The sequence below is a fragment of the Hibiscus syriacus genome, unplaced genomic scaffold (genome assembly GCF_006381635.1).
Source record: "Hibiscus syriacus cultivar Baekdansim isolate YM2019G1 unplaced genomic scaffold, ASM638163v2 tig00110384_pilon, whole genome shotgun sequence".
NCBI classification, from domain to species: domain Eukaryota; kingdom Viridiplantae; phylum Streptophyta; class Magnoliopsida; order Malvales; family Malvaceae; genus Hibiscus; species Hibiscus syriacus.
In genome coordinates this window covers 4,990,225-5,062,313 of record NW_024062715.1, presented here as the reverse complement: position 1 = coordinate 5,062,313, position 72,089 = coordinate 4,990,225, and the positions used below count along the sequence as shown (strand labels likewise).

Sequence of the window (72,089 nt, the reverse complement as noted above, 5' to 3'; positions counted from 1 at the left end):
TTAGAATCTTCCCCAAATGCCATCAAGCACAAGTTTGCTACTTCTTGTTCCTCTTCATCGAAACCTTCTTCATCGCTCCATGTAGCCATATGAGCCTTGTGCTTATTCTTTGATTGACCATTTCTCTTCAATTGTGGGCAATCATATTTCTCTTTTGGCAATCGAATTTTCTTCCTCGGTAAGGTCTTATCATTTTTCTGAACCGTTTGGCAAACAATGCCATTTCCTCGTCATCATCATCTTTATTCGAATCACTCTCATCTTTTGTGGATTTAAGAGAAACTCCAATATTTTTCTTCTTCTCCTTCTCCTTTGGTGTCTTGTCAATCTTATCGAGGTCCACCTCATCTTCAAGCATCATTTCATGAGTGATGAGGGAACCGATTAGTTCTTCAAGAGTAAAGGACGTTAGGTCCTTAGACTCGATGATTGTCATCTTGTTTGATTGCCATGATTTTGGAAGGGAGTAAACTAACTTCCTCACAAGCTTTTCATTTGAAATGATCTTACCATATGATTTGAGACCATTGACAATCGTTGAGAATCTATCCGTCATAGCTTTGATATCTTAATTAGGTTTCATCCTGAAATTTTTATAGCTATGCGTTAGAATACTAATTTTAGATTTTTTTACCTCATCGGTACCTTCATGAGTGACTTGAAGCTTGTCCCATATTTCTTTGGTGGTTGTACAAGATGAAACTCTTCCATATTCATCTGGTCCAAGAGCAAAAATATGATATGAATGGCTTTAGAGTTAAGCTGGAACAATCTTGTCTCTCATTCACTCCACATTCTTGGATGAGTAAGAGGCTTGATATATCCGTCTTCTACAATATTCCATGCTCCCATGTCACTTGCTTGAATGAAGTACATCATCCTATTTTTCCAATAGGCATAGTTAGCCCCATTAAAGAAAGGAGGCTTGTTGATGGGCATCGAATCGAGACCGGAGTTGAAGTTTGAAGTGGAGGCCATTGATGACTTTGATTATCGATGTAACTCTTCCCGAATCGACTCAAGAGGCGATTAAACCTTCAAATGAGTTAGGCTCTGATACCAATTGTTGAGTTAATCGATTGACGGAATCGGCCAAGAGAGGGGTGAATTGGCAATTAAAAATTTAGTGGAAGCTTTTGCAGAAAATTGAAAGTAATTGCATAGCGATTTAGAGTGGTTCGACTTTATCAACCAAAGTCTACGTCCACTACCTTAGCTATCCACACTAAGGATTTTCCACAAATTCACTAATTTTTCTTTCTTTTGAGGACAAAGTGTAACCTTACAAACCCTCAAGAATTATACCCCAAATTCTAGTTTGATGATTTCTCTTTGATTCTCTCTTGATTCTAGTTTCTTGTTGTTGATCAATGGCTTCTAAGCTTGTTTAAATACACCTTCAAATGATTCTAAACGTTGGGGATGATTAGTGGAGTCAATAGACCCGTTTAAGTGTGAAAACAATTAATGAAAGTGGATGGGAGCGTCTGTGCATCGATGCATGCCCTAGGTGCATCGGCGCATCAGTGTAAAATTCAAATATTTTGACCGTTGAACTCTCAGTGCATCAGTGCACTAAGAGTGCATCGATGCATAAAATGCATTCGATGTTTTGAAAAAGCCTGAGTGCATCGATGCATGGCCTTGTGTATCGATGCATCAAATGCACTGAGTGCATCGATGCATAAAATGCATTCGATGTTCAAGAAATTAATTGATGCATCGATGCATGGATTGGTGCATCGGTGCATGCCCTTGAAAAACTGATTTTAGGCTTGATTTTGGTTCAAAATACTTTGTGAAAATTTGTTTAAAAATAGTTTAAGTATAAAACACAAATTTACACATTTAGTAAGGTTTAAAATTGATCTTGAAAGACTTGGAGTAATAGCTTGATATTCGAGTAATTAAATAGAATATACTTTTAGAAAATCATTTACAAAATCTTAAAATTCATTTAACTTAATTTGTTATGTTGAAACATCAAAATGTATTTAACAAGAAGAGAACTGCCTTTAAGGTTTATCGATTTGGGGTTTGTAGCATTACATATAAATAATGAAGGAAGAAAAAATATGTTATTTACAAGTATCAACACAAATCTAAAACGTGTCGATGCATTATGTTCACCTATTTTCTCATAAAATCGGTACATTTATACCGGTTACATTGTAAATTTACCTATTACATTATAATTATCGGTTTCGATGTTTTTGGAATTGATACTTTTTACAAAATGTATCAACACTTTATGTGTGCAACCTTTTTGGCATTCATTTTGGACAAAAAGTATCGACACAAATATAAAATGTGTCGATACATTATGTTCACCTATTTTAAGATAAAACCGGTATATTTATACCAGTTACATTGTAAATTTACCTATTACATTATAATTATCGGTTTCAATGTTTTTGGGATCGATACGTTTTATAAATGTATCGACACTTTTGGGCATTCATTTTGGACAAAAAGTATCGACACAACATTCAAAAGTGTCGACACGTTATGTAGACCTATTCTCACATAAAACCGGTATATTTATACCAGTTATATTATAAAATTACCTATTACATTATATTTATGGGTTTTGATGTTTTAGGGATCGATACTTTTTAAAAATGTATCGACACTTTATGGGTGCACCCTTTTTGGATTTTCCTTGTGGACCAAAAGTATCGACATAAATTCCACAAGTGTCGATACATTATGTATTTCTATTTTCTCAAAAAACCGGTTTATTTATACTAGTTACATTGTAAATTTACATATTACATTATAATTATCGGTTTCGATATTTTTGGGATCAATACTTTTTATAAATGTATCGACACTCTATGCGTTCACCATTTTGGTCATTCATTCTGGAAAAAAGTATCGACACAACATTCAAAAGTGTCGACACATTATGTAGACCTATTCTCACATAAAACCGGTATATTTAAACCGGTTATATTACAAAATTACCTATTACATTATAATTATGGGTTTCGATGTTTTTGGGATCGACACTTTTTAAACATGTATCGACACTTTATGGGTGCACCTTTTTGGGCATTCCTTCTAGAAAAATAGTATCGACACAAATTCCAGAAGTGTCGATACATTATGTAGACCTATTCTGTCATAAAACTGGTTTAGTTATACCGGTTACATTGTAAATTTACCTATTACATTATATTTAATGATTTCGATGTTTCTAGGATCAATATTTTTTAAAACTGTATCGACACTTTATGGGAAACTTTAATTTAGGAAACTTTATATGTCGATACATGTTTGTAAGTTACCAATATTTTTAAGTATGAAAACTTTGTTGTGGAGATTATAGAAAACGATTCTTTAATAATGTGTTTTGATACATTTGCACACAGATGTAAAATACATTAATAACTAGTATTGATATTTCAACAATCCTCAAATGTATCTGTATACAGAGAAGCAAATATGAAATAATCAATGATAACATGCATATTAGCTAAGTTAATAAGTTTTGAAAAAGGTAAGTTGTTACCTTATAAATGAAATTGCATAATTGATTCATACTGTTCAAGTAACATACGTTATGAACCATCAAGCGGGTAAAAGACAATATTGATTGAGTTCAAAGCTGAGTTGTGTTGATGGGGTTGTCACACTTGTCACATGGAAGAGATAGATAGATTGTTTTGTTATGCACAACCCATCCCATCCGAATGAAGATATACACACAATATAATCAAACCAAAACATACATACACAAGAAATTTATACATAACAATGTTCAAATAATTTTCAAATAATGTACCCACAACGAAATTAAACCGATGAAAAAGGGTTATTTCTAACAAAGTCCGAAACATTAGGCGCCTTCAACAAATTTTCCAAATACTCTCGTATGTTACCGCCTTTTTCTGAGGACATATATAAATAATTTCAATTATCAAACTAATGAGGTGCAATTTTACTACTAAATTCACATAAGCATGAATAAATTTGTGTCATACCTAGAGCATTGTCGCCCGAATGAGCAGCATTGTCGCCCGAATGGGAAGCATCGTCAAACGAATGTGGACATATGTAATTGCATTTCTATATAAACACATAAATTGTTAATCAATCAATGTATGAACACCTGTTTAACTGGAAAAACATATTGCATAAATGTAACTTACCAGATTATAAATCATTTTTTCAGGTGAATCATCGACCAACAGTATATTTAGGTCGTTAAAATAAGGAAACGCATTTCAAACATCATTGAGATCTTTACAGTAGGTAACATTATTGTATGTTTTGCAATTTGCTTGATCCTGTTCACAAACAGTCGAACATAAATATGTAGGAATAATAGACAAATAAAAGTCAACAAACTGTAATGAGATTCATCTTACCCAAGTGAATAGAAAATGGTCAGACAACAAAGGTAGTTTCTCAAGTACATGGTTGATGTTATGCCTGAGATTGTAATCAAGTTTCAATGTTAACATTTAATTATATATTAACGATTTTGGCTACAGTAATTCAATTGCTCAACAGTTCTAACCACATCTTGGAAGACCAAATGGCAACAACAAAATTGTCTACACAAAAATGCATAAATTCATGTAATCCTCTTCTGAGGACAACATCTACAACATGAAGAAAATGATATTAAAGTTCTACGCTTATATGTTAAAATAATGGATACAAAAGAACATAATTAAAACCTTTTGGCTGTCTTGGGATGTAGGCAAGGACACCATTAACAAAAAAATTATAAGTTTTCGTGTAGGCGGCGTTGCAGACACGATATACTTGTTTGGATCATCATCATCATCATCATCATCATCATCATCATCATCTTCATCTTCATCTTCATCTTTATTAACCTCTTGGTTATCCACATCTGTTAAAAGAAAATAAAATACATTTCAGAACGTGTAAATGTTTAGAAACATAAATAATTAATTACCTAACTCGTTTGATTTCGTTGACGTAATTCGTCACGCAACATGGAGACTTCATCGCGCAATGATGAATTATCGGCTCACATTTCACTCACAAGGGAATCAATATGCTCCCGAAAATTGACCATGTATTCCATCACCGTCTTAATTATGACATCCTCTCCAACTGGAGCTTCTTCCATCATTGCGTCTCCAATTGGTTGGTCGTCTTCATGGCCAATGGCGTTCATTTCCTCCCTCTCTTGATCTAATCCGACCTCCTTCACACGCTTCCAACTGAATTTTTCAACAAAATCATATCCCGTTTTTTTAATAAATAACATGTCAATCTTGCAGGTTAATCGAACAGGGGCGTCATCTGAAAAATCAACTTCTTTCTTATTCAACAGATGGGTGATGATACATCCATATGGTAGTGAAGTTGAAATTGTTGCTCCCTTTGTGACCATATATACAATTATATTAAATATCAGTTTAACAATATTTGGAGCCCTTTTGGATTTATACTTTGCTATCCACCAATAATCGTTGTCTCAAAGCGTTGAATGTTTTCCCCCAGTAGGCCGAATATACCAAGTGAGCATTTTGTGAAACACTCTCGACTCTACATCTAGGTGAATTGGGATATTTCTAGCAACTCGTTGTATTGTAGTATCTAAATTATTTTCATCTGAATCCCTTTTATTCTCGAAACCTAGACTCTCCGCAATAGTTTCTGGAGATATATATATATATCCTTCCCCATGACATGGGTATTAATTCCTATTATATTAGTCTTATTAGGCTCGTGCTGTAAGAAAGCATTGTTTAGAAGACTCTAACTAGGTTGGGGTAATATTTAGGTTCTACATAAAGGAATTCAAGCCAACCCCAAGATGTAAATGTGGATTTAAAACTAAATGCATATTTATCATCAAACAAGAAACCAAGGTCAATGACACGTTCGGGATGAATCTTCCTTACTTTAAAACTCGCATGTCATCTTTCTTTCTCCATATCAGATCTAAAGTTCAGAGTTTCAAACGACCTAATTTTCTTAGAAGAAGCGATTGTTTGAGAAGGAGGTTGTGGTTGAGAAGACATGGGTTGAGAAGAGCTTTGAGAAAGACTGCGCTTCTGACGCTGACGTTTTGGAGCCATTTTGGGTGTGGATGTTATTACATTGGAACACAAACACATTCAGGAAAAAAACTCCAATGTGGAAATCAATCAAACCCATAAAATATCGATAAATTTACCTGAATATCTTATCGTCACTGTTATGATAACGCTAGTATTCGTCGGAGAGGAAGAGTTCTCTTCTGCCTTTAGGTTTAGAGTTTGTCGATTTGGAGTTTGTATCGATTATAATCTATAAATAATGAAGGGGGAAAACACGTGATATTTAAAATGGTATCGACACAAATTTAACAATTGTTGATACTTTATGATGACCTATTTTCTCATAAAAATGGTATATTTATACCGGTTACATTGGAAATTTACCTATTACATTATAATTATCGGTTTCGATATTTTTGGGATTGACACTTTTTAAAAATGTATCAACACTTTATGTGTACAACCCTTTTGGCATTCCTTCTAGACAAAAAGTATCGACACAAATTCCACAAGTGTAGATACATATTGTAGACCTATTCTCTCATAAAACCGGTATATTTATATCGGTTAAATTGTAAATTTACCTATTACATTATATTTATAGGTTTCGATGTTTTTGGTATCGACACTTTATGCGTTCATCATTTTGGGCATTCATTCTTAACAAAAGGTATCGACACAAAATAAAAAAGTGTCGATATATTATGTAGACCTATTCTCATATAAAACCGGTATATTTATACCGATTATATTAAAAAATTACCTATTACATTATAATTATGAGTTTCGATGTTTTTGGGATCGACACTTTTTATAAATGTATCGACACTTAATGGTGCACCCTTTTTGAGCATTTCTTCTGGACCAAAGGTATCGACACAAATTACACAAGTGTCGATATATATTGTAGACTTATTCTCTCATAAAACCGGTATATGTATACCGATTACATTGAAAAATTACCTATTACATTATAATTATGAGTTTCGATGTTTATGGGATCGATACTTGTTTATAAATGTATCGACACTTTTTGCGTGCACCCTTTTTGGGTATTCCTTCTGGACAAACAGTATCGACATAAAGTCCAGAAGTGTCGATACATTATGTAGACCTATTCTCTCATAAAATCGGTTTAGTTATACCGGTTAAATTGTAAATTTACCTATTACATTATATTTATGGGTTTCTGTTGAGTTAATCGATCGATGGAATAGCCAAGAGAGTGTGAATTGGCAATAAAAATTTTGGTGGAAGCTTTTGCAGAAAATTGAAAATATTTCCACTGCGATTTAGAGGGGTTCGACTTTCTCAACCAAAGTCTACGTCCACTACCTTAGCTATTCACACTAAGGATTTTCCACAAATTCACTAATTTGTCTTTCTTTTGAGGACAAAGAGTGACCTTACAAATCCCTCAAGAATTATACCCAAAATTCTTAAGAACACTCTTTCCCAAAGAGAGCAATACAAATTTTGCAAACTTACAAGAAAATCCTCACAAGGTAAGATGTTTGCACAATTCTAGAACAAAAAAAGAACACTCAAGAATAATACAATTGAGCACAATAAGTGTTCTTGAAAGCAAAATTGAATATTGAATGAAATAGGCTTGAAAATGCTCAAACTTGAGGTTTGATGCTTTCTCTTTGATTTTCTCTTGATTCTTGTTGATTGTTGTTTCTTGTTATTGATCAATGGCTTCTAAGCTTGTTAAAATACTCCTTCAATTGATTCTGAACGTTGGGGATGATTAGTGGAGTCAATGGAGCCGTTATTGTGTGAAAATATTAATAAAATCAGTGGCAACGTCTGGTGCATCGATGCATAAGGTTAGTGTATCGGTACACTATGTGTAAAATTCAAATGTTTCAACCATTGGACCTTTAGTGCATCGGCACACTGATAGTGCATCGATGCATAAATATGCTTTGATGTTTTGAAAAAGCCTGGGTGCATCAATGCATGGCTTGTGCATCGGTGCATCAAATCAATTCGATGTTTTAATATATATGGAGTGCATCGATGCATGGTATGTGCATCGGTACACAAAAGCCATTCGATGTTCAATTAAAACAAGGGTGCATTGATGCATTGATTCATGCATCAATACACTTACCTGAAAAATTGATTTTAGGCTTGTTTTTGCTTCGAAATACTTTGTGAAAATTTGTTTCAAAAATATTTTAAGTATAAAACATAATTTTACACATTAGTAAGGATTGAAATTGAACTTTGAAAGACTTTGAGTAATATTTTGATATTCGAATAATTATATCGAAATATACTTTAGAAAATCATTTGTAAAATCTTAAAATTCATTTAAACTTAGTTTGTTATATCGAAACATCAAAATGTTTTCAACAATCTCCCCCTTTTTGATATAACAAAACATTTGAGTAATTTTAAGATTTTGAAATCAAGTTTTAAAAATATCACTCCCCCTTACTTTAACACTTTTCCCCTTAACACTTCTCCCCCTTTTTGTTAAATCAAAAAGACTCAAAAATGGTTTGTAAACAAGGATTTGAAAAACTGAGCCAATTGATTTATTAATTTAAAGTTGAATCTGCTAAGATCACAATCAAGAGAAAGGTTAGCCATTAGTTTCATAATCAATATTCATAAATAGATATGTAAAGGAAAATTGGTCATATATGGTAAATGATGCAAAAACCAATATAAGTTCAACAATCAAATATATATAATAAGTTCTAAAATCCAAACATCCAAACAAATTCAAACATTGAACAACCAAAGTAAAACAATCCAAAAACAACAAAATGTTTATCAATCCAAGTTTTAAGACCAAGAAAGCATGAAAAAATAAAGATCTACTCCATCGGAGGGTTGGGAGAAGGAGGATAATGTGCTCTTACTTCAAGAGTGAGAGCGTCCATACGTTCACGCATCTCTCGTTGAAATTCAGTTAGCTGAGACTCCATGGAAGCAAACCTCAGATCAAACGATTCTAGGAAAGATAAAAAATATGGAGGCGTTTGATCTGCTTGTTGTGCTGGATCAGGTGCTGGCTACGTGATCGTCAATATCTTACATAAGCTGTTGAAGCTCGGGATCGTCGTCAGCAGCTGGTGCTGGAGGAGGAGGAGGAGGAGGAGCACGAGAAGAGCTAGGAGCAGCTCGTGAAGAATTGGCTCCCGGAGTTTGCTTATCGGGTCAATAAACCCATTGTCCAGTCTCCTCATCCTGTTTCCAGTCAGCTTTCTTCAAGGAAGTGAGGTTGATTTGGTTTTGAAGAGGGATGAGATTGTCTAGAGAGACTCTAAGACCGAGTTTGATAAAAAAGATTACTAAGTAGACACTCATAAACTAAAGTTTCTACATGTTTGGATGAGATTACATTTATGGTATCTACTAGTTCACTAAAAATGATATGTGGCAAATTTATTTTTCTATTATGTTGGATACAATTATCCACCATAAATCTCTGACACGAAGAGTGGAGTACCTACCTCCGAATGGTCAAAACCACCAAGAGATCATTAAATGCAGAAAACGATCATGATGTGTACGTAAGGTACTGACACTAGCATTAGGAAGATATGGATATGCCACAGTTTCTTTCTCATTATATAAACCACTGTCATCTAGCCCAAACTGTTTAGCTATAGTGTCAGAGTCAATATGAATATATTGTCCTAAAAGGTAGGATATGATTACTATAGTCCCACATTAACTCTTTTGAATACATACAACATTAGAGTAGAAAATGTGAACTAGCTGATGATAGACAATTGGTTTAAGGTGAAACAGTTTATCAAACTTCTAGGATTTGAGAGTCAGAAGGTATTCAAAGTTAATATCTACCATGGCTTGAATAGAGGGAATACGTTCTTCCCGGATTTTGTATGTTCGGAAAGAATCCATGTACATATGGTAGAGTTCTTCTCTATGACGACTAGGCATATTAAAACAGGAGTTTAAAATGGTCATATTGGGATCGTTTGGATTTGGAGGGTGATGAGGAATAGGATTAGGAGGTCGGTTAGAACGACTCGAAGAAGTCCTAGGGTGTTTCGGGTTGGGCATAGTTTAGGAATCGGAATTGGATGGGTAACCTGTAAATTTAAAAATATGTATGTAATATAATCAATCCCAAAACTCAAAAGAGTCCGCAATAACTCAAGATTCTCTAAACCGAATTCTACTGGGCAAGATTTTGAAAACTATTTGAAAATAATATTTGAGAAATCATAATACGTATAGTTTTCATGAAAATAACACAATTAAATCAAAAACATCAATATTTTTTTAAACTAATAATTTTTTTTATTTCGAAATTTCAGAGAAATTTTGAAAAATTATTTGTTTTTGACGAAATTGATTGTAAAATATAGTTTAGAATCATATTATAATCAATGCCCAATATAATGTTCATCCTAGAACTAATCTAAACTAGTTCTAAAATCAAAATTTGATAAAATAGAGGTTTTTCGAAAAATACCTTGAAAAATTCGGATTGAGTGGAATGTGATGATGTTTTGCACGATTTAATGATGTTAGCAGGATTTGGAGAAGTAATATGAATGATTTCCGATATAAAACGTAGGTTTTGGAGCAATTTTGAGAGTGAGGAGAGAGAGAGGAGCGGCGGCAGTTTGAGAGAGTTTAAGAGAGTTTGAGAAAATGAAGAAGAAATAGGGTTTTTAACCAAAAACTCGACGGATGCATCACCTTGTGCATCGATGCACATTCAAGGAGTGCGTCGGTGCATCTTCATGATGTATCGATGCACATTCAAAGGGATGCATCGATGCACTTTCATAGTGTATCGATGCATTATGCACAAAAATGTCAAAAATCTGTTTTAAACACTTAAAATGCTAAATAATTTAGCTCTAATGGTATTGGCAACTCATATATTGAAAATTAATCATGTTCAATCAATCAATTTTATCCTTAAACTACATTTGAACATAAAATTAATTTTTACTAAGAATCATAAACTACCCCTAACTAATAGCAAAGAATGCAATCAAAAATTATTATTATTATAAACATTTTTCATTTATTCTTAAAAGTGCTAAAATTAATTTAAACACTAAGTGAAGATAGGTCAGTTAAACCTAATTCTCTCCTAAGTGTCCAAAATTTTTCTTTGTCTAAGGGTTTTGTAAAGATATTTGCTAATTGGTGCAAACTATCAACAAATTCTATAACTATATCTTCCTTAGCGACATGGTCTCTAATGAAGTGATGTTTAATTTCAATATGCTTAGTTCTAGAGTTTTGGATGGGATTTTTAGTGAGACAAATAGCAATAGTATTGTCACACTTGATAGGAATGGTACCTACTTCAATTCCATAATCAAAAAGTTGTTGTTTCATCCATAAAACTTGTGCACAACAACTACCAGCTGAAATGTATTCCGCTTCAGTGGTAGATAATGTAACATAATTTTGTTTCTTTGAAAACCAAGAAATCAACATATTTCCAAGGAATTGTCAAGTACCGGAGGTGCTTTTCCTATCTAATTTGCATCCTCCATAATCCGCATCAGAGAAGGCATGAAGGCTAAAGCTAGAGTCTCTAGGATACCAAAGTCCTAAACTAGGAGTGTCCTTAAGGTATATAAAGATTCTCTTAACAGCAAGTAAATGTGATTCCTTAGGACATGATTGAAATCTAGCACATAAGCAAACACTAAACATAATGTCTGGTCTACTTGCGGTTAAATAAAGCAAAGAGCCAATCATTGACCTATATAATTTAACATCCACACATTTACCTCCTTCATCTTTGTCAAGCTTTGTAGATGAGCTAATTGGAGTGTCATGAGGTTTCCCATTTTCTAGTCCAAACTTCTTGAGCATATCCTTGACGTACTTAGCTTGATTGATGAAGATGCCATTTTTCTTTGTTTAATTTGGAGTCCCAAAAAAATGAGAGTTCCTCCATCATGCTCATCTCAAATTCACTTTGCATTAGCTTAGAAAATTCTTGGCAAAGAACATCGTTAGTAGAACCAAATATTATATCATCAACATAAATTTGAACTACTAATAAATCTTTACCTTTATACTTTAAAAATAATGTAGTGTCAACCTTCCCTTTTGAAAAACCTTTTTCAATTAAAAAATTTGACAATCTTTCATACCAAGCTCTAGGAGCTTGTTTTAAACCATAAAGCGCTTTTGTCAATTTAAGAACATCATTTGGAAATTTTGAATTTTCAAAACTAGGACGTTGTTCCACATACTCTTGTTCTTTTATAAAACCATTTAAAATGCACTTTTAACATCCATTTGATATAATTTAAATTCATTGAAACATGCAAATGCTAATAACATTCTAATTGCTTCCATCCTAGCTACGGGAGCGTATGTTTCATCATAGTCTATACCTTCTTCTTGAGTATACCCTTGAGCAACAAGTCTAGCCTTGTTTCTCACTATATTACCACTTTCATCAAGCTTATTCCTAAATACCCATCTATTACCTACAGTAGATTTATTACTAGGCCTTTGAACTAATGTCCATACTTTACTTCTCTCAAATTGATCTAACTCTTTTTGCATAGCCATAATTCAATGTTCATCATTTAATGTTTCTTTAATATTCTTAGGCTCTATGCATGAGATAAATACAACATAATTACAAATATTTCTAAGAGAAGATCGAGTTGTTACCCCGTTGGATGGATCACCTATTATTTCACCATCATTGACATAGTTGTATTCCCTTGGGTAAGAGACTTACCTTTCTTCAATGGTTGGATTCTCGAGAAGATCTTGAGTTTCCTCATCTTTCATTTCTTCATTTTATGATGGTTCTCCAAATTCATGTCCAACGTTATTTATGTTTATAATACCTACATCATTATTCACACAAAAATCCTTCCTCAAAGGGGATTATCATCGAAAACAACATGTATAGACTCTTCTACAACTAAAGTTCTTTTATTAAATACTCGATAAATTTTAGAATTTAAGAAATAACCCAGAAAAATTCCTTCATCACTTTTAGCATCAAATTTACCAAGATTGTCTTTACCGTTGTTTAAAACAAAACTTTTACATCCAAAAGGATGAAAATAGCTAATGTTATGCTTTTTATTTTTAAAAAGTTCATATGGAGTTTTCTTCAAAATAGGCATAATCATTACTCAATTAATAACATAACAAGCGGTATTTGTGGCTTTCGTCCAAAAATATTTTGGCAAATTGTTTTCACAAAGCATGGTTCTAACCATTTCTTCTAAAGTTGAATTTTCCTCTCAACAACTCCATTTTGTTGAGGGGTTCTAGGTGCTGAAAAATTATGGCTAATACCATTAGAATTACAAAATTCAGTAAATCCAAGATTTTCAAATTTAATTCCATGATCACTCCTAACACTAGTTATAGAGTAACCTTTTTCGTTTTGGATTACTTTTGAAAACGTGATAAATTTTTCTAATGCTTCATCTTTAGTACTTAAGAATAGAACCCAAGTATATCTAGAATAGTCATCTACCAATACAAATGCATATTGTTTTCCACCCAAGCTAGTAGTTCTAGATAGCCCAAAAAGTTCTAAATGGATCAATTGTAATACTCTACTAGTGGATACATCGTTAATGGATTTAAAGAAACTCACTTTTGTTTTCCTTTAGCATAAGCATCACAGATTTTATCATTATCAAATTTTAGTTTAGGCAACCCTCGAACTAAATCTCCTTGAATTAACCATTGCAAAACACTCATACTAGCATGCCCTAGTCTCCTATGTCATAACCAACTATCATGCTCATCCTTAGCAACTAGGCATAAATTAGTCATATCTATAGAATCTAAATGCACCATGTAAATGTTTCTTATTCTATGACCAACAAGCATAATCCTATTAGATGCAATGTCAATGACTTTACAACCATTAATATCAAACATGACATTGAATCCCTTATCGCACAATTGACTAATACTCAGTAGATTATGATTTAATCCGTTCACATATAAAACATTCTTAATTTGTATGGAAGAGGTATTACTTATAATGCCTATACCTTCAATGTGACCTTTTGAGTTATCACCAAAAGTCACATCTCCTCCATTTTTGGCGTTGAGCTCTATGAACCGGTTTTTGTCACCGGTCATGTGTCTTGAGCATCCACTATCAAGGTACCATGAGTTTGAATTCGTTTCCTGTCCCTTGCAGCAATGCTCCTTTTCCTACAAACATAGATTAATTTTTTATTTTTGGTACCCAAACTCTTTTGGGTCCATATTCATTAGTTTCCAAAATCCTAGTCCCTTAGGTATCCATTTGTGTATGATATCCTTATCTTTAGTAGTAATGAGTTCTTTAGGAACCCATATACTTCTAACGATTTTTCCATTAGAGGTTCTTTGGGGACCTCTATGATTGTAGTTTTTAAAACTTTTTCTAACAAAGTTGGATTTTGAATTTTCTCTATTCAAAACATGTTGTTCCAACTTTATCAAAAGAAGCTTTAAGATCATCAATTTTCTTTTGATGATCATCATTGACCTTTGAAAGTAAATTTTGCAAATCAAAATTTTTCTTTTCAAACTCTTCTAGTTTGATTTGCAATTTTTTATTTTACATTCAAGATCATTGTTGGTCTTGGATATGAGATTATTTTCATTTTTCAATTTTGAAATATCATTTTTATATTTTAAAAATAATTCCTCATAATCCGAAGCTAACCCATTATATTCCTCTAATAGCTCATCAAACGAATAATGTTCAAAATTAAATGAGCTAGAGGTTACCTGAGAATCTTCCCCGAATGCCATCAAACACAAGTTTGCTACATCTTGTTCCTCTTCATCGGAACCTTCTTTATCGCTCATGTAGCCACATGAGCCTTGTGTTTCTTCTTGGATTGACCCTTTTTCTTTAATTGAGGGCAATCGTATTTGACATGCCCCAACTTTTTACATTCGTAGCAAATGATCAGGTCTTTCTCCTTTGGTTCATTTTTGAAGCCTTCATTTCGTTTGAATTTTCTTCCTCGGTTGGGCCTCATTAATTTTCTAAACCATTTGGAAAATAATGTCATTTCCTCGTCATCGTCATCTTCATATGAATCACTCTCATCTTTTGTGGATTTAACAGCAACTCCAACGTTCTTCTTCTTCTCCTTCTCCTTTGGTATCTCATAAGTCTTATTGAGGTCTACCTCATCTTGAAGAATCATTTCATGAGTGAAAAGTGAACTGATTAGTTCTTCAAGGGTTAAGGACTTTAAGTTCTTAGCCTAGATGATAGCCGTCTTCTTTGATTGCCACGATTTTGGAAGTGAGTAAACCAACTTCCTCACAAGTTTTTCATTTGGAATGATCTCTCCATATGATTTGAGACCATTAACAATCGTGGAAAATCTATCCGTCATAGCTTTGATATCTTCATCCGGTTTCATCCTGAAATTTTCATAGCTATAAGTTAGAAGACTAATTTTAGATTATTTTACCTCGTCGGTGCCTTCATGAGTGACTTGTAGTTTGTCCTATATTTCCTTGGTGGTTGTACAAGATGAAACTCTCCCGTATTCATCCGATCCAAGAGCATAAAAGATAATATGAATGGATTTACAGTTGAGCTGGAATATTCTTGTTTCTCCTTCACTCCACAATCTTGGATGAGTGGAAGGTTTGAAGTATTCGTCTTCTATAATATTCCATGCTCCCATGTCACTTGCTTGAATGAAATACATCATTCTATTCTTCCAATAAGCATAATTAGCTCCATTGAAGAAATGAGGCTTGTTAACGGGCAATGAATCAAGACTGAAGTCAGAGTTTGAAGTGGAGGCCATTGATGACTTGATTATCGATGTAACTCTTCCCGGATCTACTCAAGAGGTGATTAAACCTTCAAATGAGTCAAGCTCTAATACCAATTATTGAGTTAATCGATCGATGGAATAGGCCAAGAGGGGGTGAATTGGCAATAAAAATTTTGGTGGAAGCTTTTGCATAAAATTAAAAATATTTACACAACGATTTAAAGTGGTTCGACTTTCTCAACCAAAGTCTACGTCCACTACCTTAGCTATCCACACTAAGGATTTTCCACAAATTCACTAATTTGTATTTCTTTTGAGGAAAAAGAGTAACCTTACAAATTCCTCATGAATTATACCCCAAATTCTTGAGAACACTCTCTCCCAAAGAGAACAATACAAATTTCGCAAACTTACAAGAAAATCCTCACAATGCAAGATGTTTGCACAATTCTAGAACAAAGAAAGAACACTCAAGAATAATACAATTGAGCACAATAAGTGTTCTTGAAAGAAAAAATGAATATTGAATGAAATAGGCTTGAAAATGCTCAAACTTGAGGTTTGATGTTTTCTCTTTGATTCTCTCTTGATTATTGTTGATTGTTGTTTCTTGTTATTGATCAATGGCTTCTAAGCTTGTTTAAATACTCCTTCAATTGATTCTGAACGTTGGGGATGATTAGTAGAGTCAATGGAGCCGTTATTGTGTGAAAACAATTAATAAAATCAGTGGGTGCGTCTGGTGCATCGATGCATAAGGCTAGTGTATCGGTACACTATGTGTAAAATTCAAATATTTCAACCGTTAGACCCTTAGTGCATCGGTACACTGATAGTGCATCGATGCATAAATATGCTTCGATGTTTTGAAAAAGCCTGGGTGCATCGATGCATGGCTTGTGAATCAGTGCATAAAATCAATTCGATGTTTTAATATATATGGAGTGCATCGATGCATGGTATGTGCATCGGTACACAAAAGTCATTCGATGTTCAATTAAAACAAGGGTACATCGATGCATTGATTCATGCATCGGTATACTTACCTGAAAAAATGATTTTAGGCTCGTTTTTTGTTCGAAATACTTTGTGAAAATTTGTTTCAAGAATATTTTAAGTATAAAACATAATTTTACACATTAGTAAGGATTGAAATTGAACTTTGAAAGACTTGGAATAATATATTGATATTCGAATAATTATATCGAAATATACTTTAGAAAATCATTTCTAAAATCTTAAAATTCATTTAAACTTAGTTTGTTATATCGAAACATCAAAATGTTTTCAACAGTTTCGATGTTTCTGACATCGACGCTTTCAATAAATGTATCAACACTTTATGCGTTCATCATTTTGGGCATTAATTCTGGACAAAAAGTATCGACACATTATGAAAAAGTGTCGATACATTATGTAGACCTATTCTCACATAAAACCGGTATATTATACCGGTTATATTACAAAATTACCTATTACATTATAATTATGGGTTTCGATGTTTTTGGGATCGACACTTTTTATAAATGTATCGATACATATGCTTCCCTATTTATTGGAAACTTAACATTTGAGAACCATACTAGACAAAATGTTGGAAACAAATCTTTGTGTTTATTAATTTTTCATTAAAAAAGTCTATTTTTACCAACTACATTGTAAATTTACCTTTTACTTTAAAGTTATTGAATTTTGTAGTTATTGTACATACACTCAATATGGAATGACCATTCAGTCCTGCACATGATGACAATTATAATGACATTTGGAATAATGCAGATAACGATATCCATATATCGTAAGTATCAACATGACTCTTACTGTGTATAAGAAACATGTACAACAACCTACTGCTAACTTTTCTCATCTCATACATAATTACATCCACATACAAAATTATAAATCGTATACAAAATTATAAATCTTATACAAAATTAACCCTACATTTACATCATCGCTTCCTTTTGTTATTCTTGTGTCTCATGGCAGCTTTTGTTATCTCCTGTCTTCGTTGTTTTGATTGTGGCTTACGAGATCGTTTAATATTCGTGATTGATCCACTCTCCAACAACCTATATTCAAATTGTCAGTACGTTAAGTATTGTAAACCACAATATTCAATTTACGACTTTTAACAATTTAAACGCAAACGAATTTTTAATTCCACTTACAAAATCACCAGTTGTCCATGTAGAACCGATCGATTCCATCCACATCATCACATACATGCCACAATCATATCTATAACAAAATTTGAAAACCACACATGTCAATTATGAAACCTGCATAAATTAAGCTTTCTATTTATGATAACATCTCATACCCATTCAATTGCTCATTCTTCTTATGCTCACAAATTTGAAATTTTCAAGGGGAACTTTCCTAGAGATCCACATTCTTCTACCCAATTGTGTTTCTTATTATAACTATCTAATATTTTCATCTGCATTAAAAAATATGAAGTTATGATCCAAACAAATTATGCCTTATAATTTACATAATGTCCTTTCATAAATACCAATCTCTTAGCATCATTCACTCTCTGTTTAGCTGCTTCAGATGTAAACAGACTATCATATATTGTTGCAACACGATCTACCATATCCAACACCAACAAATACCAATATGAATTAAGGTAGTTTATTGTGATCATGATCTGCAACAAATTTTACACCCAATTTGACAAAATTCAACATTCTATATCCGAAAACATTATTTGCAATTTGTATGGTGTCTTACCTTCTCACAGTCGGTGAATTTCACATAGTTACCTAATATGGGACCCTAAAAAGTAGCAATACTCTCAACACTTATTTTTTGTTGGCATCCAACGCATGTTGTTGCAATTAAGCGACAATCATTATTAATTTACCGTCTATAACACTACTTTTCAACATTTATTAATTTAACTCACCGCTAAGTGCTATGGAGGTAGCCAATCCTCTGGAGTGACTTTTTCGAATCGTAGCATACTGTCCAAGCGAGCAAATCAATAACCTAACGAAATTAATTACACAATCAGAACATATTCAATAGGTTTTAACATTTTGTACTTTCTACTTACCACACCGCCAACCCATTCCGTAGGCTTCAACGTTGCAACGTCAGGTACATTAGCGAATTGATTTCCCATTGAGATTATAGAATATCTGTATGAATCATTAGGATTAATATCTTGTCATGAAATATTTAAATATCACTCATAAAGCAATATATTTCACTTACCCCGATTGTAACCCACTATTCCATAAATAATCACAAATTGCAGCTTCGAAACCATCAATTCCGCTTGGAATATCCGCTTTTTCAACCTATAATTTTGCATACAAATTTTTGTCACAACAACATGATAAAGATCAAATTAAGTTTTCTTTTATTCATCTTACCTTCTGCTTCTTCTTCTGGGGTACAGGACATTCCGAATCCAAATCTGTATCTATAACACTCTCCGGTGTATAGATCACATCGACATCCTTCCTCCTCATTTCCTCCCTCTTTTCTTCTTCATATTTTTTCAGTTCATCGTATTTTTTCTCTACATAGCTCTTCATCTCTTTTATTTCACCCTTCAATTTTTCCCCTTCATCCAATTATTCATAAACCACCCCCTTTACCCCCGTAAGTTCACTCCTCAATTCCACAACCTCCTTCACCACTCCATCAATTTTTTCACCCGTCACCATCTTAAGTTCACCCCTCAACACCTCAACTTATTTCACCACTCCATCTATTTTTCCTTCTACTTCCCCCTTATGCCTCTCAAGTGTCTCTTCGACTCTGTCAAGTTTCTCTTCGACTCTGTCAAGTTTCTCTTCGACTCTTAATTGCCTTTGCATGATATCAAATTGGATTTTTTTTGATATCAGCCAATTTAGACATCAAAATGTCGAATTTACTCTATTTTCCCTCATTGTCATCCCCCAATACAACCATCTCTTCTTTCTTCTCCTCTGCCTCTACTACCTCCTTGCCAATAACCTTCAAAATTAAATTACAATATTAAGACATTGATTATATTCTTAATATTATTTAATTACATTTATTACCCTTTCCTGCTTTCTCGGTCTATCCAACTTTAACTTCTCCATCACTCTAACCACCTCTTCCTTCCCCCATGTACGGATGAGTGCCACTCCGGTTCTTTCATAAGCCAACACTACCTCACAGCCCGACCAAAAATCGAACAGTGCAACCTACATTTATAATAAAATTTATAATTTTATATAATAACTATACTATCATTTTATATAAAAAAAACAAAAACGTTCTTCAACTTATTTACCTCTAAGATTACTATGCACCCTTTGAGGTATCTCTGGCTGCCCTTTTTAAAGGTGATTATTGATTCAATCAATCTCGAATGGACATATTCAGCCCAATTAAATTCACCCTTCAAGCCTTGATCGCAAATGAGCTTCATATAGTCCTTGTTCGTTGACATATCACCCATTGGACAAAGAAATATCCCGACAAGGTATAATAGAACTCGGGCCTTCAGCTCATCCCCCCCGTAAGATCCACTTTTGATTTCCTCTTCAAGTTCAGCATATGTCACCTTCTGCTTCAAACCATATTTGGAGGCAAGTGCTTTCCAGATCTTACTCTTAGAGACTTTTACAACACTTTTGCCTTCATTTCCTACCCCCAAGACGGCTGCAACACATGGGATCCCAAGAGGAAATGAAAAATCACCATATTTAGCAATACATTGTTTGACATCAAATTGCGCCATCACGGATTGACACAATTCCCTCCGAATAGGTCGATTCCTTACTCCTACCAACGATCCAAGCCTCATTTCTCCCAACACATTCAACTGACCCTTCTCCTTAAGGTGTTTAATTAATGAATTCACCTTTCAATGTTGCACCTTGTCGACACTTCCTACATTTTTTAACAATATATAATGTTATAGTTCTTATATATTTTGTATCAACGTATTTACAAGTTTAATGAATACCTTCTTTTCACGTGCTTTCCTCCATTCTTTGTATTCTTCACTATCCATCTTTGACTGTGCGATGTAAGGTTCCTTCTCAGCATCACCCATCGAATTCCATTTCTCCAACACATCATTTCTCACCTAATATTAAGCATAAACGTTTCTTAATCAATACATTAACGCTAAATAATACTCAATGTCAATTTTAATTTACATACCGAACCGATGTGTTCGCCACCTTCTTCATCCTTTTGCATTCAGTCATACTGTCAACATTTAAAATTTGTCATCAATTTAAAGTTCTTAAATACTTTAATCCAATTACCATTTCAACAATAATAACAAAAAGACATTGATACTTACTAGAAGTACATATATCTACCCTTTGGTTGCTTTCGAGTCTCGACCTCAATTTCAAAGTCATCTGTGCCACCAACAATATTTCCACCCATTGACTCCATTTTTCCTTCATATATCAGTTTACGCAAATCAAATCAAATACTTGTTACATATATTTATTCAATATACAAATATAGATAACTACTCTTGTGGCAAAATGGTTTTCTTCAAAAGAATTTGAATGACCACTACAAAATGTGTCGGCACATTTATACAACCTAAAATATCATTTTCTACCTATAATATTATGTACATGTATCCATATTTATTTTCTACCTATAATATTATATCATCGGTCCCAAATCCTTCTTGGCTTCAATTCAAAATCCCCAAACCAAACTCAAAATCCCTAATCTCTATTTCCTTCAAACAAATGGGAACACTCAAAACTCCAAATATCGGCACATTTATATAACCTATAATATCATTTTCTACTTATAATATTTAATAAAAGTATTGATATTTATATTTTACCTATAATATCACTTTCTACCTATAATCGGTCCAAATGCTTCTTTACTCCAAAACCCCAAACAACATATAAAAACCCTATTTTCGATTACTTTAATAATAAAAAACTAGTGTTTCGACAACGTACTTTTCAATTCGACTGCAGCAACAAACAAACAAACTTCGCTTTAGAAATGCCTTCTGAAATGCAGCAACAATTACGCTTCGATTTCAAAAACTCGTCCGTTCTATCTATTTTTCAGAGGATATTTAACTATGCCCTTTATATTTTCAGCGGATATGTTATTTATATTTAATCAATACAACTACAAAAATGTCAATACTTTTATGCATGTGTCGATACTTTCGATAGTATAATTACCTATTTCTTTGAAAGTATCGATAATTTATTACACATACTTATTAAAGTATCGACACTTTCAATATATCCGGTAGCGCTTTACCGGTTTTGTCATTTAGAGACCGGTTTTGTCATATTTTTACCTGTTATATCGTTATGGATCGAAACATTTTTATAAAGTATCGACACTTTATAGGCGCTAAAACTGCTTCTCTTTTAAATTCACAAAGTGTCGATAATTATGTTAAAGTATCGACACTTTCAATATATCCGGTCGCTCTATACCGGGTTTGTCCTTTAGAGACCAGTTTTTCATATTTTTACCTATTATATCGTTGTGGATCGATACATATTTATAAAGTATCGACACTTTATAGGCGCTAAAACTGCTTCTCTTTTAAATTCACAATGTGTCGATACTTATATTAAAGTATCGACACTTTCAATATATCCGATAGCGCTTTACCGGTTTTGTCTTTTCGTGACTGGTTTTTTCATATTTTTTCTTGTTATATTGATGTGGATCGATACATTTTTATAAAGTATCGACATAAACCGACAAGCTAAGTTTGTTGGTTGCCAAATTTTTTAATATTTCTTCATGATTTAGACCTACTATATTTTAATGTATCCGGTAACGCCTTATATTAGCCCGCCTTTCCTTAAACATCCCCTAAAAGGGGTCGATGGTCATATTCATAAGCAAAGATGTTACATTTTGGTTGGTCCCATATGTCATGTGAGCTTTTATTTTGTTTTCTCAATTTATTTTTTTGGGTCAACTACAAGTTTAGTACCTAAACTATCAAATTTATTTTATTTTAATACCTAAACTTTCATTTATTTCAAAATATACCCAACGTTTGCTTTTTATTTCATTTTAGTACCCAACAGTTAAGTTCGACACTACATTTTTTTATGAGTAAATTGTATTATTCATCACTCAACTATATTCTCACTACTATTTTGGTCACTAAAGTTTAAAAAATTTCAATTTAATTACTCAACTTTTAAATTGATCCTATTTTAATCACTCCAATATATTTTATTAATAATTTTTGTGACATGAAATTTATTATTATTATTTTATTAGTATATAATTAAAAAAATAAACTTTAGTGACTAAAATAGGAGTGAGAAGATAGTTGATTGATGAATGATACAATTTACCCATAAAAAATGTGTCACATAAATAGTGTAGTTATGTTTTTAACTGTGAGATATTAAAACAAAACAAAAAGAAAATGTTAGGTATGATTTTGAAAAAATGAAAGTTTAGGTATTAAAACGAAGCAAAACTGGAGTTTAGGTACTAAATGTGTAGTTTACCCTATTTTTTCTTTGGATAAATTAACATTTAGTCATTGAACTTGATAATTTTCTCAATTTAAATTCTAATTATTTTGTCAATATAAATTTTTGAATTTGATAAATATTATTTTAGAAAACGTGACTCAAACTCTATCATATAATATAATCTTAAAGTGTAATATTGTCAAAATGGAAAAAATCAAGATACAAAGATTAGTGTAATTAAAAGAATTAAGGACTAACATGAATCAAACGTGTGCTTAAGTTTATCTTAAGAATGAAATAAGTCATCCTATTGCTATTAGCATCCCATCCGATTCAATGAAAATAGAAATGGTGGAAAAAGAATTGCACATCCATCAATCAGAGAAGCAATAACAAAATCAATTATAAAAAAATTATAAAAGCAAGATAAAATTTGTACGAGACAATATAATAAATAATAAATAATAATAATAATAATAATATTTTAAAAAGTATTTTTTCTTTTTTCTTTTGACCTTTTCTATTTATATTTAAAGTTAATTTAAAATTATCAATCTTAAGATTTGAACTTAAATTATCTTCTCTAAAATACAATGTATTTGGGGTATAAATGAATAGAGGGTTCTGTTAGTTTTTTTATGACCATTCGTTTATTAAATTAAATAAATGATTATGAATACAATTTTAGGTAAATTATTTATTTAGTATTAAACTATTACTTTTGTTTCATTTTAGTACTTATAATTCATCTTTTTTCAGAACAATACATACTGTTTAGTTTAAGTTTCATTTTGGCATCCATGTGTTAAAAACTTAATGGAACTACTATATGTGGTATTTGTTATGGGTAAATTACATTATTCATCATTCAACTATCTTATCATTCTTATTTTGACCATTAAAGTTTAAAAATTTTAATTTAAGTACCCATCTTTCAAATTATTCTAATTTTAATCACTCTAATTTATTTTATTAATAATTTTTACGACATGAATTTTTTTATTTTAATAATCCCTCTTAAATTTTCCTTTATTGGCTTTCTTTGGTCAATTTTTTAACTTTAACTCATTATTATTTAAAATTTATTGTTGATAAAAAGTATAAAAAACATATATTTTAAAAATATTCAATCAAACAGTTTTGAAATATATATATATATATATTATAAATTTTAATTTTTTGAAATATTTGAAATAATCATGGTCAAAGTTTAAAAAAATTGGTATAACCACCAGTATCTGATCTATTGATCGACTAATTTAGATCGGGTACTACAGAGGAAAGGGTGACCCTCATAACCTAGTTTACTCCATTCATAATCACCAGTATTCAAACCCCTAACCTTGCTTAAGGGATCTAGTGCCTCATCCCACTAGATCAACTGGTTGTTGATTTTAAAAATTTTGACTTTTAAAAAGTCAAGCAAGAATAGATTTAGTGGGGTAGAGGTAGTAATATATAATTAAAATAAAAAAAATTAAATTTGAAAGTTAGAGTGATTAAATTTGGAGTAATTTGAAAGTTGAGTAGTTAAATTAATTTTTTTTAAACTTCAATAACAAAAATAGAGTGAGAAGATGGTTGAGTAATGAATATAATTTACCCATAAAGAAGTTCCATGTACAATAGTTCTGTTAAGCATTTAATGTTAAGTAATTAAATTAAACAAAAAGTAAACATTAAATATGATTTTAAAAAAAATGAAAGTTTAGGTACAATAACTGGACACAAGTAATTAGGTATTAAACATGTGGTTTACCTTAAAAGTTTTATGTTTATTTGATGAACGAACATGGACAAATGTGTATTTCGTTTGTTCATGTTTACAAACAAGCTCGTTTATAAGCTAATTTAACTGATTCTCATTTTCTTTTTTTTCTTTTTACATTTTAAATATCGGTGAGGGTAGGGACTAAATTGAAGACAAAGTAAAATTTGGAGTTCAAACTTTGAAGCTTAAGAACTAGTTGTGTAATTTTACTATTTTCTTGATATATAAACGAACACGTTCGTGAATGCTAAACAAACTAAACACGAATACCTTCAAAAATAAACAAATAATACAAACACGATATTAAAAATTTAAACAAACACGAATCAAACACCTTAAAAATAAACAAACAAACTCGAAAATAATCTTGTTCATTCAGGTCGAGTTCATTTACATCACTAAATGATTATAAGGGTGTAAATGAATCAGATTTGAACTAATATGATTGTATTCGTGTTCATTTGTTTATTTTTAAAGGTGTTAGTGTTCGGTTCGTTTAGTGTTCGTGAATATGTTTGTTTAACATTTACAAACATGTTTGTTTAGCGTTCTAGAACATTTTAGTGAAATTACACCACTAGTCCTTAAGCTCTTTAGACTTTACAATTCGAATTCCAAAATCCACCATATGTTCAATTTAATCCTTACCTTCATAAATATTTAAAATATGAGGGAAAAAAGAGAAGTTAATCATCCTTGGATTGGATGTAACACCACAAATGATGGGCTAGTAGTTTCGGGTTTACTGAGTGGTAAATAGACCCCGTAGATTTCATAGATTAAGTTATTGGGCTTAATTGTGTTGATTTTGAGGCCTAATTAGCCATAAAATGGTAATTTTTATTATGAGACAAAATGCAAGGGACTTAAAGAGCAATTAGACCATAAATGGAAATTGAAGATATTTTGTGTGTTGACAGTAGGTTTCCTTCCCACTATTCTTCTCTTCATTCTTCCTCTCAATTTCTTCATCCTTTGTCTTCTCCAAGTATCCATAGCTCCAAGATAAAGTCTTGAACCTTTTTCTTGTTTCATTTTCATTCTTAATCTTCCCTTGTAGCATAGTTTTAAAGAATCAAGCCTTGGTTTAAGTTATGGTTAAAGAGAAAGAGGAGTATTCATCATCCAAACCTTGAGAAGGGTGATTTCTTGACAAAGAAGCTTTATTTCAGGTCTCTAAAATTAAGGTAGTGTATTTCTAATCCTTTGGAGTATAAAGATTTCATAAATTTCAATACTTTGTCAAGATTTGAGTATTTAAGCATTTTAGGGTTTATGTTTGATTCTTTCCATGAATGAGATTTTTTTAAAAAAAGTTCGTATTTTTATAGTGCTAGATGACCATAATTAAGCTCTATAAGTTTTATTAACCATTTGGAGACCTTGAAAGGTTTTGAAGTGATTTGGAGAGCTTTCTCGGAAGAAAAAGGCAAATCTGCAGCAAAGGTTTTGAAACCCCCAGAGATGGTTTTGAAACCCCTTGTCCAGAATGCAATCTGTAGAAGAGGTTTTGAAACCCCCTAAGATGGTTTCAAAACCCCTGCCCAAAATGTCCAAATTGGCCAAAAATGTTGCTCGGCGGCCCTAGACCCATAGTATGACCATAAATGAGATCGAATATGCATAAAACACTATAATAAGTGCTAAGAAATGTGTTTAAAGTTGGGTTACAATGGATGAAACTATAGTAAGGGAAATACACCGAAATATCTTCATTCGATGACGTATATGGATTTGTTAAGGACTAGGATCGTCGACGATGGTGACTTACAAGCGGTGTAAGGAATAAGTCAGTTTCAGTAATAACAGAAAATACGAGTTTTGAGAATTTCAATGAACCCAGGAAAAGTAAGCAATCTTTTTCGGTTCAAGAGGATCTGAAGGAAAGTATGATAAGATCAAAAAGGGGTATCGTTACTCAGAAACGAACCCTAGCCAAATATTGGACTAACCAGTCCCATAGTTAATAAGTAAGCATTCGTATATCGTTCTAGATGAAAGATCGAGCGATACAATAACAAGGATGGCATTCACTTCACTTTAGTGAGTCCAACCATGTTAAGGTAAATCTATGTTACCTTAGTTGTTTTAATGAGACATTGTCAGTGTGCTAGGCATTTCAGGGGCTAACTAGGTGCGAGACCTGAAAACTCGTGAGGAGTAGGTTAGCGACGTCAGTATTATATAGCCTATGGCTTTATATATGCATGGGTAATTATGTCAGTTAGTTCAGTTGGGTAAGCTTCCGATGCACATAAATTCCTTCAATCACACCACCAGACTTATTCCATGTTTGTTATGTCAGTCATGCACGTCCCATCAGTTCACTATGTCAGATATGCTAAAGATTGACTTAAAGGCTATGTGAGACCGAGCCAATGCTTCATTTGAGCAGGAATTATACCAATGCTATGTGACACCGGGTTCCCTTCAGTGATCTTCTTGAAGGCTATGTGAGACCAGGACATCATTCAGTATGTTTATGGGAATTACACCGATGCTATGTGACACCGAAGTTCCATCAATAACTAGTGTCTGAGAGCTATGTGAGACCAAATACTAGTCAGGTTGCATTCAGATAATGCACAGTATGTCATGTTCACATTCATATAATGTGTAGCTTGTTAAATCATTAGGGTTAGAGACCCTTTAGAGGTGTACTCATGGAAAGGCCCTTAGAAGAGGACTAAGGGAAGCGTGAGACCCCTACATATGAGTTAGAACAATAAAGCTTAAGTAGGTAACACTTGACCTAGATCATGCATATGCCTACTGCTTAGTACCATGTCTTCAGCATGTTTTTTTTATGAATTCTTATGTTGCTATAGGTTAGCGATTATACTGTTGGGCTTTGTAATCTCAGCCTTCAGATGTTTTCCATTGGCAAGTTTCTAGTTGGGCCGTTCGTAGGGAACCATCGAAACAAGACTTCCAGCATCTCTGACAAAGTATTGTTCGGTAGTTTTAGTGGGCATATATAATCATAGACCTTTACTTATGTATTTAAGTTGTAAACGTCAATATGTATTTATTTGTTTTTAAATTGTGTCATGGAGTTCCGATTTTGTAAAATGTTTTTATAACATTTATTTATGTTTTATTATGATACCATTCAATACGTTTGAAAGCTCCGATTTTATAAAATGTTTTTATAACATTTATTTATGTTTTATTATGATACCATTCAGTAAGTTTGAAAAAAATTAACAAGTTTTGGAAACCAGGGGTTGTCTTAATAACCCAGTGTGACATTTTAGGCCCAATTGGGTCCAGGGTGTTACATTGGAGTAACGAGAATATAACGCTAAAAAGCTTTGCCACCTGATCTGTTTAAAGGAACACTAACACATCTCTACTTCAATAATTCAAGAATAAGATAATCGGTATATAATTCAACAGTAAAGTTTTTATCATCATAAAACAACAATAAAATCATGTATATTCTACGGATTAAAGACATAGAGCCAGACACTACTGTGTCATGTAAATAACTCGATACAACTCAAAGCAGAATCTTAGAACTATAACAAATAAAAATGTGGTGCATATAAAATTGTATAATCGGGTTATGTCTCTCAAAAGTGTAGTTTATGCCAAAGGTGGCATGTCCTTAAGCCATTGATCCAATGGCTTGCCAATGGGGTAGACAATGAACCCGATCGCCCTCAGCTTACCTTCGTCCACGACGTTCCAGCCGTCGAAGATGAAAGAAGGCTTCCGCATGTTGTCATAAATCCTTTGGTAATAGAGGGTTGCCGCATGAGCATCCTCGGTTTCCGTTTACGCATCCCAAACGATGTTAACTTGCTTGATCGAAGTAGGGCTTGTAGGCTGAAGATGAATCGGATGGTCCCAGTCGAACTTGTTCATTGCAAGATCCCTCTGAATCTGCTCCTCGTTGACTTGAGGGTCGTAGATGCTCAGTCGAGCCTTATAGCCTAACAGCCCTTTGCACACATCGATAGCTGGGGTCTCACGAGTGTCACCAGTGTCCTTCAATGCAAATCCAAGGATGGCAATCTTCTTCCCTGAAACAGTGTTAAACATCAGGGAAACAATTTGGTTTACGAACCGAGTCTTCTGGTAGTCATTAATCTTAATGACTTGTTTCCAGTAATTGGCAACTTCTGGGAGGCCATTGCATTCACAAATATAGATCAAGTTCAGAATATCCTTTTGGAAACACGATCCACCGAAACCGACACTAGCATTCAAGAACTTGGGTCCGATTCTTGCGTCTTTCCCAACAGCATGAGACACTTGACTTACATCAGCACCTGTTGCCTCACACAATGCGGACATAGCATTAACCGAAGAGATCCTCTGTGGCAAGAAGGCATTGGCAGCTAGCTTCGAATGGCTCTGCAGAGGTTGGTGCATATGATCCGGTCCACGGGGACCCAATGCTCATACACATCCCTCAACGCTTCAGTCGCCTTTTGACCTCCTGGGGTCTCCCTCCCTCAGATAAGAACACGGTCAGGATTGAAAAGGTCCTTAATCTCAGTTCCCTCGGCAAGGAATTCCGGGTTCGAGAGAATCTGAAAATCGATGCCTTTGCTGTTGTGGTTCAAAATCTTCTCTATTGCCTCAGCAGTTTTAACAAGAACAGTTGATTTCTCAACCACAATCTTGTTAGATTTCGATACATCAGCAATCATAGGAGCAGCACTCTCCCAGTAGGTCAGATCAGCAGCTTTCCCAGCTCCCAGACCCTGCGTTTTTGTCGGGGTCTTAACCGATACGAACACGATATCAGTCTCGGAAACATGCTTCTCGACATCGGTGCTAAAGAAGAGGTTCTTCCCTCTGCACTTCTTCACCACCTCATCAAGTCCGGGCTCGTAGATCGGATGTGCATCAGTGTTCCAGGCAGTGATTCTTGAGACGGAAATGTCGACAACAGCCACTTCGATTTCGGGGCATTTCAAAGCAATAACAGCCATCGTCGGCCCACCGACATAACCAGCACCAATGCAACAGATCTTCACCATTTTCAATATCCTAAGAATATCCAAAATAGGAAAAAAAAACAATCGGATTTCTTGTCACATCATGGAGTGTTTAAACAACAGTTCCCTAAGACCATCTCCAATTCTTCTCTACATTGGAGAATTTCTCCAAAGTAGAGAGAATGCAGCTCTCCAACCCTGCTTCAGATACATTGCTACAGTAGATATGCGTCACATCTAGCACGGTACTGTAGCTTGCGCTACATTTTGTTTTTTTAATTAAAGTATATTAAATTATAAAATAGATAAATAATAATACTAATTTTTTTGTAATTTTTCGGAATTTTTTTGTAATTTTTTGTAATTTTTTTATTTTTTCTGATTTTTTTATATTTGTAAAATTAATATTATAATAGTTAAATATTATGAATAAAGTAAAGTTGATGGTAATGTAGAGATAGCGCTAGCGATTAATTATTGTTTTATCTTTAGAGTAGATATAGAGATACTCTAGAGTAGAGATGAGGGCAGGAGACGACCTAAGATACTACTAATTAAACATCGGAATTAGCAAATAATGATGTCGGCTGCAATATAATATTCCGATCCACTTGTAACAAAAACAAGACAAATATCGATGAACTAGTGCCCAAATGAGAAACAGGACATTAAATCATCAGAGATCCGACATGTAAACCGATCAAAAACATGCAGTCAATTTCGCTAATTCCTTCATGAACTTACATTTAATTCTTCAAAAAATTGTTAATTAATGCATTATTTTTAAAATTTTAATTAAAATATTTTTATTATTTTTGAACTAATACATATAACCTCTAGTATGATTATTTAGTATAATACTTATTTTTTTCAGCCTCTTCATAAAATTAAAAAATAAAGGGAAAATTGTCAAAAAAAGGAATTTTTTTATGTAATAGTACTTCAAAGGGGTCCACGATAGAACTGTGCAGTGTTGGAGTGAACACAAATTAATTAATGATGGTAAACTTTGTTGGAAATCCAAGAGACTTTAGAGGCTGTTCTATAAAGCCAGAGTTGTGCAAGCATTTAAAAAGCTTTATAGTTTCGTTAATATTATTAAGCATGAGAGTGTGACAGATAAATTTTCTATTTTAATATTTGATTCCGTAAGGACCACTTTTACTACCATTCATTCTGATTCCATTATGATTTGAAAATGTCAATCAATTTTTGTATTTTAATTGATTATAGAAGTCATATATTTATATAATGATTTGTTATATATATATATATATTACATGTATCTCACTAAAAATGTTATTTATTAATTTTTTAGAAGTCAACAAATTTTTTTGGTTGCCTCCATTTCCAATGCTTTACCCTGATTAATCTGGACCGACCCGGGTTGCACACCTGGCTTTAGTGGGTAAGTCTCCCAGCGGAGATTTTCTGCATACACAATGACTCGAACCTGAGATCTTGCTTAAACGATATCAAGCTGCTTACCACTTGAACTAATTCCCGTTGGTTAGAAGTCAAATTTTTAAACCTTGATCATGATTATTTTAAATATTTGAAATTAAATTTTATTATATATATTGATTAAACTTGGGGATGGCAACGGGGCGGTTTCGGGCCGGGGATTGGTCCCCCGTCCCCGTCCCCGTTTAAAAGACTCGTACTCGTCCCCGCTTAAAAAACCGCAGAGATTTAAACAGGGATCCTCATCGGGTAAACAGAAAAAATCGCGGGGAAACGGGTATCCCCATTTAGCATAAACGGTTATTTAAATGGGTATCGGGTCAGGTATCGGGTCGGGTATATATATTTAAATTAAATATATAAATATTATATAAATATTTTTAATTTAAATTAAATTTATTAATATTATATATATAAATAAAATAATTTTTTTAATATTTATCGGGCCGGGTATCGGGTATCGGGTAATCGGGGCGGGGATTACCAAACTCGTCCCCGTCCCTGTTTAAAACATTCGATTTTTCCCGTCCCCGTTTATCATCCCCGAACCCGACCCGTTTAATTCGATTTTTGGTTTTCCCCGACGGTTCGTTTTTTTTTGCCATCCCTAATTAAACTAAGGTAATTAAAAAGTATTATTTGTTCTAAATACTCTCAACCTTACGACAATGAAGGCTCAATCATCTTGCTACAGTCGCTGGTGCTCGACCAATTTATATAATAATGAGTCAAATTTTTCAAATAAAAATTTTTAAACTATATTTTTAAATAATAATGAGTCAAAATTTTCAAATTTTGACAAAAAAATCAATAAAGAACAATATAAATGAGACAAAGGAATTGTTTTTTTACATAAAAGTTTAAGTCGGGGTGATACTCCGAGTTCAGGGTTAGAGAATACCTAAAAATCAATTGGGATTTACATAAGAATTTACATATTGTCCACCAATAATAACGGTGGTAGGACTTGAACTTGGTCTAACAGTCATTGGCATTTTTTTCATTTTGTTTTATTGTTTATTATACTATCAATAGTATTTTTATTTTATAATAAAATTTTTGAGTTTTTGTAAAAAAAAATATTTTAGACATTAGTAATTAAATAAAAATTCATAAATAAATTTAAGATGGTGCAATTTGTTCTTATAATAAAAGACATATAATAACATTTTAAATTCGTTTGTACATTTTTTTATTCCACGAATATTATATAAAATAGCTATATTTGTTGAAAAAAATGAACTAAATGAATAAAGGTGGTAAGGTTTGTGTTGAATATTTTTATCATAGTTTCTTACTATATAAAATAACATGTTTTGATAGGTTTCGTTTATATTAAAGAATTTGATTTTTGGTAAATTACTTTTTATTGTTTGATAAATATTAAAAGTATAGTATTTTTTGGAAATTATTAGCTAAGCTATAATATTAAAGGGTTATAAGATATTAAATATATATATATATAATTAATTGTATTCAAAAAGTAATAGCTCTCCAGGAGAGTTTAGATTACAATTCGTTAAAGTAAGATTAAAAACGACAGAAATTAATTGCAACAAAAAATATTATTAAGAATGTATCTTTTTAGGTTAGACAAATAACTTTTTATGCTGAACAAAAAAAATGTTATCTTTCTCCGTAACATTTTTGGTTATATAAATTTGTATAATTTTTTTCAGTTATAAATCCTAAAACCATAACAATATAATATTTTTTATTACAATGAAAACCATTATAAATTTGTTTAATTTTTTAGATTGAATAAAATAATATTTTAGATTAAAATTATCTTATCTTAAATTAGTTGCCGCGCGATAGAATCATTTAAAGGACGTAAGCTCTTACATTTATGCTGTCTATAATATTTTTAATTTTTAATTTAATTCTTAATAATTAAATCTAAATAAAAAGTTTATTTTATTAATAAATATGAAATTCATCATCAAGTCTCAAATTGAATGAAAAGAATTCTATTTTTGGAACAATAGTAATTTAAACAAATGGTGATTATTAGGGGTGAACAAAACTCGATTCGATTCGAAAAATCGATTTATTTGACTTGACTTGACTCGAGAAAACTCGATTCAAATTAACTTTGAGTTATAATTTCATAAACTCGATTCGGAAAAATTTCAAGTTCAAATCGAGTTGTGGAATACAACTCAAATAACTCGAAATTTTTAGTAATTAGAATATTGATTTTCAAGTTTGTGTCGAGTCCCTCAACTCTGTATAATATATGTATATCACATATGAACACAAAATGAAAAAAATATATGTATTGTATATAGTTATAAAAAATCATTTAAAATGAAATCAAATAATACCATAATATTATAAATATTTACAATTACATTTAAACATAAACTTGAAAATTCAACTCGAATCGACTCGAAAAGATTTGAAGTCAACTTTAAGTTGTAAAATAGGACTCTTCAACTCAAATAACTCGAAATTTTTTACTCGACTCGATCCAACTCTCACCTCTATTGATTATGATGCAAACATTGTATCGACATTCAACAACTTAATAAATTGTTTGATTAAGGAAGAATTCTTTGAACTAAACTCGGAATTGAAATGGATTTAAGACCCACCATGATTTTTTTTTTAAATACCCACCCTTAGTTTAGATGCTCCCAATTGTTTACAAGTTAGTGAATCGTTTTCTATCCCCAACAATATTGAATTTACATTGCCATTCTTGTGGCAAAAAGAGAAACAAAGGGTGGCTCTTAATTAGCTTTCGAAGCTGGGAAATTTAAGTCCAAATGTAACCCCAGACCGGTCTGTAAGTTAAACCCAAATCTAAGTGGTCACATGTCCCATTCATAGTTTTTTTTATATATATCTTACAATACATTATAATAATAATACAAATATATCAAAACAATAACAAATACATGTCACCAGATACAGCGGAAAACATATAGAGATATATGTTCGTACAAAATAAGTAGTTGATTTTCCTTATGCCAAATTGCTAATTTACGGTCTGCTGTTATCTGAAAAAGGGTAAAAACTATAGAATGAGCGAAAAGCCCAGTGTGTTTCATACAGTGTATATAAAAACATACTGATAAAAATATTCTAGTAAAGTCGGTTTATGCAATCATGTCATTTAAAAAAATATATGAACACTACCCCCAGCCCATCACATCAGAATGTGTAGGTTCCCCAGAACCATACACCCAGCCCACACATCAAATAAGGCCCCGAGCACAAAGCCGAGGAACCTGCGGATATATTTCCTTCAACAATACCCCTCCAATGATTGTTCATGAATGTATTTGAATGAAAACAATGATTAATTCTTTAAAACATAAAAGTGTTTATGCTTAAAAATCATATACAGAAATACGGAAATCAGAAGACAAATTAGTAGTATACAGAATTTCAGATATCGGATAATCAATATTCGGAAAATTGGTATAAAATACTGTAACCAGAGATCATATCAGAAATATGCGGTAAATCAGATATCAGATACATAATGTTCATATGTATATTTTAAAATAGAAATAATTAACACTGTCGGGAAACACACCTGTAACAGTCTGAGAAATCAGATAGGGAAGCTTATTACTGGGTTTGTCGATCACGTTCTGCTGCAGCGCTAGATCCTACGAATTGGAAAAATCCATATTGGAATCTAATATAAATAATCTAAATATTATTTAAATAATATACGGAAACCTACGGGTAATTCTCGTAGTACGCGGTTCAGGCTGATCTAACGAACGGATAACACCGGACCTAATTGATTCTTGCTCAGGTGAAACACGAGTACCTTCATAAAATATTTTATTGAATAAATCCTTGACCAAATCTCAATTAAATAATCAAAATATTAAAATATTAAGCCTTTTGGGTTTACAAGCTCGATTCGGGAATTTCGGGTCAGAATTTGGCAAAACGGACTTCGGAATCAGATTCAGGACGTCGAAAAACATAAAGTATTACTTTTCGAAAATTTGAATTCTTGGTCAAAATCAGAGTCAACGGGTTTGACTGACGATTTGGAGACTTTCGGGTTCGAATTTTGTGAAACGGACCCCAAAATCGGATTCGGGACGTCAAAAACAGTCAGGATAGGTATTTTCGAAAAGATTAACGATAGTTTAATAGCCGGTCAAAGTTCTGGTCAAAGTAGGTCAACAAACTGTCAACCATTTTACAGAAATAACACCCCTTTTCGAATTAATTCCTAGAATAGCACCAAAATCGAATAAATTCCCATAATAGCAACGGTCAACGGTTAACGGGTCGGGTCGATCAACGGGTCGGGTCGGTTAACGGGTCGGGTCGGGTCAATGGGTCGGGTCGTGACCGGTTAAACCGGTTTCCAGCTTTCACTCGCCCTGCGGCGACGCATGTGGGCGCGTGAGGTGTCCTTCGGGGCTCTAAAAATCACGGAAAAATTTCTAAAAATTATTTTGAGCGATTTCGAGATATTTACAAAGATCGGTTCAAATTTTTGAACGGTGGAGAGCTCGATTTCATCAAATCGTAAACTTTGACCGCTTCACCTCCCCACGCGCCGCCGTTGACGGAGACCTAGGGTGACACCGGCGGACTCGGAACGGCACAAGGAACACGATGGTGCAGGAGGTGTCGTAAACGGAGCAACGATCGACGATGAATTTAGATTTTCTAGGCGATTGAGCTAAAAAACGTCAATGCTTGACTTGAAATTCACGACGTTTGGCAGCGTTTCGTTCAATTAAATTGAGGGGATTGTTCCTGACTCGATAACGAACACGATGGTGCTTTCAAAATGGCGATCGAATTCGGATGGCGTCGGGATCGTCGTCGGAAGTTGAGGTTGGGAGAGGGAATTTGGGAGGAATTGGTTTCTGATTTCCAGAAACCAACTCCCGTAATATACACCAAACTTACCTACTTTTCTTGGGCAAATTCAGGGCTTGGTCCCTGAATTTTCTTTAACTCTAAAACAAGCTACAAGTTTTAAAATCTTTCAATTTAGTCCCCAAAAAGTTACCAAATTTCACAATTAAAACCTTAATTCCCAATTAAATATTATTTTGAAATTTTCGGGTTGTTACAATTCTCCCCCTCTACAAAAATTTCATCCTCGAAATTTACCTTATGAAAACAGATGAGGAAATTGAACCTCCATTGACTCCAATGTCTCCCAAGTAGCTTCTGAGGGGCTACGATTACTCCACTGAACTTTGACCATTGGAATACGCCTATTCCGAAGAACTCGCTCATCCCTTTCTAAAACCTGAACAGGTTCCTCCTCATATGACAAATCAGGTCTCAGCTCTACCTCATCAACCTGAATGATGTGATCTGGATTTGGATGGTACCGCCTCAACATAGATACATGAAAAACATCATGAATACGACTGAGCTGGGAAGGCAACTCAAGCTGATAAGCAATAGGTCCAACTTTCTTCAGAATACGATACGGTCCAATAAATTGTGGACTCAGTTTACCCTTACGTCCAAATCTCAATACTTTCTTCCATGGAGATACCTTGAGAAAAACCTGATCTCTAACCTCAAACTCGATATCCTTACGTCGCTTATATGCGTATGACTTCTGCCTATCAAATGCCTCTCTTAAGCGATCACGGATCAGTCTGACAGTATTTTCAGTCTCTCGAACCAAGTCTGGACCCAAAGTTTTTCTATCATGCAACTCTGTCCAACATATAGGAGTACGACATCTACGTCCATATAGAGTCTCATACGGTGCCATACGAATACTTGCCTGATAACTATTATTGTAAGCAAACTCAGCTAATGGCAAGAAATCTTCCCAACTACCACGGAAATCAATCACACAACCTCGCAACATATCCTCCAACATCTGAATCACTCGCTCAGACTGTCCATCAGTTTGAGGATGAAAAGCTGTACTGAAATTCAAACGAGTACCCAGAGCCTCGTGCAAAGCTTTCCAGAACCTGGAAGTGAATCTCGGATCTCGATCAGATATGATAGACAACGGAACACCATGAAGTCTAACGATCTCAGAAATGTACAACTTAGCCAGTTTATCCAGAGAATAATTAACTCGAATAGGGATAAAGTGCGCTGACTTGGTGAGTCGATCAACAATCACCCAGATAGAATCCTTTTTGGAAGGAGTTAGAGGAAGACCAGGAACGAAGTCCATCGTAATACGCTCCCATTTCCACTCAGGAATCTTAATTGACTGTAACAATCCAGACGGATGCTGGTGCTCTGCCTTAACCTGTTGACAAGTCAAACACCTTGCCACAAAATCTGAAATATTCTTCTTCATACCAGTCCAAAAGTAGCGCTCTTTGAGATTATTGTACATTTTGTCCCCACCGGGATGCATAGCATAAGGACTACTATGAGCTTCCTGAAGAATAATCTGTCTCAACTCATCATCTTTAGGGATGCAGTAACGACCGTGAAAATACAAAATACCATCTTGATCCACAGTATACTCCGAACTCGATCCTTGTTTAACTAATTCAATAATGGGAAGAAACGAGCTATCAAGGAGTTGTTTGGCCTTAATTTCCTTGGCCAAAGTAGGTTTAACCCTGTAACTCTACTAACAGGCTATTATCATCAAATAAGCTCAAGTTGGTAAATAAGGCTTTGAGATCTGATATCGCCTTACGGCTCAAGGCGTCTGCCACTACATTAGCCTTCCCTGGATGATATTCTATCTCAAAATCATAATCCTTTAAAAGCTCCAACCAGCGACGCTGTCTCAAATTTAATTCTTTCTGAATAAGCAGATACTTCAGACTCTTATGATCAGTATAGATATAACACTTTTCTCCATAGAGGTAGTGTCTCCAAATCTTTAAAGCAAAAACCACATCAGCTAATTCCAGATCGTGAGTAGGATAGTTACGCTCATGCGGCCTTAACTGGAATGATGCATAAGCGACAACCTTCCTATCTTGCATCAAGACACATCCTAATCCAGAATGAGAAGCATCACTGTAGACAGAAAAATCCTTCCCAAATTCAGGCTGAATCAACACTGGGGCTTGAGTTAGAACAGTCTTCAATTTCTCAAAGCTAGCCTGTTGGTCCTCAGACCAGACAAATGGAACATCTTTCCTTAATAATTTCGTCAGAGGAGCTGCAATAAGGGAGAACCCCTCAACGAAACGACGGTAGTAACCAGCTAAGCCCAAGAAACTACGGATCTCAGAGATGTTTCTGGGTTGCTTCCAATTCAGAATAGCTTTCACTTTGCTCGGATCCACCTGAATACCATCAGCAGAGACGATATGTCCAAGAAAAGTCACTTCGCTGAGCCAGAACTCGCACTTGCTCAACTTAGCGTATAGCTTATTCTCCCTTAGAGTCTGAAGAATAATCCTTAAATGCTCCTCATGTTCTGCTTCACTTCTAGAATACACCAGTATGTCATCAATGAATACAACTACAAATTGGTCCAAATAAGGTCGAAACACCCTATGCATCAGACCCATAAAAGCAGCAGGGGCATTAGTTAACCCGAATGACATCACTAAAAACTCATAGTGCCCATATCGAGTACGGAAAGCAGTCTTCGAAATATTCGAATCTTTCACTTTGAGTTGATAATAACCAGATCTCAAGTTTATATTTGAAAAGATAGAAGCCCCTCGAAATTGGTCGAATAGATCATCGATCCTGGGCAGAGGATATTTGTTTTTAACCGTGAGCTTGTTCAGTTTCCAATAATCAATACAGAGTCTCAATGTCCCATTTTTCTTCTTGAGAAAGAGAAATGGGGCTCCCCACGGTGATACACTGGGTCGGATAAATCCCCTGTCCAACAACTCCTGGAGTTGGACTTTCAGTTCCTTAAGCTCCTTTGGGGCCATACGATAAGGAGCCATTGAAACCGGGGTGGAACCAGAATAGACTTCAATCTCAAACTCGACTTCTCTATCTGGAGGTAATCCAGGTAACTCCTAGGGAAAAACATCGGAAAATTCCTTGACAATTCGGATGCCTTCAATATCTGATTGAGATCTCCTAGTGTCCAAAATATAAGCAAGAAACGCCTCGGAACCCTTCCTGATCATCTTCTCTGCTACCAAGGCAGACACAACATTCGTCAGAAATCCACATCGTTCCCCGATCATTACAATCTTTCGATTATCTGGGGTCTTCAGAACAACTCTCTTAGTCTCAAAATCAATATTTACTCGATGTTTGTCCAACCAATCTACGCCGAGAATCAAATCGAACTCTTCAAAAGGTAACTCCATCAGGTCAGCCAGAAAAATCTCCCCATTAATCTCAATAGGGCACTCTCTAAAAATATGATCCAACACGATGGATTTGCCTAAGGGACTTTGAACTATCACCGAATGCTCAGTATTCTCAACAGGAATATTTAGACCCTTAGAAACGGAATGTGATACATAGGAATTTGTAGAGCCACTATCAAACAATGCAAAGTATGGAACTGAATGAATAGTAACAGTACCTGCAGTCACATTAGGCCCATCACGATCTTGTCGAAGTCTGGCAGTATAAACCAATACAGGCTGTCTGGCCTCAGATCTGATTGGACCCCTACTCTGAGATGCTCGACCTCTGCTAGCCGATCCAGGTGCTCTCTCTTAAGTACAACCACCCGCAGGAGTCTGAACAGTACTCTGAGTACGAGCGGGAATATGAGCTGGTGTCTGAACTGTAGTAACTAACATTGGACAATCCTTTATAAAATGGTCACCAGAACCACATTTAAAACAGGTGCCAAATTTTCTCATGCATTCCCCAAGATGATGTTTCCCACAATAATCACATGTCCGCAAAGATTGTAACCCAGAAGATCCACCATGTCTAGAAGGCTGAACAGCTGAAGAACCAAATGCAGCAGGTCTGACACTCACACCGCCTCTCTGAAAGGAATCACCCCTACCTCTTTTGCTAGGATATACAGAAGAATCAACAGAACCAGAAGGCCTCTTGAATCGGTTCTGGGCTCGATCACTATCTCTCTTGTGCTATATACACAATCGCTCTATTTCCTCAGCAGTCTTGGTTATCTCAACCAAGGCGTCAAAATTCCTCTCCCGATGGGTAGCGACTTGACTCCTGATCTCATACCTGAGTTCATTCTCGAACCTCAAGCATCGATCTGCCTCAGTGTTAACAAGTCCAGGGGCATAGCGACTCAATCGGATGAACTCAACCTCGTAGTCCATAACAGTCATATTACCCTGCTCCAGTTTCTGAAACTCCTGGCGTCATTCCTGCAGATATCTCTCTCCGACGTAGCGACTCCGGAAACGTGTCTTAAAAAGTTCCCATGTGAACTGGTTTCTCGGAATACTACCAGAAATTGATTGCCACCATCTGAAGCTTTCTTTCTTCAACATAGTTAGGGCCCCCTTTAACTTTTGCTCAGGTCTGAGGTCCATCTCATCCATAATCCTCTCTGTGTCCTCCAGCCAATACTCAGCGTCTGTCGGAGGTCCACCAGTAATACCCTCGAAACGAATTACACCAGCAGCGACCAAAGAATTTGAAATCTCCACTGTAATCATGTTACTAGGGGCTCTAGCAGCTCTCTGAAAAATGCGGAAGATAGCTCTGTTAATGGCGTCTTCATTCATCTCAGTATCCTCATCCTCAGTGACGGGAGGATCTCTCACAGGAGTAAACTGTTCATCTTGAGAAAGAGTCGGATCTACTAGCGGAACAGGAGGATCACATGGTGACATCGGATCGTCTATCGTAACCGAAGGTCGAGTGACTCGCCCTCTACCACGTCCACATCCTGTCTTACGACCTCTAGCAGCATTCATCATTGGATCTATAAGGCTCTACAGAAAGAATTTGAAACATATGTCAGATTAGCATCAGGGATCTCAAGAAAACTTTTAAATCATAACATATGGTGACACGTTTTTTTTTCTTCAAAATTTCTTAAAAATCCAAAGTTTAAGACCCATATACAGTCCGAGTGTTTAAAACCGAAGGCTCTGATACCACAAAATGTAACCCCCCAGACCCGGTCTGTAAGTTAAACCCAAACCTAAGTGGTCACATGTCCCATTCAGAGGTTTTTTATATATATCTTACAATACATAATAATAATAATACAAATATATCCAAAAACGATAACAAATACATGTCACCAGATACAGCGAAAAACATATAGAGATATATGCTCGTACAAAATAAGTAGTTGATCTCCCTTATACCAAATCTGCTAATTTATGGTCTCCTGTTATCTGAAAAAGGGTAAAAACTATAGAATGAGCGAAAAGCCCAGTGTGTTCCATACAGTGTATATAAAAACATACTAATAAAAATATTCCAGTAAAGTCGGTTTATGCAATCATGTCGTTTAAAAAAATATATGAACACTACCCCCAGCCCATCACATCAGAATGTGTAGGTTCCCCAGAACCATACACCCAGCCCACATGTCAAATAAGGCCCCGAACACAAAGCCGAGGAACCTGCGGATATACTTCCTTCAACAATACCCCTCCAATGATTGTTCATGAATGTATTTGAATGAAAACAATGATTAATTTTTTAAAACATAAAAGTGTTCATGCTTAAAAATCATATACAGAAATACGGAAATCAGAAGACAAATTAATAGTATACAGAATTTCAGATATCGTATAATCAATATTCGAAAAATTGGTATAAAATACCGTAACCAGAGATCATATCAGAAATATGCAGTAAATCAGATATCAGATACATAATGTTCAGATGTATATTTTAAAACAGAAATAATTAACACTGTCGGGAAACACACCTGTAACAGTCTGAGAAATCAGATAGGGAAGCTTATTACTGGGTTTGTCGATCACATTCTGCTGCAGCGCTAGATCCTACGAATTGGAAAAATCCATATTGGAATCCTAATATAAATAATTTAAATATTATTTAAATAATATACGGAAACCTACGGGTAATTCTCGTAGTACGCGGTTCAGGCTGATCTAATGAACGAATAACACCGGACCTAATTGATTCTTGCTCAAGTGAAACACGAGTACCTTCATAAAATATTTTTATTGAATAAATCCTTGACCAAATCTCAATTAAATAATCAAAATATTAAAATATTAAGCCTTTTGGGTTTACAAGCTCGATTCGGGAATTTCGGGTCAGAATTTGGCAAAACGGACTTCGGAATCAGATTCAGGACGTTGAAAAACATAAAGTATGACTTTCCAAAAATTTGAATTCTTGGTCAAAATCAAAGTCAACGGGTTTGACTGACGATTTGGAGACTTTCGGGTTCGAATTTGGTGAAACGGACCCCAAAAACGGATTCGGGACGTCAAAACCTGTCAGGATAGGTATTTTCGGAAAAGATTAACGATAGTTTAATAGCCGGTCAAAGTTTTAGTCAAATGAGGTCAACAAACTATCAACCATTTTACAGAAATAGCACCCCTTTTCGAATTAATTCCCAGAATAGCACCAAAATCGAATAAATTCCCAGAATAGCACCGGTCAACAGTCAACGGGTCGGGTCGGTCAACGGGTCGGGTCGGGTCGGGTTAACGGGTCGGGTTAACGGGCCGGGTCGTGACCGGTTAAACTGGTCAAAACCGGTTAAACCGGTTTCTAGCTTTCACTCGCCCTGCGGAGGTGCGTGTGGGTGCGTGAGGTGTCCTACGGGGCTCTAAAAATCACGAAAAATTTTTTAAAAATTATTTTGAGCGATTTTGAGATACTTACAAAGATCGGTTCAAATTTTTGAATGGTGAAGAGCTCGATTTCATCAAATCGGAAACTTTGACCGCTTCACCTCCCCACGCGCCGCCGTCGACGGAGACCTAGGGTGACACCGGCGGACTCGGAACGGCACAAGGAACACGATGGTGCAGGAGGTGTCGTAAACGGAGCAACGATCGGCGATGAATTTAGGATTTTCTAGGCGATTGAGCTAAAAAAACGTCGATGCTTTGACTTGAAATTCACGACGTTTGGCAGCGTTTCGCTTCAATTAAATTGAGGGGATTGTTTCTGACTGGATAACGAACACGATGGTGCTTTCAAAACGGCGATCGAAATTCGGACGGCGTCGGGATCATCGTCGGAAGTTGAGGTTGGGAGAGGGAATTTGGGAGGAATTGGTTTCTGGAACCGTAATATACACCAAACTTACCTACTTTTTTTTGGGTAAATTCAGGGCTTGGTCCCTGAATTTTCTTTAACTCTAAAACAAACTACAAATTTTAAAATCTTTCAATTTAGTCCCCAAAAATTTACCAATTTTCACAATTAAAACCTCAATTCCCAATTAAATATTATTTTAAAATTTTCGGGTTGTTACACAAAATCTAAAGTTTTTAACCGAAATTGGAAGATACACAAAATCTGAAGTTTTTAACCGAAATTGGAAGATGATAAAAGTGTAAGGAATATTGGCAAAAATATTATGTTAATCTCTAAATTATAATCTACTTTTATATTTTGTTCACGTGAATGTCATTTGGTGGAACTGCTGATGATCAAAACCATAAGTATTGAAGAACAAGCTCCCACGATGGAACACCAACCTATGAATTGCTCTCATAATCTGGGGTCGTGCAAACAAGTACTGTGCCATTCGGATATACAGATCACCACCTTTAAATGAAATCTTATTTCTTTTAGACAGAATTCATGTTCAAGTAATTATATTATGCACGAATCAACTTACCTCAATGGTTAAAAGAATTGTAATTATTTTTAGAGGTCACAAGTTCGAGCACCAGTGATTGCTTCAAGGTGATTGAGCATTCATTGTTAAATAGTTGAGAGTATTTAGAACGAATACTACTTAAAAAATAAATACTACCATTTAATCAGTTCGTATTTATTAAAAAATAAATTATAAGAAAACTTTTAAAAGATATAAATAATAATGATATGAAGTTAAAATCTAGTTATTAATTTAAATTTTGAAAATTTAGGCTCAGTTTGTCTAATTTAAAGTGGTTGGATTCACTTAGAGATGGGCATGAGACCCGAACCCGACGAGTTTTGACTCGATTTGATCCGATCGAGGCGGGGTTTTTTAAAAAAATTGGGTTCGGGTCGGGTCAGGTTGGGATTTTTAAAGATGATGTTCGGGTTGGGTTGGATTTGGGTTTAAGGCGAAAAATATCTGACCCGGGAAAAAAAATTTACGTTATATATTTATGAATAATTACAATAATACTACTATATATATTATTTTTTCAATTAAATCATTGTTTTATTGAATAAAAATAATATTTTTTATTATTTCGAGTCGGATCAGATCGAGTTCAAATTTTATTTAAAAAAATCAGATCGGATTCGGATTAGGTTGGCCGAAACCGACCCATGCCCATCTCCACTGGTTGTTGATGGATTGCACACCTTAATGGGACAAAAAAAAAACATAAACATAAGCATGGCAATTGTTTGGACACCTCTCCTACTGCTATGTACGTTAACCTTCCAAATTTTACCGTTGTCCGGACACTGACGAATTTTTCAAGATTTTGTTAGGCTTGAACTTCTAAAGAATAAAATACTTTAATTATATATAATATTATTGTGACGAAATTTATAAATTGATCGACTAATTAAAATATTATAAGGATGTTCATGCTCATATTGAAGATAATATCAAGGGGAGTCTAAAATACAATGTTAATATAAAGTTGTAATTGATTAGAACTAAAACATTTATTAAGTACGTAATTTTTTTAGAGTAAATTGGGTAATATTTTAAGTTGATATGTTATATTCTTTGTAATAAAATAATAAAAATTGTTTAACTACTCTTGTTGCAACCTAAAAAATTAACGTCACGAGATTTATATAATATTTTTTATTATAATCGAATTTATCATAGAATCCACTTACCAGAAAAATATCTACAAAAATATCCCAATTTAGTTATTCTTCACTACATTTTATAACACATTTTATTCTTGTAAAAATTTAATAAAATATTAAGCAGCAAATAAAATTTCAAAACGAAGGCAATCACGATCAGAAGATATTTTCTTTCTGAGACCAAAAGTTAGTTCCAAGAAAAAATTCGATACATATTTCGGGCTGTGCATCGAAACATCCTTAGACCTGCAGCAGCAACAGCAAGCATAACACAGATGTTACGATAATCAGATCAAACAATTTCAATTTACTCCTCCACTACGAACAGAATCCATACAACCTTAGTTACCTCTTCAAGAAATAAAAGAAGCAGCCTCTACAATCAGTTCGGGCACACTGGTAACATCAATTATCATTAAACTTCAAAGGGTTCGAAAAACAAGCCGGATAAAATTAAATGGTGAAAAAGACGACGACTTTATGCTTTCAATCCTTGCTCCTACATAATTTGGAAGGTCCTATATTTATTTCTTAACATTTTGTCTTCCTACTCCTCAGAAAGGGTAATACAGGGAGGAAAAAGGTTACAGCTTGACATTTATCCTGCCAAGGCTCAAAAAGTGACAAAAACCAAATAATGTGAAAAATAGGAGGGGTTCATACTTTATTGGGACTTGCAACAAGTGAACTTGGTGAATGCCAATCAGCACTCTTGATTTTTCCAATATAAATATCCTAGAATCTGCAATAAGAGATCAATTAATTCTGGTAAAAAAAAAGGAATGAATTTTCGGAAGTTCTACGGTAAAAAGTCAAGGCTTCATATCATCAGCATTACATTGTAAAAAAATCAACTACAAGAACCTTCTTCCTCGAACCTAAGAAAATATAAGAAAACATTCCAGAACTCCTCGTGCAAGTATTTATACCATAAGACAGCAACAAAGCCTACCTATGACGCATATTCAGTGCCATAGTCAAGATTGAAAAGCATGCTCCTGCGGTTTTCCGAGCCCATTTGAATGCTGAATTTCTTTGCCAGGGATTGGACTTGATCATCACACTCGTAGTCCATCTCTCTCATGCATCGTCTTCTGATCTTTTTTAGTGTTTCTTTGGAGGGTATAAATCCAGCAGTAACCTGCAAAAATGATTGTGAATGGCCTTAAATAATATTTTCCACAAAGATAGAATTGATGTTATCGATCAGAAAGGAAATAGAGTTACCATCTCATCAATTACAGATAGAGAAGCTTTTTGATCACGATTGATGAGATGAGCATCAATAAGCAACGAATATGACTTAGCATCGGGTTTCACACCCATGCTCAACATGTGTTCAAACACCCTGGAGGCTTCAAAAGTCTGCCATGCAAGGATACATTAACTTGAAGCATTAGGTTCAGATTTGAAACTTAAAACCCAAGAAAGCAGCTTTTGCTCGGGGGAGGGGGGAAATTTTATCCTGGATACAAGCATTTTGCATGCTCAAGATAACCCATGCAAGCATCCAAATGTACTTGTTGCAAGAGTATGTGCATATGAGGGTGAGATACATACCTTCTTCACCTTTCCAAATGCATAGATCAAAGCATTATATGAATGAATATTAGGGGTCAACCCGAAAGAAGAACTTATTGCGTCAAATGTTTGGTAGGCACGCTCAATGTCCCATATGTTTCCACAACCCAAAATTATACAATTCAGAGCGGCAATAGACTTGTATGGAGGGTCTGCACGGCTTAAATTCTCAATTTGATAATATACCTGAGGAGAATATTTCAATTTTATGAAATCAGCTACAGCCACTTCAAGGAGCAAACTATATAAAGATTAGGTTTATGAAAAAATTTAAAAGAACGACGATAATTGATGGTCATAAGTTCAACCGTAACAGGCTAACAGCTTTTATCTTTTATAAAAAAAATAATTTTCCTGGAACAAAGTTGTCATTGCAATGATGCATATAACTGCTAAATACTGGTAAACTGACCTAAAGACATAGAATCAAACATAATTGCTGAGGCATGTAGGAGAAAATGCATAGATTGCAAGGACAGAATGATGGAGCAAAAGTCATTTTTCTTTCCACGCACACAATTCAGAACAAAAAGACAAGTGATTTAATTAATTTGATTCAAATGCTCAATTAAGTGTTCAACAGGGAAGCTTAAGGGACTTCTATGATATTCATTTATTATTAATTTTTAAAAATAAAAAGTGCAAATATAAATTCTGATGCTAATTTCTTTTTCTCAGTTAATATCAAAATCACCAAATTATTAAATAATGGTTGACTCAACAGATTTATCGGAATGAAAATAATTGGAAGTATAAAAGCACATACTGAATCCAATGTCTCAAAACCCTTCTTGGAGGAAGCCACAACCAATGGATTTAAAGAAGTAAAAGGTGAAAACATATCTTCTGCTTCATTAACGGAGTTCCCATGAGCAGTCTCAAACTCATGCAACGTACCAAAAGCCTTTTGTAGATTCCCCAATGATGCAAGAGCATATATCTTCCCCAGGAAAGATTCAGGGCTAGGCACCTTTTTTTGACGCAATGAGCGCCGAAGGATTGCCCAAGATGCATCCAACAGGTTTGAACTGTAGGTCCTACCTGCAGTTGCAAGTGCTGAGACAATTAATCCTTCATCTACAGAAAGTAAGAAAGGCGGCCTTGCATTTTCGCCTCGAGCAATCCATTTGGCCATAAATTCCAAAGCATAAAATAACAACTTGCTGTTGTCTGCTTGCATAGCAACTTCTGCAAGGTAGTTGCACAAACCCCAATTTGGATAAAGAGCTCTATTCTGCTCCATTTTCTGATAAGACCCAAGAAAAAAAGTCAAACAATCAAAGACTGCGCAAAGACAATTTCCATACTCAAAACAACATTTAGCCAACTATATGAGTCATATACCTTACACATCTCAATGACAGTAACCAAAGTATCAAGCCGCCCCTCTTTGACACAGCATGCTACGCACTCTGTAAATACTTTCATAGACAACTTATAACCAGATTGTAAAGCCTTATCTATATGAGTCAAGGCTGCTTCAATCTGTTGCATCTCAAACAGCAGTCCAATAACCAAATCATAAGATTCATCATTAGGCAGAGATTCCTTTCCACCTTGCAACATCCTGATTGGTATAAAGTGAAGGGCAAAAATATCATTTTAATATCAAATGAGTTTTGAAGGTAGTTCCAGTAAACTTAAAGCGGTATCTTACATAGGCAATTGAGTTCCTATTTTAAATGAATGGATATCCTTCCAAGCAAGTAAATTGATAGAAGGAATTTAAATCTTCAAAAATAAATATCGCCACCATCATTTGTGTTCCAATTCTAATTCAAGTAATATCAGTAAAGTTTCACCGAAACAACATCCACCATAAACTATAAACCCTCAACCAAAGACAACCACACAACACAAAATCTCCAACTCCATAACAGAGACACATTCAAATATAAAGGATTCAAATTCTCAATACAATAAAAATAGTGGGGAAAAAAAAGAGAATCTTACAACAAAGTCCACGCTCATATCAGCGGAATGCAAAGCAATAAACTTCAACAGAAAATGAGGATTTTTTTATTCTAATTTCATTTACTAACTCAAAATGAAGTATTTCTGAAACTTTTAAGCAAAGGGTAACTTTAGAGAGAGAAAGCAAAAAAAAGAAGAAAAGTACAGTGCTACAACTAACCGTTCAAGCAATTTCTCAGCAGCTACAGTTTCCTTAGCCTGATGCATAGCCTTTAAAACCAAATTAAACGACGCTGTATTGGGAACAAGCGCAAAATCATCCATTTGCTCAACGAAATCGAGTAAATCCCCGGCCGTTGCTCCGATCATGAAATTAGCTCTCAAATAATGATTATAAAGATTCACATCAGGCCTATTGGGCTTCCCATTCTTATCCAGCAATCGAACCCAGGACTCAAAAAGCTCTTTTATATCGGTCCAACGTTGCTGAGTCATCAAATCGGCGAAAAGATTCATCAAAGCAGGCGCGTCCATGGACTGGGAAAGGTACTGAATCCGGTGTCCGCCGAGGGGAACAAGCGATTGAGCTAGGGAGGCTGAATTTTGGGCTGCGTTAGGGTTCCGCCAATTTTCATGGTAGAGAGGGCTGCCGGAGGCTGGGTTGGGAGGGAGAGGGGTGGTCTGAGTTTCGGTGAAGGGAGTCGACTCCGAGAGTTGAGGTTCTTGAGAAAGGGCAGAGAAGGTGGAAATGTATTTGATTTGGTTTAACCGGTGCAGCATTCGGGTTCGGGTCAAGATCGCCATTTGCGAAGCCATTATTGTTTTTTATTTTCCCTAGAAAACTGAATCAAAATACCTTTAGCTTGTAAGGTTTAGGGTTTCTCGGGACGACGAGAAGGGGTTATCCGTTATCTCGCTTGGAGGAGACAATAATCATTTCATAATGTTAGTGGTAATTTGGAGATCATAGTGGACTAAGCTTTTAAGTAGACATTATATTAGTTACAATATGCTTCCAAGTCCCTATAAGTTTGTGCACATTTGGAATTTAGTCTTTTATTTCTATGTCTTATAATTTAGTCCATTTGTTTTTTAGATTTAAAAAATCCAAATACAGTTGTTAATACCTCAAACATTTATCCATTAACATCCAATGCATTGATCATCACCGTTCAAAAGTGCTAGGATCCATTCATTAGACGCGAAAGCTATTGTAAATAAAGATCAAATAAGTATTAGATAATAATGAAAAATAATAACGGGGTGGAATCAAAGCTTTTTCAAAATTTTCTACCAAATTTATTAATATGTCATTTTAAAATTTAAAATAATAATAATAATTTAGTGATCATAAAATATGATGGTATGATGGTTCTGAATCTAATAATTTTTAATGATATTAATTATTAAACTTGAATTTTTAAAGGGTTAAGTACAAATGGTCTCTCGACTATATGGTATTGTTTTGTTAAGTCTCCCAACTATCAAAAGTTACAAAATGATCTCCTGACTATAGGATGTTGCTTTGTTGAGTTCTTCGACTATTAAAAGTTACAAAATGGTCACCAACTATTCATTATGTTCCAAACTCGTCATTTTTTATAAAAAAAATTAATGTCAGTCTGATATGGATGTTAATTTTTAGTATGAGATATGATAGTCGTTTAATATTTTGGGATTAAATTTTATAATATCTCATATAGTAGATTAACGTTCAGCTTAGACTGTCATCAAATTTTTAACGGAAAATGATGAATTTGGAACATAATGAATAGTCAAATGACCATTTTGTAACTTTTAATAGTATCGGGATTCCACAAAGCAACATTCTATAGTTGGGGGACCATTTTGTAACATTTGATAATCAATGGACTCAATAAAGTAACACCTTATAGTCAAGGGACCATTAGTATACTTTACCCTTTTTAAATTAGAAAGTAGAATTAAATTGAGTAAATTACAGTTTAAGTCATTTAATTATGAGTTTAGTAATAAGCAAGACAATTTTCTTCTAAATTTTGCAAACATCTCACTTTCTTCTAAAAGTTACAAACATATAACTAAATTAAAATATTATTAAAAACATGCCATTATCCATTAAATATTATTAAAAATAAGTCATTAGTTGTTAAATTAAAATATTATTAAAAGCAAGTCATTAGTCGTTAAATATTAGATATGAATACTTATGTGATCAAATATAACAATATTTTTATCCTTAAAATTTATATAGTTTACAAATTTTATCATAATTCAAAACAACTTAATAAATTTAATTATTTATATTTAAAATATTCATCATTCCAGTTTTTGTTCTTCTCTTAAATCACTTGTTCTTCCTTTAAGAAAGTTATATTAATTTTCTATTACTTTTCTAATATAATAATAATATTTTTATAATAATTTGTTGATGCCTTATGACAAAATACAGTTAACCAACTATTGTCTTGATTCAATGTTTTGTTTGTTTTGATAATATCGTAAAAGAAGGTTGAATTTATTGAAGTTTTAAATATGAAGGGTTAAATTTATTGAATTATTTTGAACCGAGAAAAAATTAATAACATATATAATTTTTAAGGACTAAAAATGTTATTATATGAGATCACATTAAATGTTTGTTTTCAATTTTAACACCGAAGAGACATGTTTATAACAATATTTTGTTGGAAAAATTTTGATAAATTGAAAATTTTTAGCCATGTTTTCAATAGGTAAAGGTGGAGATTCAAATGATGAATTTATAGATTCATATTCTACTCCATGAGATCTTTACAATGATATCTCATATGCTCAAAACGATTGAGTGAAGAACGAGAAATTGATTCTCAAAGTAGGGTACTTGTGAATTGTGTAAGAAAAGGAAAAAGAAAATGAAAAACTTATATCCCACATCGTTAGCTCTTACGAACAACCGAAATATGTCAAGAGGGGGTGAATTGGCATTTCAAAAATTTATGGCGAAAGCAACCAAAATTAAAACTTTTGTACAAAGAATTTAGAGTGATTCGACTTCTAAACCAATCTACATCCACTACCTTAGCATCTACACTAAGGATTTCTCAAATCAACTAGATTTGCTAACATTTGAGGACAAGATATAACCTTACAACAACACACAAAGTTTATATCTCAAAACCTTGCTTACTCTCTCTCTATAAGAGGGATTACAAATTTAGCAAATCAAAGAAAATCTTACAAAGGAAAATTAGTTTGCAATAAATTAAGCACTTACCCAAATCACGGTTAAGAAAAAATAAACAAAGAAGCTCACAAGTGTGTTAGAAACAATATGACAATTTTAGCTCAAACTCTTTTGATGTTGGTTTGATCTTACAGTTTACTTTTTTTTTGTTATTCTCCTTTTGAATCTTGGTCTATTTTATGTCTTCTAACATCCTTCAAGTTGTTTGGAGCTGCTGGTGGCTGATTAGAGTCGTTAGCTTCAATAATTTTGAGCATTTAATACTCACATGCACATTTAGTATCAATACCAGATAGTGGGTATAGAAACCGAGAGCCCTAATGGTCAAATTTATAGTTGTTTAAATCTCAGTATCAACACTGTTCATGTGAGTATCGATACTAACCTACCAGTATTGATACCAACACCATAGTATCGATACTAGAAAAACTCACTGGGATTTTGGTATCGAGACTGACTTGTGGGTTCGAGACTGGGGGAGGTTTTTGGGCAAAAATCAATATTTTTTAGCTTAAAAAAATGTTTATAAGTTATAATATGATCTAAAAACACTTAAGGTTATTTTTCATAATTAAAAATCACTTAAATTATTTTATTACAAATTTTCTTAGAATTTACAAAATGCAAATTTTAACAAATTAAAATATTTGAAAATCATGTCATGTCAAAATCAAATATTGGTTCAACAATCTCCCCATTTTTTATATAACAAAACCCTTTGTGAAAATTTTCTTTTAAAATAATTTGTGAAAACTAAAATCTCCCCCTTAGTAAAAATATTTTTGGCTAGAAGCAAATTTACACTTACACATATTTCTCTCCCTTTTTTTTTTTTTGTTATAACAAAATCAAATTAAGCTTAATAAAAGAAAATATGTTAGTGTAATAGGGAAATCAATTATTCAACAATAAAGAGAAAATCAAATTATGCTTAACATAAAATAATGAAGTTTATAAGCATAAAATCAAATCAAGAGTAATTCAAGCAAAAGTTCCAAAATAAAAAAAATCCATAAAGTGCATAAGCCTAGTCAAAATGCAAATGTCCTAAAAGCAATATAAGAATGCCTATTCTTCTGGATAGCGGCCATAAGATCATTCAAGTTACCAAGTTTTGAACCATATAGTCATATATGGTCTTCATAGAGATCTCCTCTTGAGGTGGTGGCACCGACGACTCATTCAATTCATTTCCTTCTTCCTCAATGTTGTCTAAGAGTTGTCTTCGATAAGGACCCCATTCATTAGAATCTTCATCAAATTCCCAATTGGTCTTGTGGGTCGATTTGAGTTCGATGACACTAACAAGAGGGATGGGAGGGTCAAAGGAGATGGACACTCTAAGTTTTTCCCTAAAGATCAAACTAAGTATATAACCATATGAAAGAGTTTTGGTGTAATTCCCCCTTTTGAGACAACATCAACAAACTCTAAAAATATGATCATAGCAAAATTAGGACGAATATTATTCTTGACATGATAAAACCACCAATAATCCCAAACACACATATTGGTTGCTTTACCACTAGAAAGGCGAAAAACCACGTATTGAGGAGCAAGAGAAGACAATCGGGGAACTCTATTAAGGCAGGGCTATCATTTTAAAATATTTCTATTTGAACATATGAATTTTTCTTGAAGGGACCATCATTATTAATATTTAAATAGGTAGAAATGGAAGAGGGGCTAAGAGTAAACGTTTTTCCCATAAGGTACGACTCAATCTTAATGACCTTGTTAATGTAATTTTTCTCATGGACTAGGATACCATTTCAAAAAAAAATGCACGACAAGGTTTGGATTCACCTTGGGAGGAGTGCAAACTAAGTCTAAACAACCCAACAAGATAAAAGTTTCAAAGATTGAATTGATATACCATGACCTAAGAAAGTTTGGATCAATAGTAGGCTCAATTTGAAGGACTTTCATCATATAAAATTGATTGAAAATATTAAGGGCATCAGAATCCCTAAAATAAACATTATTAAAGCTTGCGAAGTTGGGGGATTGACCCGTATGAGTAGTGCCACTAGTCCTAAGACGCTTGAGGTTTATTCTAAGAGGCATTGCGAATAAAAATAGTGGCTAGAAAAGTAAAATTTTCATTTGGGAATTTTGTCTAACACCCCAAAATTTTGGTTAGTGACCAAAATGTAAAATTTAAAAGTTTAGTGCCATAATATAATGTTTAGAAAAGTTTTGGGACCAAAAGTGCAATTTTAAAAAGTTTAGGGACCAAATGTACAATTTTAAAAAATTAAGTGTTTTGACCCAGTAAATGAATAATTCACCCCCTAAAAATGACGTTTTGGTGGGAATCAAATTTTTGATCCGGATTTTACGTTAAAAGTTAGGAAATGTTAAAGTCCGATAAAATTCGGTAAATTGAATTGAATAAAAAATTTTAGAAAACTGAATGATATTAAATTAATCTTAGAAATGTTATTTCCACATTTTAAAATGATGGAAAATAATATGGATCATTTTATTTGAGAATTAATTTCCATGTTAAATTTGGACCGTTGGATTAAAGTGGGAAGATTGAAATTTTAAGAAAGTTGCATAGATAAAATGGTAAAGGGTATAATATTTTATCCATATTTGACTTTGGAAAGATTATAAGGGTTATATGGCTTGGTATGAATGTAAATATGAGGATTCATTAATGGTAAAATTGTCATTTCACATTAAACGAATTTTAAATTCATTTAAGCTTAATAAATAATAAATTAACATGAAATTAATTAGAAATTTCATAAGACAAGCTCATATTCAAGCCTACATTTTGTGCTCTTTATGAACTAGGTAAAAAAAATTATTTTTCATTTTTGAGCAATTTCTTTTGGATTTTGGATCGAGCCGTGAAATAGAAAATTGTTCTATTTGAAAAACGCTATCATTTGGTACCATTATTTCATGCTAATTTTACTTGAGTTCAAAGATCCCAAATTCTAGAGTTTATGTTCATGTTAGGGTTTTAAGAATTGATTATGCATTTTAAGGTTATTGAGGTTGTAGATTAATTTCTAAGCTTGATTGATGATTAAAACCACCTATACATGTGTATATAAGATTCAACCTAACCTTAAATTTGGGGGAAAGATGTGATTTGATGAAATTAAGTTAGGGGTTTAATTGTAAAAGTTTTGAAATGTTGAATAGAGGTTGATTTCATGCTCAAATCAAATTAAATCAAGTGAAATCATGAAACCCTACACTCTTGATATACGACCTAAGCTTTAAAAAGTGAGAAAAATTATAAAAAAATTATGTAAGGGTTGAAAATGAAGTAGGAAGGATTCTTCAAGCCTTGGAAAGTTATAGGGACCCTTTTATAATTTTATGAATATTGGGGGACCCATTTGATAATTGTGGAAAAGTTGTGGGTTAACATTAAATGTGCAATAGTTGTTGTACTATGATGGAAATTAATGTTTGAGTGTTGAAATTGAAGTTAGGATGTGAAATTGGATTATTTTGGGAAGTTGGTAAAAGTTGAGGTTCAAATCGCAATATGGAAAAGTTGGGAACTTAAGTGAAATGTTATGTGAAATTTGGATAAAAAGGAATTTGATTGGTCAATTAGAAGTCTTAAGGTCAAAATTTACGTTGTGACATGAAATTAGTATCGAATGAGCATCAGAAGATTTTTAGGAATTTATTTTCTAATGTATGCATATGTTAGTAAGATTCTAACATGTGGTTTGAATTTGTATATATTTTGTAATGATGCTCATTTAGATTGTGTGTTTGAAATCAATATCAAACATTATTAAAGATGAGGAGAAATTTAAGGATGAAATGTGAATATCTAAGGAAGGTTTACAAGTAAAGGACACCAGGTGAGTGCAAATTTAATTTGTACTTATGTTATCAAACGAACATTAGCTTGCGATGAGCCAGTGACGGAATTACTATGGTAAGAAGTGACTCCTAGTTTATATGTTGATTTGTGGTTTATGCATACATGTGTATTTGGTGAGCTAATAGAATTAGTGAATAAGCTGAAAAAATGTGCCTAGATTTGTGTTCTGAACAGTAAGTTTAGAAAATCACCATAAATTCTACAGAAATGACTATGGGATGATTTTTATACCATTGGATTTGTATATCAGTCTAGTTGTATTTAAAATAAACGGAAACTGATTTCGAGATGTATACAAAAAATATATGGATTTTTAATTGATGATAGGTTAGAAAATAGGGCAGCAAATTCTACTCAAAACAACTTATATAAGTCAACTTTGAAAATTCCCTATAAATTGTACAAATGGAACTAGAAGGATTTCCTTATATGGTTGGATTCATATTTGAGTATGGTTTCCAGTGGTATAAACATAATAATTTTTAAGTGTGTATATTAATACATAATAATATTTCTTTGAAGGTAGTGCAAACTACCAGAATATGAAATTGGGATAAAAATTGGGATCAAACCAAATTGAAAGCGAAGGATTAAGTTTAAGCTTAGTGAGTCTTATATTGACTTGTTCATAATTTCAAAGTGAGTGCAAGGCATGCATAACATTATACATAGATGCTTTATACATCATCGGGTAGGACTTGCGATACGTTTACCTTATCTACATTAGCATGATATTTATGTCATTTATCATATATTTGACGTATTCTAAATATGTCAAAAATTGAGTATAAATTGCATTGATCACTGGTTATTATATATGATGTTTATTATGAATATATATATATATATATATATATATATATGATGTTATTTCGGGTATGAATTGCCCAATATGAAATTATATTAATATACTTTGCCATGGATGTATTAAATAAATATATATAAAATAAATATGCCCAAGTATGTCATTGAGGGTCAGTAGTATTGATGGCATGCCATAGAGTCCAGCAACTACAGGTTTCAGCACTATAGTGTGCAAGGACACTTATTACAGGTGATGGGCACAACCTTATGTGTCATATCCAGATCAACACTAGAGCGTAAAACTAGTGTAGGTTGTGGGTACAACCTTATGTGTCATATCCGGATCAACACTAGAATGTAAGATTAGTGCAGGTTTTGTACTACGGTGCATATATTTTACTCGAATAATGGGGTCCTCATAGGTTTATATTTCGGGCTATGGTTTATTGGTTAATAAATGATAAACACGTGAAAAAGCTTATGAGCTTATGGAATAAATGGCAAGTATATTGGTAAGAAATTTTATATCAGGTTTATATCATGTTGATATATGGTGACATGGTTGGAATGTAGGTATCATAATACATTGAATATTGTTAGTCATTTCATTTATGTGTTGCATTGCTTTGAATATTTCTATGATTGCCTCACTAAGTGTATACTCAGCGTGTGATGATTTTCATGCGTAGGTAAAAGAATGCGAGAGGGGTAAGGAGTTGAGTTTGGCATCAATCACCGAGGAATATTTTCAGGTAACAATGATGACATCATATTGTGTTCTAAAGTTTCTAGCTGGCATGTACACGAGTAAGAAATGTCTGCAAATTATAAGTATGTGTAGTATTAAATATTAAGTAATTGGATTTTAAATTAGATGGTTTTATTTAGTTTTATTTATGATATGAAAAATAATAGAACTGTCTAGTTGATGCCTAAAACCAAATTTCAAATAGAGGTCAAAATATTATTATATTTTAATTTTATATGAAAATTTTATTTTACAATTAAAGTTAAGAATTGTAAATTTTTGAAAGAAACAAAATTTTACCAGTTTTCAAATGTAGATTGTTTCCTAATGTTTTTAACATCTCTGACTCGTGTTTGGGGTTGGATATGGGAAAGGGGTGTTACACTTGGTGGACAAACCTAAAATCAAAAGCTCCAACTAAAAAATTTGATGAATGGATTATCCTTCTGCAATAAAAGCATGCATAATATATCTCAATAAACCAATCAATTTTATCAATATGATTCAAATATTGCATAAATTAGAAAAATTTGAAACCCTATTTAAATCATTTTTTAAAAAATTCTTTATGAAAATCATGAAATACAGATGATAAGTTTTCCCAAATTCAGCAAGAAATTGAGGAAAACATGAAAAATATGCAAGTATATATAAAAGAGAAAATGTTAAAGCCACAAAAGGACATGTTCAAAAGATTTGTCGGTCTTCTTGGGGGAAAGAACCCTGAGCATATAAAAGATCCAGTAACTAAAACTATGAAAGAAGATCCACCTTACCCACCAGGTTTTACACTGACTCTTGGCAAAGCTTCTCAAGAAACCCCAGTTCATACAGAAAAAATGCACATTAATCCAACTGGTACTTCCATGAACTTAGAACAGAATGAGCTCGCAACAAGAAAAGTATCAATTCGAGTGTGTCATGGATTTCGATGAAGAGGCTAGGTTAGAGACAAATAGATATAAGAGAAGTAGAAGTAGTTGAAAGAAGAGATTAAGACTATGAAAGATGATAGTGACATTTATGGAATTGACGCTTTGAAGCTTAGCTTGGTTTCTGATATATATATATATATATATATGTGATTTTGTAAAATACGATGGCAGAAGATGTCTTTTTGTTCACATCATGATGTTTTATAGGAAAATGACAGGCTACATTGAGGATGACCAACTTTTAATCTACTATTTCCAAGAAAGCTTAGCAATCTCTCCTACACGATAGTATAACCAGCTGAGCAGAACTAACATATGCTCATGGAAAGATTTAGCCAAAGCATTCCTAGAGTAGTACAAACATGTAAAAGATATCAGGCATAATTGAATTATGCTACAAAGCATTGAGAAAGATCGAATGACAACTTCAAGCAGTATGCCAAGAGATGGACAAACGTGATGTATAAGTTCATCCCCCACTTGAGGATAATGACACAAACATGCTTTTTGTTAACACTTTAAGGGCTCCTTTTATAGGGAATCTAATAGGGAATTCATCTAAAAGTTTTGTCGATCTGGTCACATCTAGAGAGATTATAGAAATGATCGTTAAGAGTGGAAGATTGGATGAAACCACAAGTTAGAAGGAAATATAATAAGGTTAATAATGTGTGTAACTACCAATTGTTCCAACAATATTGTTATGTCTTGACCTCAGGTATCAAGATCATCCATACAAAATACTGCTAGGTAGGATTCAAGGGGATCAAGACAAGAAATGAAAAAATTACAGTTTGACCCAATCTCTATATAGTGTCACCTTACCATGTATAACCTCTAAAACCCTTGTACCTTAAATGGTACGATATTAATGTTCACTACGATACCACATAGGGGTCTCAAGGTACTCGAATGAAAACTATATTGTCTTCAAGAAGATCATCTAGATTTTGATGGAAAAGAATGTCATCAACTTTGAAGATAATGTACAATCGAATATAGCTCATAACTCTTTGCTAACCCATAGAGGTACATAAGTCAATGCCATCACCGAGGAGAAAGGAAAAGTGATCATAACTGATGTGAACGAGGTAAAGTCACCAATGTAGTGGGTTTGGGAGCAGATGATCAAAATATGTTTATTGGTCCTGGGCTCAATACTAGAATAATCTGATAATGAGAATATTTTTTAGTATCATAAGTAAGAGGGGCACAACATACAAGAATGTTCTAAATTTTGAGCCTTAGTACAAGAGATGATAGGTGAAAAAGAGATCATTTTACAAGGAGGTTGAGAAAAAAAATAAGAAACATAGATTTGTACATTCGAGGGTTCCATAAGGGGAGTATACAATGCTAATCATCCTTGCATCTCAGTGCTTGCTCTCTTGCTAAATTTTGAAGTATAGTGTGTAGAACATTGTTGACCAGTTACACAAGTTGTTTCTTGCATCTCAGTGCTTGCTCTCTTGCTAAATTTTGAAGTACATCAAAAAGCTCTGTTGAAGGTTTTGAGTCGAACTTCTGTACCTCATAATTTATCTGTAGACAAGTAAGACATATTAGTCACCAACAACCAGACAGATAATTTTATTTCCTTCTCCGATGATGAGATCCTCTCTAGAATGATCGGTAGTGACAAAGCTCTCCATATTATTATCAGGTGTAAGGGATATGTATTACTAAGGGTGTTGATCGATAATGGTTCTGCACTAAATGTAATGACATTAGTGACCCTAAAAAAGTTACCTATTGACAACACACATACATGAGGAATTGTCAGAGTGTAGTCCAAGTATTTAATGAAACAAAAAGAGAAGTCTTGGGTAAGATCAACATCACTCTAACCATTGATCCATCTATATATAAAGTTAAGTTCCTTATGATGGATATCGTGCCCACTTATAACTATCTATTGGGGAGACCATGGATCTATCAAGGAGGGCATGTTCTATCCACACTGCACTATAAGCTAAAATTCATAATTAAATGAATGATGATATGTATCTACATCGAGGAGTATATAGTAGCATATGTTTCTACCAATATACCATACGCTGAGGTGGATGAATAAGCCCTTAAGTGTTCCTTTAGATCTCTCGAGTTCATCAATGCCACCTTTATGGATGAAGAGAAAAGAATGTTGAAATTATGGCTTGATGCTCTTGGATGGGAATTTAACTAACCCTTAGAAGAAGAGCAAGAGTTAGAATAAACTTTGGAAAGCGTCTCTAGGGATCTGTCAATGTCATATCCTCATCCACCAAAAGGGATCACTTTGGTTTAGGATATTAGCTAAACCTAAAGGAGAAATTGAAATAAATCCAAAAGGGTCAGGAGAGTAGAAGAGCTAGGTGGGCTGGAGAATACCTCAAATGGGAGTCGAGGACTTTTCCACCACTTAATGAGATATTCTATCTAGTGGTACATGTTTCATAGAAGCCAGCCACTGAAGAAGCTTGTTGTCGATGATGCCATGGAGGATTTGAGCATTAATGACATCCTCGAGGATAAAGAAGAAGAAGAAAGTGTTGTGCGAATTTACCTTGTTCTACCAGGATTTGTGTTGAACAATTGGATTGTAAAGGAACGACATGTAGTTTACAAAAATGTTTTAGAGTAATACACGAGAACTTTTCCCTATTGTCTAAACCCATGGCAATAAGTGATTCTAAGGTTAAACTATATGTCTTTAATTTGTAATAAAAGATATATTTCCTTAAATCTCACATGGTAAACATTCTTTCATTCATTCTTTCATTTTCTATTATATGTGTATGATATTTTATTATATTTATTCAATATGGGATAAACTCTCCCGTTTGTATATATGTTAATATATATTCTCGTTCGTTATTTTTTCATGACCCCAAATATCAATGGCATGAATGTCGATGACTCTGACTTGGAGGTTGATTTTGAGATGCCCATATGTCAAAGGGAAATAAAGAATTGTGATGATGAGAATGAATATGATTTGCCTTCTAAACTATTGAAAATGATGGACAGGAATGACAAACAAATTCTATCTCATAAAGAGCTGATAGAAATTATAAATTTAGGGTCTGGTGAGGAATATTCCAAGTTAGAGTGTTTTCTTGGTCGTACGAATACATTCCAAGTTTAATTACAAAAAAAGTGGTACATAAGTTGCCAATAAAGCTAGAGTGCAAATAGGTACAACAAAAGCTCACAATAATGAGACCTGATATACTACTAAAATAAAAGATGAAGTGAAGAAGCAATTCAATGTTGGATTCTTTAAAGTAGCTAAGTACCCTAAATGGGTGGCTAATATCATCTCAGTACCAAAAAAGAATGAAAAAGTCTGAATGTACGTTGAATACAAAGATCTCAATAGGACAAGTCCGAATGATAATTTTCCTTTACCACACAGACACCCTAGTAGATAATACTACTATAAATTCCATGTTTTCATTCATGGATGGATTCTCTAGCTATAATCAAATAAAGATGCACCTTGAAGATATGGAAAAGACCATGTTTGTTACCATGTGGGGCACGTTTTGCCACAAAGTGATTCTGTTTTGGTTGAAGAATATAGGGTCAATGTACCAAAGAACCATGGTGACATTGTTTTCATGGCATAATGCATTAAGAAATAGAATTTCATGTTAATGATATAATTCCATGGAGAAAACAACGCAAGAACATGTTGAGAAGCTGAGAAATTTTTTCCAAAGATTGAGGAAATGACAATTGAAAATCTGAATAAATGTATTTTCGAGGTAACATCTGGGCAATTGTTGGGCTTCGTAGTTAGTAAGAAAGGGATTCAAATAAACCGCGAAAAAGTCAAACCTATTAAAAAAAATGTCATCCCCACAAACACAAAAAGAAGTTCAAATTTTCTTAAGAAGATTAAACTATAATTTATCTCTTAATTGACCGAGAAATATGATCTTATTTTTCACCTCATTCGAAAAAATAACCTAGAAGTATAGGGTGATGATTGTCAAGAGGCCTTTGAAGCAGTAAAATTGTATTTTTCTAATACTCAATCTTAATGCCACCTATCTTCGTCAAACAATTAATTTTGAACCTGCCAATCTTTGAGAATTCGATGGGGGTATATATTGGGTTAACATGACCATAATGAGAAGAAAAAAAGAGTGATCTACTACCTCAACAAAAAGTTTACTGATTGTAAGGCGAGGTATTCACCAATTGAGAAGTTATGTTGTACACTAGTCTAGGCCACTTGAAGACTTAAACCATATATGTTGTATCACTCCACTTGGTTGATCTCTAAATTGAACCATTTAAAATATTTATTGGGTGTACAGACTCCGTCTGAAAGATTACCCATTGGCAGATTCTACTATCAAAATTTGATATCTAGTACATAAGTCAAAAAAATAGTTAAAGGGAGTGATATAACATATTTCATAGCAAGTAGAGCTTATGAAGAATATGAACCATTAAATTTTGATTTTCTTGGTGAAGATTTGATGGCTATTTTGGTAGAAGAATCAAGCATTTCTACAAGTACTGGAAGTTGAACTTTGATAGTGTTTCAAATGCATTGAGGAATGGAATAGGGACAATTCTGGTTTTTCCCAAAGGAGATCACTATCCTTTTACCAGTCGTTTGAACTTTGACTATACAAACAATATATCTGAATATGAAGCTTGTGTTTTGGGTCTTAGAGCTGCTATCGAGCGCAAAGTGAAGACACTTAAGGTGTATGGGGATTCAACTTTAGTGATTTATCAACCCAGAGGTAAATTGAAACAAAAGATCATAAGCTCGTGGAATACCGTAAATTGGTCATGGAACTGATTGAAGAATTTGAGAAAGTGATATTCAATTATCTCTCCAGAGAAGAGAATCAAATGGAAGATATTGGCCACTTTAGCAGCTACATTTAAAGTAAATGAACATTCAAGTATGAGGCTCATTGATATGTATTCTTATGAGTACCCAGCTCATTGTTATAACATTAAGGAAGAAGAATATGAAAATCCCTGATACTATCATATCTTGTAGTATATCATGTATTAAAGTTATCATGAGGAGGTAACTAAGGATGATAAAAGAACTACTAGAAGAATGATTGTCGAATACATACTGAATGGTGGGATCTTGTATAGAAAAAACTCATATCAATTTCTACTGAGATGTATGGATTCCAATGAAGTTTAAACGATCATTGAAGAAATGCATGAGGGTGTATGTGGTACCCATGCTAATAGACTTGCTTTGGTTAGACAGATGATGAGATCAGGGTATTATTGGTCAACAATGAAAACTGATTATATTAATTATGTCAGAAAATGTCATAAGTGCCAAATCTAAGAGACAAAATTCATGCTCCTCCTCACCCATTACATGTGATGACAGCCTCGTGGCCTTTAACCATATCATGTACCACATTGCCACTAAGACGTATCAATAAACATAGTAGGTCCTATCACCAATCCCATTAAACAACCATTACTACTAAGAGCTACTAAGAATATATTGCTACTAGGTCTATTAACCCTTATGGATACCAATACTTATTAACCAATTATTATTATTAAGGGATAATCCCAAATATTATTACTAAGGCTAAGAATAAGATTTTTATTAAGGGTCATTGTGAGGTCCAATTTCGAAATTAGCTTTAAGGTTCAAATTTGAAACCATGAGATCATATTATTAACATGAGTCTTCAAATTCATACTAATAAAATCGCTTTTTTAGCATTTAGGCCTAGAATGTTGATACTTTTGACCCTGTAATCTAATAATTTTGAAACTACTAACTCTATAGAAAAATAAGTTTGTAGCGGCATTTTTAACGGTGTTTTGAGAGTAAACATGATAAGTTTTTACATATAGCGGCATTTATAAAAGAAACACCACTAAATGGTAATATTAGTGGCGTTAAAAATGCCGCTAAATACTTATAATTTAGTAGTGTTTTTTTCAACAAACGTCGCAATAGAGCTCATAGTGAATTTTTTTTATTACACCCCACAATATTTTAGATAATTAGTGGTGTTCGTAATTAAAAACGCACAGTACGATTTGTGCATAGTGATGTTTTTAACAAACGCCATTATTGTTCATCATATGATCTGTTTTCTACTTATTTTAGATTTTCTTCGTTCACATTTAAAAAAAAAACATGCGAGTCAGCATTTTGGAACGTCTGCCTGACTCAATAGGAGGTGATCAGAGACCTCAATCATCTGGATTGGTAAGAGTCTTACCTTACCGTAATCAAAACTCTAAACTAATTGGTTCTTCTCATCGTCAAAATCTAGGGTTTCTGTTGTATCTTTCATTTCAAGAAGTAATTGGTTCCCCTGCCCCTTTCAACAATGCATCTGGATGTCAATCCAAGTTAGGTTTTGCTGGATTTTCCATCGCCGCCATCCTTCGTGCTTTGATTTTTGGTAAATCTTTCGTATGCTTTCCTCTTTCCCGTTTACCTGTTTAAAGCTCTTTTCTCCCCCTTTCTCTCAGATGTGGATCAACTTTATGAACTCTACTATCCAGGTAATTACATATCTCCTCTACCTCAATCTTGTTTCAATTTTTCATGTTGATTTCTTTTGATTTTCTGTAGTTTTTCTGTTTGATTTATGTTATTATTGAATTTAGAGATTCAATTTCCTTAAATAAACTAGTAAACATTTGTATATAAAGAGTTTCTGCAGTTTTACTGATTTGTTCACGGCAAGTACCAAGGAATTTGATTACGAAAGGGAAGAGAGAGGACATACGATGGAGTGTTGATTAGGTACTTGAGAGGAGGGAAAATGGAGAAGACCCAATTCGGAACGAGTGTCCCATGTTGTTCATGAAGTCGATGTAAGTGACGTAGCCAGCAACAGAGACGATGGATGCAGTTCCATTTAGAGCTATTGTCAACATTGGTATTGTGAACAGGGCATAGTATGCTACGAGCTCTGCAAATGGATGTATCACAGATGCGACACCGACATTCATTATATTATTACAGTTCAAAGCTCAAATTGTTTAAAAGGAGAGGTACTTACAAGAAATAGGTTCGGTGACAATTGAGGAATCGTGATGAGAATGGTAACGAGAGTAAAGATAATGATGGTGCAGTGCTCTATGAAGCCAGTAGTAGAGGAATTCCATAGGGCAGGCATGGAGCAACATGGTTATAAGCACACTATCCATTCTCCCTATAGGTATGTATGAAGCTCCTGGAACGTATTTGTTGACTAAGTAATACAATATTGCATTGAACAATATTTGATCATCCAAGCAATAATATTCACGGTTCATCCCCAACCCAAAACAAAGAACTTTTCATATATAATTTTACAGTCTGTGTATCAAATAATTACCAGTTTCTTTCCCTGTTGACTTGATCAAATTCGATAGACTTGTCTACAATCCTGTTGGCACCTTTGGTATGGGCTCATTATGATTAAACAATTAATATCTTATTAAAATAAAGTTTAGGATGCACCTACCAACTTAAGCCCAAGTTATTTTCTATTTTCTTTGTCTTGAAGGGATTACTTCATTAAAGTAATTAGTTATCCAATCGAAAACTGGAATGTTTTTAGTGCTTTCGGACATGGTCAGTACAATCTGATTCACTGATAAAGAATATCTTGCATTGATGTTGTTAGATATGGTTACAGGGGAAGCTTATGATGTTTAGTATTCATTGTTTATGTGGTTGTAGGGGCTATAGCCATCCATTTTCAACTCCTAGGTCTTTCATGTATAAATGGGTCGCTGCATTATTCTGAAACTTAATTATCTTTGAATTTGTGCAGGATCAGGAAGCATTATCTGCTTTCAAAGATGGTATGAATAGTTCTCTTTTTTCATTCATTTTTTCTTATGTAAATGCTTTATATAGGCCTTAATTGAGTCGCTCTTTAGCTGGTGATGGTGTTTTTTATCATTCATTGGTTTGTGATTGTTGTTTTTATCTGGTTCTAAGTTTGTTATTGTTGTTGCTTGATCGCTATCTTTAGCTTAAGTTTACTAGACATCTGCTTAAACCTTGATAGTAAAACCTCTGCCTTCTCCCCAAACTATCAGCTATGTAGGATTTGATGTGCTTTTTCAATTAATATGTTCATTCTGTTTAATGGAAACCGGTCCTATATTTGTTGCATGATAACCTTTTTATTGTGATAGCCGAAATGGCTCCCTCTTGTTTGCCTTCTCAAATCAGTCTAGAAAGAAAATAGACAACCAATAGTAAATGCTCTCATCACATTCTAAATCAGAGTGCTACTTATCTTAGTCAAAAGATTCGTAGACTAGGATTTGCGTTTTGAGCTAAACCGAGAGCCTTTCCCCAAGGTTTTATTTCTTCGGATTGTTTGGATGTTTTGGTGATTTGTGTGATCTAGGAACACTCAAATTAGGAATTTTGTGTGGCAAGAGTTGGTTAAAAAAGTGGTGCTAGTTTTTTTTTTTTAATTAACTTGTATGTAAAACTCTAACAAGGATATGATAGGGAACTGGATGAGCGTTCTAGAAGTTGAGGTATATATTGGTAAAGAAAGAACTGATTTAGCTTATTAAAAAGTCAATTCTAGTTGCTTTTTAGCAATTTGAAATCTGAATCATTCCACAATCATGTGCTGAACTCATTCAGATCCATTGATATTTTTTTTGTACTTGTACCATTTGCTGAATTGAACATTTAGAAATTTCTTCGTTGTTTTTATTATAAGCTAATTATTCCACGTTCTCTCTCTTACTAATTCAGGTTCTCACGGGAATATTTTCCTGACTCTCATTGCAAGGCGTTCTCGACATTATGCTGGGGTAAGGTTAAGAGGCTTTACAGTTACTGATTGAAATGCCTTCTAGATTTATTGTGTTGTTTTCGTTTGTCTTTTTGGTTTCACTTTGATTTTATTTTCCATCCTTATTTTTGTGCTTTAGTTTGTGATTGCTTTTGTGAGATAATAAATAAACTGTTTTTTCACGTAATCTTGTTGTTTCTTTTGATTCACACGACTCACTTTTCTTATTTCTATTATACTGCATAGATACTTGAAACGTGGAGTGATTGAGAAAGGCAGTGTGTGGCAAATGATGTTGAGACTGAAGATCATATAATGTTTTTACATGATTATCTAAAACAGGTTAGTTATTGTTGTCTGTAAATTCATAAAAGATATGTTTATTTTTTCAAAGTTAGTTTCCATTAGTTCAAAGTGAGTGCACGTGAAAATTCATTGTAAGCTGAAATCCAAGTTGTTTCTAGATAAAATAATATGTATTTGCATTTGCTGATAGAGAAAAGTTAATCGTGTCTCTCTTTTATCATTTGATTTTGCTGCACATATTCTGGAACTAATTAACACATTTCCTTTTGCAGGTTGCTAATTTACATTCCCAGTTGAATACTCAAAGTCAGATGGAGTATTAATCAACTGATGTTGCATATTGATGCTCAAAATTGCCACTCAAAATTGCCACTTGAAGAATGTTTTTTTTTTTTTAAATTTTAGTGAACAATGTTTTTTTAATTGAAAGAGAAAAAACCTAGACTAAATTCTAATGAACAATGTTAAACTAAATTACATTTAATTTTAATGTTTATAAACTTTAATTTATTTTGTTGTTGTACATATTTTTCTACATAATTTATGTCGTAATTAAATTAACCTTAATGTTAATTATATAATGTTACATGATATTAAAATTATGTAATATAGAGTAGAAAATAATATATGGAAAATGAATTAATCATAGCGGCATTTGTAAACAAATGCACTAGAATCACAGTCTTTTACGACGTTTTGTGAAGAAACGTCACTAATGGCATATTTGCGGTGTTTTGGACATATCAGAACATATAGCGACGTTTGATAAAACAAACGCCACTACAGACAAGGTTTTAGCAGCTTTTGTTCCAAAAGCGCCACTACATAGCTTGTTCTTTTGCGGCATTTGTTTCAAAAATGACGCTAAAGATATTAACATATTAAAGCGGTAGTTTCTAAAACGCCTCTATAGATCTTGACCTTTTGCAGTATTTTTTTGTTCACAAACGCCGCTAACTGTTGTTGCATTTTCTTTACCGATGATTTTGCGGCTTTTCTAGTATCGAAAAAGATTTTAACAGCGCTTAAAAACGAAGCTAAAGGACTGAAAAAGCCGCTAAAAACATATTTTGTTGTAGTATTAACTAAAACACATAAGTTAAATTAAAAAAATATTCCCCCTCAAACTCAACCCTAAGCCCCTCAAACTCATATTACACACTAAATAACATATTATTATCCTCAACAAAACTTAAGTACATAAAAACACCTTTTTTCAATAATCCAACATAACCACGGTGTGATATCATAAACACACTACACACCATATTAAGCCATTAGACAAACACATTTTTTTATAAAGCACTTCAAACTTTTAGGTGTATTACACATTATTTCCAAGCAAGATGAAACCTTTAACTACATCTATACTACCTTCTCATTGTTTTTATTGTCATGTATAGTCCTCCAACCTCTATTTCCACTTAACCAATAAAATATATGAATCATAATAACATCTTAACTACTGAGAATCTAAAAAATGAACTTAGAAATGAAAAGGAGAATGGAAAATAGGTTGAGAAATCCTTCATTTCTTAAATCTAACCAAAATACCAATTTTATTAAAAATTTCCATTTTTGGAGCTGTTGAGCTGGATTTGAAGTTTATGAATTAAGGAATATGAATCTTAACTTCCTTATATACGAATCAGAACTCTCTACAAAAAGTTTGAAGCCTATAAATAAAGCTCCAAGCTCAATAATGGAGCAGAAGAAAACAAAAGGAGAGAGAAAATATGACTGTAGACACCCGTTTTTGTTCGGATTTTATTATTATTATTATTATTATAATTATTATTATTACTTATTATTATTATAAATAAAATATACTAATATAATATTTTAAAATTTTGCAGGTCCAATATACAAGCCCAAATTACAAATAACCCAATGCCACAACCCATTACAATGGATTACAACAGCCCACCCGGTTTTAGTCCGACTGTAGCCCAATTTCAAGGCTTAAGTAGTTGACCCAGAACTCGATTAGGGTTTCATCTCAAGCCATACGCCGTAACCCCTAATTATACGATATAAACTTATCCAACAATATAGATCAATGACATTTAGGGTTTTTGATACCCTAACACCAGCAACCAGTCGCCACTCAATCCGAGCTTCACTCTCGCCGCCGCTACCATCGGAGCCGATCAATCCCGTCGTCATCATTGTAGGCACCCACCCGTTTTTTATCGGGATTAAAAATATATATATTATACTTATTATTATTATATTATTATTATTATATTTATTATGATTATGATTATGATTATGATTATTATATTATTATTAATAATAATTATTACATTTTATAAACTGTTACAGGCCTATTCCCAAAAGCCCAAATACAATAACAAGCCCAGATCTGAAACCCATGAATCGGTCCAAGCTTATGAAGACCCAAACCAAATTAGGGTTTTAACCCTAAATAGTTTCTAGCACTGCTAATGACAGCAACCATCGCAACAGTGACCAACTCATCAACTTCTGCCGCAGGTCAAGCCACCCGACTGTGAGACATCAACCGAGCCATTGAACCACCGAGCCACCGAAGGTTGTCATTGCATACGTCAAACATCACCTGCACCAAATCGGCCAACAAATTACCACAACTCCACTAAAGCCCTTAAAATAATCAAACCTAAAACCTAATCTCCCACTGAGTTGAATCAGGCAACTATAAAAACGAAAGGAATATATCATTCAGAAGGAGGGGGGAATTCATTGTAAGAAAAAGGACAGTGATTATTAAGAGATTCGGGTTTTCCGATCTTATTGAAAGGAAATGAGAATTAATTTTGAAAAAGCAAATCAAAGCCTTTCTTATTTTTTTTTACATTCGAATCACAGAATATACAAACAATACGTTGAGCATTTTCCTCATCTTTGACAGCAAACAATCAACAAATCCAAGGGCAGCAAAATTAAGCAATTTACAAACAGGTTATCTTCTTTGTTTTATTCTAAATATCTTTGTAGTTTACTCATTTCAATAGGTATGTAAATTGAGAAGATGGCATCGTTGGGTGTTAGTTTTTAGGGTCGTTACTTTTAATTATGTAGAGTATGTTTTGGATTTAGATTAGAGGGGAAGGTGTTTACGTTATAAGTCAGTTTAAAGTTCAATCGGCCACCATGGCGTGGGGTGGCCAATTTAGAGAGTTTTAGAGTTTCTCGACCGAAGAAGATAACAAGGCAAGGGAAAAAGAGATAAAGAGAGCATCATATTCGAACCAAATAACAGCAGAAACAATAGAAAACAAAAATAAAACCCAGGTGGAAATCATAAAAAAATAGAAAAAAAATAGGAGACTTCCCTTCACCGGTTTGTAGTAGTAGTCGACGACTTGTGGTTTCGGGTTGCAAGGGTTCTCGGTCCTGGAAGGAAAAGGGGAGAGCTTGGGTCCGAACGGTAATGATGGCAACTTGGATGAGGTAGCACCGGCGTGAAGAACATCGGAGTTCTTGGAGAAGAAGATGAGAGGGTTGTTGGAGAAGGAAGAGTGGTGATGTGGAGAAGAAGAGGGTCAGAGGAGAGAATAGAGAGCAATGCGGCTGTGCAAGTTTAGATTAGGTTTTCTTTTAGCTTAGATTTTATATTAAATTGTTTGGGTAAAATTAACTTTTAGTCACCTTGGCCTTGGGGGTAAATTAGTTTTAGCTCCTTCATATTTAGGTGTCTTTTTGCAAGATGATCCTTGGTTAAATTGTTCTGAGTTTAATGATATTTTTACATTTAGCCCATAATTTTGTTAATTTACGTTTTAGCTCTCAAATTGAGTCTTTTGATGTTTTTAATTCGGTCTTTATATGTTTTTGTTCATTTAATTTCAGTCCTAAGGATTATTGTATTTAATCTTTACTGTTTTATACATTTAACTGTTAAAGTTGTGCGTGTTGTATTTTGGTCCTAAGTTTTTTTTATTCATATTTTCTAATTATTTTGAATGAGGTACTAATTTTTTATTGTTTTCATTTTGGTCCTGTATATTCTATATGATTTATTTTCTTTATCAGTACCTATATTATGTTATATTTTATTTCTATCATGATGTTTTTCATGTTTGTTATTATGTCTTTTAATTTACCGTCATTATTATTTTATTAAACATGCTTATTTTTATTTTAGATTGTCATGTTTATAAATGTGCATGTTAGTCCAAATTTATAATTTTATTTTATTTATCGTTATCATTTTATGTATATATATAAATATATTATGCACGTAATTACATCTATTATAGCATATTTCATATTATATATATATTGGTTTGATATGTTTTGGTTCTAAGTATTATTTATACATAGCATTATTTTTAAATATGAAATTTCTTATTCTTTATTCATTAATATATATATATATATATATATATATTATTTTATTAATTAAATATTTTTATATGAATGAGTCAATGTGGTTCTATTAATTTATTTTTATTTTTTATGCAAAACGTCAATTTTCAATTTATATTCGATTTGCATTTTATCACTAAGGAGAAATATTTTTTACGAATGAAAAATAGTTTAAATAGCTTTCCCGACGGAGGATATCAAATTTCAAGATTTTTTATCGAGTTAAAAGATTTTCTTTAAATTACTAATTCGAAACAAATGAATTAAATTTCAGTAAACAGATCATAGTTTAACTTTGTATGTGAATTCATAATTTTTACCATTACGACAATATATAAGTGACACGGTACCAGTTTTGGGCATTGTGAGGGTGCTAATCCTTCCCCACGCGTAACCGACTCCCGAA

At 33.5% G+C, this 72,089-nt stretch overlaps 1 protein-coding gene, 1 long non-coding RNA gene and 1 pseudogene across 4 annotated transcripts; 1 reads left to right on the top strand and 2 right to left on the bottom strand.

Annotated features, from left to right (window-relative positions):
• Window positions 1-28,371: 28,371 nt before the first annotated feature.
• LOC120122128 lies at window positions 28,372-44,750 on the bottom strand (annotated as a pseudogene).
• Window positions 44,751-45,549: 799 nt separating this feature from the next.
• Window positions 45,550-49,650, bottom strand: LOC120121976 (pentatricopeptide repeat-containing protein At1g26460, mitochondrial-like). The gene is made up of 7 exons (XM_039141237.1): window positions 48,926-49,650; window positions 48,136-48,358; window positions 47,558-48,037; window positions 46,771-46,977; window positions 46,438-46,575; window positions 46,163-46,351; window positions 45,550-45,952 (listed from the first exon to the last, which is right to left on the bottom strand). Exons 1-6 carry the CDS (start codon window positions 49,519-49,521, stop codon window positions 46,163-46,165), a joined length of 1,833 nt encoding a protein of 610 aa, XP_038997168.1. The 5' UTR covers window positions 49,522-49,650; the 3' UTR covers window positions 45,550-45,952.
• A 14,755-nt stretch (window positions 49,651-64,405) lies between these two features.
• LOC120122130 lies at window positions 64,406-67,688 on the top strand. Of its 3 annotated transcripts, XR_005516050.1 has the most exons (7): window positions 64,406-64,470; window positions 64,538-64,772; window positions 64,923-65,434; window positions 66,035-66,065; window positions 66,985-67,043; window positions 67,271-67,366; window positions 67,603-67,688. It is a non-coding gene; the product is annotated as an uncharacterized LOC120122130 (long non-coding RNA). The 3 variants fall into 3 exon arrangements; XR_005516051.1 differs by having other exon boundaries at window positions 64,406-64,772; window positions 64,934-65,434; XR_005516049.1 differs by having other exon boundaries at window positions 64,406-64,772.
• Window positions 67,689-72,089: the final 4,401 nt, after the last annotated feature.

Excerpts from the sequence above, each read along its gene's own strand:
- LOC120121976 (XM_039141237.1), bottom strand. The coding sequence starts at position 49,521 with ATGGCTTCGCAAATGGCGATCTTGACCCGAACCCGAATGCTGCACCGG. Across the intron at positions 46,978-47,557 it reads GTTTTGAGACATTGGATTCA|GTATATTATCAAATTGAGAA; the intron begins GTATGTGCTTTT and ends TATTCTCCTCAG. Across the intron at positions 46,576-46,770 it reads CATTTGGAAAGGTGAAGAAG|ACTTTTGAAGCCTCCAGGGT; the intron begins GTATGTATCTCA and ends CTTGCATGGCAG.